Source organism: Paroedura picta, chromosome 2 (assembly GCF_049243985.1).
Source record: "Paroedura picta isolate Pp20150507F chromosome 2, Ppicta_v3.0, whole genome shotgun sequence".
Taxonomy (NCBI): domain Eukaryota; kingdom Metazoa; phylum Chordata; class Lepidosauria; order Squamata; family Gekkonidae; genus Paroedura; species Paroedura picta.
The window spans coordinates 67787199-67859287 of record NC_135370.1 but is presented as its reverse complement, the minus strand read 5'-3'; positions in this window follow the sequence as shown (position 1 = coordinate 67859287).

Sequence of the window (72089 nt, the reverse complement as noted above, 5' to 3'; positions counted from 1 at the left end):
TAGAATGATATGTTGATCCAAGCTACTGCTATGACTCCTAAACACCATCTCTTAGGTGATAACTAGAAGACATGTGGTAGAAAATGGGCTGGAGTGATACTGAAAATACCTTTGAGACCATTTGAAGGCTGTGCAGGTGGCAGTGCAGGTGATGCACAATAATGTACTTAAGAATAGCTGTCCAGGAGAGCTATTTTCAATAGGTAGGAAATTGATTTTGCCTTCATTACAAGGCTCTGTGATGCCATCAGTGTCCTGCTGTGAATCTTTTGAATGGCACTTTGTAGATAAAATTATTCATGTTCAATCTGACTTGAATGCCTTGTTTGGTTGCTAATTCTGCCCCTGAATCCCTTCAGGAAATTTTCCATTGATCTTACTGCATGGATAATTTTGGCTGTTTTCACCTATGTCTACAGACAGGGTACATAGAGAGATCCATGTGACCAATTGCCTTCTTGATCATTGCCCTCTGAGATGTTGATATCTTGCCATGGTATACTGGCCAACGGAGTCATCCTGGTAATAAGATTAAAAACAATTTCCTCCCCAAATAACACTGTTGTCTATGTCATTTTTACTTTTTGTAGCTTGGTTATCTTGATTGCATTATGTATCTTGTCACTGTAAAACACTTAGAATTTGAATTGTTGAAATTGATGGGTATATTTTTTAAAAATTAATAAACACTGTCAAAATATGGCATTTGTCATTTCTTTTAATTTCTTTTGGTTTCCCTTTGCATTTGTTGTGACTGTTTTCATGCCATATCTTTTTAATGACCTCAATTTTTCCTCGAGGACCAAGAAACCATAAGGGAAACCTTGATTTCTAAGATGAACCAAAGTACTCACGATATTTGGCAACATAATATGGAAAAGCCCACTGATGTTTCACAATATGATTTCCAGAAGACAATTTTCAGGATATCTTAAAAGCCTGAATTCTAGAAACTCTATCGAAACTCTATCCTCACAGTCCTAAAAAAATGACAGTTCTGATGAGTTAATTGCAAACATTTCATAGTTCCTCAAGCTTTAGGTTTCTAATATTTAAGTGGAAAGATTCTCAAGGGAGAGGTGCTTTCTTAATCAGTGACAAATTTAGTAAGCTACAAAATTTGATTTGTGTGGTCATAGAAGAAGAAAACTAGTTCTCAAGTCACCTTAGCCTCATTTCATTTCTTAGCAACTCTGAGTTTTGCCAAGTGGCTGTGGTAAAGCAAGGAGTCACAGATAATCATTTATGAACCCTGTTTCATATACACAGTATTTTAATCTCTGCCTCTCAGTACTTAGGTGCAGGAGGAGATTACTTCAATGCATAAAAACTGAATGGATTATAAAAAGAGATAGAGATGATATAAATGATCTGCAATACATTTTATATGAGACTTTCATTTTTCAATAAACTTTCAGAAAAACAGGCCTGTCTGTCAGAGGATGGAATATATTACAGCAGTGCAGGAAATTTCAATAAGTCCAGTGATTCATAAAAGTATTATTCAGACATTTATGACGGAGGGAAAATGTTCCTTGTCAAAGTAAACGACGATATGTTTACCAGGATACTTCTCTGCAGACTGTTATAGAATGGGCAGGAATCTCTTGTGGAACCAGCATTTATGAACCAGTCCTATTACTACCAGAGGAAAAAGGAATGCACTTGAATTCATTTTGAACTTAAAATGTCTTCAACTTCAGCATTTGACATGAGATAAAAAGGAGTGCATCACTACTACCCTATCTCCTGGGTAATTTCTTCCTTCCTCACTGTTTTTACGAAAACTGCATCTGTGACTCTCACAATTTGTTAATGTGAGGCTTTGTAAGTCTTTAAGTGCCTTAATTCCCTTAACAAGATGGAAATAGTAGATAATCGTTCTAATGCAAATGCACTGGGAAAAGAGCTTATGTTTGCCAATGGGGTTATGCAGCAAAGGGACTGTTTCCTTTGACTCTTATGCTTCTATTATTGTTATCACATTATCAGCATACATTGGCACTATGCAAAGCAAAACAGACAAAAATGACCAACCCTTCCCCCAAAAAAGACAAGACCCTGCACCAAGGAATTTACAATCATAGTTTAGACAATGGAAACAAAAATGGGAAAGAAAGAAGTTGCAAAATTAAAAAGGGATAAATATGAACTAATGTATTCATGTGTACTTTGGTACGGTTTCATTTGAAAATGAGGGCTAAAGTTTTCCAAGGCTTCAAATCCCAACTATATTTTCTACCTATGGAAGGCAATTCTGCAAGAAAAGGAAAGGAGCACTATTTTATCCAATCCCCTGCCTGTTACAGATCTACTCCATTCACTTTCATGCTGTTCCTAGCAATCCAGCAGTTCCCAGGAGTTGAGTTTCAGGAGGCAAGGAACAGAGCAAAAAAAGGTTGGAAAGTTCCCTTCCAAAGAAATCTGCTATACTTCCAAGTTCATGATGAATTTTGATCAGTTTGTGGTAGGTCAAGTGGCAGAAATGTTCAAAATATTCATGGAGGTTCATGCCAGTTCATGAATGGATACATTTTCAGACAGACTCTGGTCAAACAAAATGTTTATCAAACTTCAATGCAACTTGGGGGAGAGGCAGAATTCTCCAGCCTTGGAAACACTGTTGTCAGTTTCAGACTACTCATATAAGCTTCAAAAGGGGTTTTCCATCCTTTGCTAGCATGTTTCTTTGTGTTCATTTTCCACTTCCTTGCATAGAGCTTGCAAAAGCCCACCTCTCCCTCTTGCTTGGATTTGTGACTATGTGCTTTGAGATCAATCTTTTTAAGCTTACAATGCCAGTAGCACTGGATTCTGCTGAGCACTCTGTAATTGCACTAATACCTCTTGACACTGTACATTGTGTGGGTTCTGCTGGGCTTGCAAACCCCCTTCTGGATTGTGATTCTGTTCTTGACATCATTACTGTTGAGCTGGCATTGCTACATTGGCACTGTTTTCTGCTGGGCACTGTGTGATTGCCCTGATACTGTTGGGCACTCTGTAAATTTAGTATGTTCTATTGGACTTACAAAAATGTCCGCTGTTGCTGGGATTGTGATTGAGCTGACATAGCCATCATCGTACTGGGTTCTATTGTGCACTAGTACATTGTATTTTTTTCTTCTGTACTTACAAAAATGCTCGGGTTGTGGGGGTTCAGAGCTCATCAGAAAGAACTGGGAGAGTCTGAGAAAAATAATGCATTCTGCAAGTCTGCTGCAGATGACCCCTAAGTGATTCTAGGAAGCCAGGAGACTTTGATGGCACCCAGCAGGTTAGGTGAGTAGGGACTTCTAAACTCAACTGTGAACCTAGAAACCCTAGAAATTACTGCCTATCACTATGAGACTTGAGTTACAGTGACAAATGGAATTACAAAGATGATGACAAAGATGGCTGATCATCATTTTTCTACCAATAAAATGCCACTTGAAGGACTCAAGCTATTACTGAGCTTGCTTGTAGATTGATGCCCCCAATAACCTGGCAGATACTGGACTATTTACCACTCTTAATCCCCAAAAGACCATTTATACTCCATAATAGGGGCCCTACTGGAGACTTCATCTTAACACCTAATATTGGGACCCTAAGAACTTCTACAGATGCTGAAGTGATTGGTTAGAGCCCCATAATGGGAATTGCTTCAGTGGAAGGGAGGGGAGGGGAGTGATACTGAAGTTTATACTGTGAGGTGGGTGAAAAGAGAAGTGGGGGAGTATGTAGTTATATGTGGGTTGTTGGAGAGGAATTAGGGGGGAAGGTAGATTTATGGAAGATAAGGAGGCTAGCAAGAGGCTGAGGATCCCTAATATTGGGGGACATGGAAGATATGGTGGTGGGAGAAGATGGATTAAACAAAAGAATAGGAGATATGGGAATGCTTGCACCCCTTCTAATCTTTGTCCCATTCTGAGATATAATGGGTTGGAGCTAGGAGAAATAGCCTTTCCATGTTATAGGTGTTCTATAATGCGAGGTCCATAAATGACAAAATCGCTCTTCTGAAAATGTGGAGCAGAATAGGGACCAGACATTTATGACTGGGACCTGGGTGTGGGGCAAGATGGTCACCATGAAAAAACTGGACCTACATGGATACTAAGTCTTTCACCAATCACAGACAAAAGGTTGGGAGTGGAGTTCTGATGCTGATTTAGGAGTCTTTCTCCTTCAGGGTACTCCCCACTCCAAGAATTTCAGGCACTGAATGTATGGACCTGGTGTGGAATGCAAAAGAGCGTTTGGCCATTTGGCTGGTGTACCAGCCACCTAACACACCAGAAAATGCTTTTCCGAGCCTCCTGGAACTAGTGGCTGAATGGGTCTTGTACTCAGTGGCTGAGTGGGTCTCAATCCCCTAGGCTGATAGTCTTTGGGGACTTCAATGTCCATGTGGGAAAATCCAGCACCTCATAGGACTTGGACCTGGCGTCAGCCATGGTAACACTAGGGCTTTATCAATTTGCATGTGTCCCATACATCAAGCAAGTCACACCCTGGAGTTGATCTTTGGGGAGGGGCTTCAGTATGGTCTGGTACAATATGCAAGAATGCCAGACCATTTTGCTCTGAAAGCATAAGTCTGAGTGTAAGTGATGAACTGACTTATGCTCACCCAGGAAGATCTATGGAGCCAAGAAGATTCCAGAATGCTCTGAGGGATCCAATGCTTCTGGCAGGTCAATAGATAAGCTTGCAAAGGACCGGCATATCTGTCAATCTGAGGCCATCCATGAGATTGCTCCCTGATGCACTCTCTACTCCTGTCCTAAGATGGCTCACAGAAATGTGAATTGAGACAGCTAGAACAAGTCTGGTGGAAAACACATGACAAGGCCTCATTAACCTCTTATAAGACACTTAAGCAAGCTTATGAGATGACAATAAAGGCCACAAATGGCTTTTTGCTGCCTCTGTTGCACTCGCTAATTCTTGCCTGGCATAATTATTTGAAACAATCTGGGCTTTGACATCCTTAACTACAGGACAGTCTGAAATTGCACAATTAGGTATTAATTGTAAGGCATTTGTGAGCTTTTGACAAAGAAAAACTTGTTGCCCTGTCATGACTTAACTGCTGACTTTAACACAATAATAGAGCTGGAGCCCTCCTAGCTGTCTCAATGTCCTATTTTGGACTACTCCAGATTGCTCTCCTTTGCCAATGTGGACAGGACTCTGGCAGCTGTTTGGTCTACCACATGTCCCCATCACCTGTCTCTCTCATGGCTGGTGAGAGCCATCAACATTTTAGTTTTATATATACATATAATCTGTCAGTAATATTTTGGCTTCATGTTTTGCAAGGCAGAACTTGAGGGCTCTATGGACAAACATGGATAAATACCCTGGGCAGTCAATATGCTGTCAATCAGATTGAGATTTTATTATACTGGGCCTGTCCTTTTTGAGAAAATGTTCATGACCTTATGTGGTGCAATTACATCTAATAAGATGAAATCCATTCTACCCTAGTACTGCTGTCAACCCTACCGGAAGCCCAAGAGATTCTCTCATGATGAAACTGACATGCAGGATCATAATTTAATCACTTTATGTGCTGCATATTCTCATTTGGGAGTATACAGATCTAACAATTAAAGTGAATCTAATGCCCTTTCTCTCTATAGCATGGCTGCTTAAGAGAGATCTTTTCTTATTTAAGCAGTTTATTCAAAACTGTATTATGTGTAGGAGGAAAAAAATTCCACACATTTTTCATTGCTGTTCATGTTGACATATTTACACAGACAGATGAACAAATGTCCCAGAAACAGCAAATTTCAGGGGTACCAATGACTTGTAGATTGCTTTGAGAAGGCAGGGTAGATGGAGCATCCCAAAGGTAATAAAATGTGTTCTTCATTTCTAACATTGCTAGCTCATCATTATCAGAAGGAAGGAGGAACTTTTATGGAAATGCAGAATTTTTTTTACTAACTCACATTTCAGCCTCGTCCCTTCATCCCTAGCAATGTCTCTCCTTTATTATTAAGTTAATGCGACTAAAAGTCTTCTTGGGCATGAAACCAATAGATCACAGCAGGATGAAGCAAGTTTGACAAAACATGTCAGAACAGACAAAACGAAAACACAGAACAATATCTCTTAAAAGTTGAAAAACACACAGGATGAGTGGACATCTACAGTTCTTCTATAGTCAGCAGGATAAGACTCATTTTAGCAGACTATTGCCAGTATTTTCCAACAGATCATGAAATCATGAAGCTTTTCCTAGCAATGACCAAGATGCATGGGACAAGCAGGGGTGACATCATGAGGCAGGGACCAATGGTGTCACACTGAACAACATAAAATTATCTATATATTAAATGTAGACCATAATCTGTTGGTGCCAGAGATACTTTGTTACTCTTGTGAAAACCCATTTAGATTCCCATGCAATATTTAGGACAATTTGCCTGAGAAACAACCTTCGTACTTACTTTGAATTTCAATTAAAATCTAGTGACAACTTGGATGTATGTCAACAAACTCATAACAGTTTGCTGATCTAAAGTCCTTTGACTTTCCTTGAAATTGCCCAGGTGCTTTGCTGGCCTCTGGCTAGGAAGGAAAGATTAAGATTTGTTTTGGCTCAAATTCTTTAAGTGGGCTACAAGACATCTTGGTTATGCAATGGTTGTAGAGCTAGCATATGGCCTAGAGACAGAAGAAGAGTTGATTTTTATATGTCGCTTTTCTCTGCCAGGAGTTTCAAAGTGGCTAACAATCTCCTTCCCTTTTCTCTCCCCACAACAGACACCCTGTGAGGTAGGTGGGGCTGAGAGCGCACTGATATTACTGATTGGTCAGAATAGCTCTATCAGTGCTGTAACTAGCCCAAGGTCATCCAGCTGGCTGTATGTGAGGGAGTGCGGAATCAAACCTGACTCACCAGATTAGAAGCCACCGCTACAAACCACTACACCAAACTGGTTCTAGATGCAAGATAGATGCACTTTGGGGGTGTGACATGTCCATGACATGCTCAGCATTCTTTAGGCATGATCACATTGTTGGAAGTGAAGAATTTTGCACTGTTCCTTAGCCTCAGAATTCAGAGGGGCAGTGTAATAGTCAAGGAGAGAGAGAGAGAGACATAGAACATCCTCTCATGCTCTCCCCTGCTCTTATTCCTTTGATGTGTAGAATGCAACTCTCAGGTAATCCTCCTTCCTTCTTTCTTTGACAACTTCCCTCCACACTGTGCCAGTGCTCTTGATACTATGTATCATGCGAGCAGAACATAGATTTTGGTATCTCCATCCATCCTAGTTAATCTATATTAGAACTTTTACTATTCTGTCTAGAATGAAAATCCCGTAATAAAAGAATTCATATTAGTTTGAAAAGATAGGTCTGTTTGTTATTTTGATTCTTATCTGCATGCACACTCACAGAACTGATAGCTTCTGCATTGTAAACCTTTGTAATGTGCCAGAATATTCATAATATCCCAATATATTCCAACACACATATTTTAGTTTCAAATATACTCAAGACTACAATCAAAGGAGAACCTTTGACTATCAGGCTGTCTTAGAAAAATTCCAACCCCCTTTCCTGTTATTCACCTTTCACTGTGCTCTAACAAATGCACTGTCTGTTTGAAACAGTATATTTCTGGACACAACTCAATTAGTTGTTTTTGATTTTTAAAGCTCTAAGCAGTTTAGTCTCAGAATGATGTTGAGAGTATATCGTGGTGGAAAGTGCCATTAAGTTATAACCAACTTATGGCAACCCTCTGGGGTTTTCAAGGTGGGAGACATTCAGAAACGGTTTACAATTGTCTTCCTCTGTGCAGTAACCCTGGACTTTCATTGTGGTCTTCCATTCAACTATTAAACAGAGCCTGACTCTGAGATCAGGCTAGCCTGGGCCATCCAGGTCAGGGTATATGCTCCTATATGAATATTCAGGACGCCACCCCAAATGGACGTAACATTGGCATCAATCAAAATCAGGGACTGCCAGTGGTTACACTAGTGCTACGAAATTCATTTCCCTGAGATTATCTTCATTTGCCTCATTTTTAAGTCATCTGAAGACTTTAGAATTTCAATAGTATTACAGGAGGTTCAGAACTTGTATATTTGTCTCAGTATGTGAAAATTATACAATATGTTGTATAAAGTGTTACTGAAAGTTTAAATCTGTTATGTTGGAAGACTACAAGATTTGTTAACTTGGAAATGTATTATTAATAAAGTTATCAATAAAGTGCAAAAAAAAAGAATTTCAATAGTATTCTGAATTGCATAATGATAGGTTTTCTTACTCTTTGACCTCTGTTTTGTTGTCTTTAATTCTGTTGGAATTTAGAGAAACTTAAAAATATAGTGTAACAGCAAAACTACACGTGCCATTATGCTATGTGACAGAATGGTGATGGGGTTCTCTCAACCTGTCTTGTAAGCATAAGCAAGTCAGTCACATGCCACAGTGACAGGAATACATTTCCCAAGAGTGTGGAGCCCTGATTTAGATCAGAACAGCAGTTGCTACTGCAGCCTCTGCCGATTCATCATTGCCACACTCCCCCGAGTGAAAAAAAAATCCCCCCCCCCGTGCACGGGCGCGATTTCTGGCTGAAAATAAAGGGAACTTGCAAATGGGGCTGTGTTGTGCTTGGTGACCTGAGGGGAGCTTTAAAGCAGCTCTGTGGACTGCAGCCGGAGAAGCCTCACTGGGTGAATGAAGGCTCGCCGGTTCGTTGCTCTCTGCTCGCTCCGAGAAAAAAAAATGGCAATCGCTTCATCGGAAGATCAGAGGAGAGAGCCAGGGTGAGGGACTTTGCTGAAACCGCAACAATGGTAACGCACAGAACTTTTTCGCTAGTGTTGCAGATTGTTTGCAAGAGTGTTGCGCTTTCCAGATGGTGAATCCACTTGTGGGGATTTCCCTGGAAGCGCTACAACGAAGCGCTTTTGGCGGGTCTGTTTCAGGAGTGTAGCAGATTGTGTGCGACATCGTGCATAACTGCAAATTAGTAGCATTTACAATTTGCCACACTCCTGCTACATTAAACTTGTGCGGAATGGCCCTTAATTTTTTCTGCTGCTTCAGATCAACACGGCTACTAACTTGAATCTATCCTGTCAGAGCTGATCTCACAGAGCAATACTATCAAAGTTGTCCCAGCCCCACCTACCTCACAAGATGTCTGTTCCATATAAATTCAATACAAGATGTCAAATGCGAAATGACAGAAAATCAGGGTGTTTTAAAATATATAGAGAGACTGTTTAGCTGGGGAATTTGTGTCATTCTCATATTATGATATTTGAAAAACACCAATTTTCCTAATTATTAGAATTAATAACAAAATAAATACACAAGTCTATTTTCCATAGCTTCAATGGCAGCCACTGGAGGATGAGGGAGATTGATAAGTACCTGGGCTTCCCTTAGCTAGTGTGTGATTTAGTTCCCTTCAGGTCTAATTCCTGTCATGAGGCACTTTTGCAAAGCACAGGGATAGCTTAAATATAGTCTTAGAGTCCATTGAGATGGACTGTCCCATGCAGGAAGAAAGGTGTTTAGGTGTAGAAGCCCACCCACGTCTTTTTCAGGCAATTTTTTTGCACAAGGAGGTATTGTCTTTGACTCTATCTCCTACAGCATCCATTTTGGGTTTTGATCAATGTCCTGTGACAGCATTTACCACCATCTCTAAGTTCCAAAGGTATCCACAATAGGGTTGGAGAGCCCTAGGTTTCAGATGTACCTTTTCTAAAGAAATTGAATCCAATGAAATAATAGAGTGCAGGAAGCGAAGAACATATTTCAGTGTTTAATTTATTGGCAGTGTTCTTAACATTACCAAGTTACTTGTTCAGGATTCTTTTTTGCACTATTCATTCATTTATTCTTGTATTTCAATACCGCCACTCTTGAACTAACCATCTTGGGGAGTTATAAGAAGAAAAGAATCCCCCCCCCCCACGATCCCTGTGCGCAGATGGAGTTAAAATTGATCTATGAAACATTTTACAGACAAATGCTTCTTTTTCTCATTATTCTTAAAACAACTTCAGCAAAACAGATCTGACAATGAAACTCAGTAACTGTTCCCGTGAACAAACTCCGAAACAAACAGGCAAACTAGGCAAGGCTAGAGCAGACCGCCAAGCCATGCAATTCCCTGGCACCACCACTATCCCAGCCGAAGCAAAACATCTTTTTTATACAATATTGATGATCTAATATTGATGTTTCAACATATAGCAATGATGAGGAGTGAGAAATTGGAAAACAATGTGGAAATGTGAGTGCACAGAACATTTTTGATCCAATATCAAGTAGTAAAAACAAAACAACATTTTAGTGTTCTGTGTCCTGATAATTATGAACAAATTAAAATCCAAACAGAGTGATGATTGAGTATCCCTGGTTAAACACTCTTGTTCTCCACTGTTCATTGTCAAGTGTGCTCCAGTGTGATCATCATGAACAGATGGTACTGTTTGTTTCTTTGCAGCCTGTGCATAAAGATACACTCACCCATCCCTCCCTAGGCTCCTGTTAATGACCTTGCCATACTTATCCAAGGTTTAATAACAATCTATTTATATCTGGGGCTGCTTGCACAAGACAACTGATCCATAACATAGCTGCAGGTTTGTTCATAGGGGCTCAGTATGATCAGCATATTTCTTCTGTGCTTAAAACTTCATCAACTTCCCATTATGGTCAGCACTGTCCCAGGCCACCCGACACTATAAGCCAAGGAGAGGCACCCACCTCCTTCTTGGTCCTACCTCAGACTACCTGGCATTGCGATTCCCAAGCCTCCCCAGCTGGGTCAGCACCAATGGTGCGGGCATGATACACTCACTCAGCACAAACCCTTCCTACCACCACTGAACTCCCCCCCCCCCCGGCATCTTCCTGCCGCCCACTGCTCCACTGTGTCAATGGAGGCTGCGGCTAAGTCTTCACCGCATTTTTTTTTAATCTACTCTTTGGTGTTCCTTTCTGCATTTGTTAGTGATGGCAATGGCTGCCCGTCTTTGAATCAGGAGGGTTCTGTCTCTGTATGTGTTTGTGTCTGTGAGCACATGCAGTTTTGCAAAGCATTCTGGGAGTCACAGATTCTGTGGGTTTTTTAAATACAAATTTTATCAAAAATAATGTTACATAACACAGCAATTAACACAAGCAATTGCAAAGTCGTTTACAAGTTTTTCAAGCCCGGTGCTAGAGAACTGGTTCACTTTGATCACAGACATCAAACCAGATACAATTCAACTGCTAAGTGCCTTTAAAGCATCCCTCACTGTAACCACTATAATGTTTTGATTCCACTACAATATTGTTCTCAGATAGCATTTCCTTTTTTCCCCCTGTCAAAGGGAATGCGTGGCTGGAAGTATTATTTATTATTTATTTTCTTAGACCTATGCTAGGTCTCCTTAAAGCCTGCTTACAAAGCAAAACCTAATTGGACTATAAACTCCATAGAAGTTGTTACAGTTGCTGAACTATTCAAAACACAGCATGATCAGTCCAACATTACAAATTGCTTAAAACATATCGCATCTTAAAATGAGCTTCTTAACACATTTCTCAAGCGAGAAGCAGGCTTGAAATTTTTTTTAAAAGATCGACACCTTAATTAAAGCCTGAGTAAGAAGAGATGTTTTAGCCTGGCATCTAAATTTTTAAGTGTACATTTTAATAATAAAACATTAATTAAAAGAGTTGCAATATAAACTGTACTTTGAATTTTTTAAATGTTTTAATATGGACCTTGATGGAGTGGAAAGGTAGTGTAAATAAGAGATAGCACAATTGGTGCTAAGTGAAGCTCAATGGAAAGGACACTCCATTGGGGCCACCATGAGAGAAACCAAAGACAGATTATTGCTATAATAAGTGGACATAGATATTGCAGTTATCTCATAGAATCATAGAGTTGGAAGGGGCCGTGCAGGCCATCCAGTCCAACTCCCAGCTCTATGCAGGATCAGCCTAAGTATCCAGGATAAGTATCTGTTCAGCAACTGCTTGAAGATTGTCGCGGCGGGGGGGGGGGGGACCTCCCTAGACTGCCTATTCTACTGTTGAACTACTCTGTGGGGAAAAAATTCTTATATATATCTAGCTGGTACCTTTCTACACATATTTTAAACCCATTACCGCATGCCCTTTCCTCTTTTGAGAACAAGAACCGCTCCCTGCACTCCTCCAAGTGACAATCTTTCAAATACTTAAAGACATCAGTAATGTCCCCTCTCAACCTCCTCTACTCCAGGCTGAACATTCCTCAGCCTTTATTCAGAGGGCTTGATCCCCAGTCCCCAGATTATTCTTCTTGTTCTCCTCTGTATCCTCACAATTTTGCCCACATCCTTGTTGAACTGCCTGGGGACAGGTTTTATTCACTTGATTTTGATCCTAGACTGCAGCCCATTTACTTGACTCCAAAGCTCATTGACTAGCATGAGGGGTGGTGCTGGCTTCATAAGACACCAGTTGTTGGTATATAAACAGACTACAGCTTTTTAAAAAAGAAAATTTTGTTTTATTCATGGTTCCTCTATATATTGTGAAACACCCTGGGGAGTGGGATGTGTCCAGCTGTCCAAGTTGGAATGCTGGCTGCACCCTGATTGGCCCTGCCCCTACAGCTCCCACCCTCCCTCTCTGGACACTAGCCACATTCCTCTCAGACACACTAGAGACAGAGAGAGACACACAGAGCCCTGACAGACTGAACACAAGCCCTTATTCCTTCCTATCGAAGGAGGCAGAGAGAGAGACAGAGAGAACTGCCCCAAGCTACTGACAGAGACACAGAGAGAGCCGCCCCTGCTACAACGGTGGGAGAGAGAGCTACCCCAAACTGTACACCAGCGCTCCTTCCCTCCTAAGAACGAGCCCTAATTATCTGCTATGTCTCTTGCTGCCAGGCACACACAGCAAGAGGGAGAGAGAGACAGAGAGAGAGCGAGAGAGCTGTACTTCCCAGTGTCCCCTGGGTCATAGCGCCCACTTTCAATGGGCTTTCTTGCTAGTTTGAAATAAAATCAAGGCAACAAAAGAACAGGATTACAACTAATATAAAGGTAAAGGTATCCCCTGTGCAAGCACCGGGTCATGTCTGACCCTTGGGGTGACACCCTCTAGTGTTTTCATGGCAGACTCAATACGGGGTGGTTTGCCAGTGCCTTACACAGTCATTATGATTATGATTATGATTATGATTATGATTATGATTATGATTATGATTATGATTATGATTATGATTATGATTATGATTATGATTATGATTATGATTATGATTATTATATTTATTTTCCGCCTCTCCCGACAGGCTCGAGGCGGGTCACAACAACTAACCCCATTAAAATTCCCATTAAAACATCAATTTACTAACATGACGGCTAAAAATCCCATCCCTCCCCCAATTATCAAAGAGGTGAAGAGGAAAGGATAGGAGAGTAGCGTACACTCCAACTCCGGGGGGGGGAGCGATGTCCCTGATTCGCTGACCCCAGCCTCAACCATAGACCTGGTGGAAGAGCTCCGTTTTACAGGCCCTGTGGACTCATTTTACCGACCTCGGAAGGATGGAAGGCGGAGTCAACCTTGAGCCAACTGCTGGGATCGAACTCCCAGCCTCATGGGCAGAGCTTCAGACTGCATGTCTGCTGCCTTGCCACTCTGCGCCACAAAAGGCTCTTACAACGAATATAGGAGTACAAAAAAAAAGAAAGAAACATAGTATACAATAAAAAGAGATATAATATCCTCCTCACTCTTCGTCCCTACTGCTCCATAAAGTATAATTAGCTTCCTTTCTTAAGATACTCCGTATAATAACACAATTGTTCTTCATACTCTTCTACAGATCTTCCATTAACCATATAGGTGAGTCTAACCATTGTAGACAGTTCAGCTACTTTGTCCAGCCACTGAGATATAGATGGAGCCTCTGCCGATTTCCAATTTTTTGCCCATACCATCCTCGCAGCTGTGGTGACACGGAATAAAAAATTCCTTGCAGTATGTGGCAAGGCACCTGGATGCATACTTAACAGCATACAGGCTGGCTGCTACAGCTTTTATTAAACATAACTGTGAGAAGTGTTGTCATGGCAGGGATATGGAGCCCTTAAGTAGCCATCTGGCTACTATTAAAACCCCACTATAGCAGCTCCCTTATCCTGCATTGGTTCCCAAATGGGAATGCAGGTTCCCTCCTACCACTGTAGCTCCTATTCAAGGAAGTGGCCCTTGGAATGCCAGAAGGGGGAGCACAGAACCTCTGGGCCCATTCCAGAGCCACCTGACCCTGAGAGTCCCCATTTTCACTTTTGTCTGGGTAGGCACCATGTGGCCTGCAAATTGCCAACCGATTAAACCTATAGGGTAGGAGGGTGAGACAACCACTGTGGCGTCGCTCAGCAGAAGAGGCTGAGCCAAGCACGTGGCTCCTTTTTAAACTGCGGTTTGCTCGTGCTCCCTGGCCCCCTTTCCGCTTATCATTGTCACCCACTCCCTGCATCAATGGTGGCCACAGGTAAGTCCGGGCTGTTCTTTGTGAACTCTAGAATTTGCCCTGGGTGCTACTGCTTGATCATGCTACAGTAGGCCTGAAACTGGCCTGGCTGCCTATGGTAACAGTTTTCTTTTGGACAACTTGGCAAAGAAGCTTTTATCAGTTTGAGGCAGCATCTGGTCCTTCTTTTTCCTTACGTTTTAACCTGTGAGCATACCCCATGAAAAATAGCTTTTGTGTGGTTAAGTAAGGAAATACATTTTGTGTGGGCTAGTAACGTGTGTGGACTTCTTTGCAAGGGGACACCAGTTGACAAAGAAAGAAACAGGAACCCAAAAACTGGCTTTTATGTATGTTGTATAAGAATACATAGCCCACGGCTTCTTGACAAGCAGTTGAACCCATGGAGTTTGAGCCAGTCTCTTTCTTTCCATCTGTCAAAGTGATTATGTTATTTATGGTCTTGGCCATTATAAGTCAAAAAGGCTGAAATAAAGGAGAATTTCTTTTTCTTGTTCACTCAGAATAGCTGACCTTTCAACATCCTACTGACTTTTGTCACTCATGCAGTAAGAAAACCTGACCTTGCCACAAAAAAATGGCACTAGGAAAAAATACAAAACAATAATTCAAAATGTGGAATGGTCTCATTTTCAAATGGCCATCCCAGAGAAAATGGATGCATGCATTACAGAGCAATTTACATCTGATGTTGTATAATGACATAAAATTAGTCTTGACTTCGATTCAGCCAGCTTCCTCTTTCCTTGTTCTCATTATCATCATGATGAATACCTTTTTATAGCATTTCTCAACCATGTGTGATGGAGTACTTTGTGTTACAGAGACCATTGATTATTGTACAGGAAAGTTATTTACAACAGACACTGAGCAAATATAAAGAACAGAAAGGAATTGCTTGATCATTGTTTTGATCCCCCCCCCAAAAAAAAACAACAAAAGCAGAAACTGATTCACTGAGAAGTTTACAATTGGCCTAGATCCTATTGTTTCACATGATGAAAGTCTCAATTTGTTGTTCTCTTTAATACTGGTTCATGATACCATCCCTCTCTCAGCCCCCCCCCCCCAAGTGTAAGTGGGCTTAACTTCTGAGAATACGTCTTATGGCAAAATCACAGCAAATTTGTTACATGGACGTTGTTGACAGGTTCCCAGTATCAGTTCTCTGATCTGCAACCATTCCTGTCAACCAAGTATTGGAGTCAGTCACATTATTCCTGGGAGTCAGGATTTGTGCCACCTTGTATTCTTCATGCCACACCACCAGGATGGGTTGTTACCCGAAATGCGTGTCAGAAGACACATGTTTGTGGCAAATGGCTAGCTAGCAAGAGGTCAGATAACTTAGTACAGGATTGAAATTAAATAAAAACAATAAGGCTTAATTGTAACAGAAAGCAAAATAAAATTATGTCAGACCAACATAGAACAGGCACACAAAGTGAAATAAAACATGGAAATGGAGTCTGTGGAAAGTGGGTTAATGGATGGGATATTTACCAGTCTTGTTGAAGCAGAGACAGAGTCAGAATAACACAGTGACCAGTGATGTGAAGGGCAATCTAGATGGATCTGGGATTTCAGAGTGGCAATTTGGCTTGCCACAGAGGGGACATTTGTACCCTGTTGGGAGAGTGGCATGTGCTAGAAAATGTTAGGATCTGGCTCAGGACTGAGGCAAACAGGAGATAGTCTTGATGGGTTTAGGTGATGACTCAAGATGGGCATTAATGGCTCTAAAGAAAAGAAACCAAAGGGGTGCAATGGGAATCTTCCAGGGGCCTCTAGAGCTAGATGGGGGGAAATTCTCCCTGCCAGAATGGCTACAGTGAGTCATAGATGTGAAACAAAGAACTTGGGCAAGGAAGCAATTAGGCAAAATGGACTCCGATGGCCACTTGATCAGTAATACAATGGAATGGGGGGGTTGTTGAGCACACTGAAGTTGCCACAGCTGTCAGTTTAGACCAGTGGCTTCTGTTGAGCTGAAATGTAAAATGGAGTCTGTGCCCTAGTTGACAAGAGTGCATGGTTTTTGGCTTGGCTTAAGCCTAGACTGATGGTTGATGTCACAGGCAGTTGGGCACAGTGTGCCAGTCCAGCGACGAGGGGCTCCATCGTACGTAACAGGGTGGAGAAGCCTGGGTTGAGAATCAGAATGGACGTGGAGGCATTGTGGGAACCAGGAGGGACTGATGGAATACTAGATATATGTGGAGGGTAGGCAGGAGGGCTATCCCTTAATCAATGAGGTTCACCTGTTCATTGACTTGGAAGGGCCTGATGTAATGTACATTCAGTTTTCAGGATGGCAATTGGCTTCAGCAGTACTGTATGGAAAGCCATACCTGGTCAGCCACCTTGAGGTTCTCCCCAGGTTGCCATCTTCAATCGGCACCTGGCCTGGACCTTGGACTCCTACACTACACCGTCATCTGGACTATATATTGGTTTGATTTGTTTTGATTATTAGTAGCAACTAGTGTTCCCTTTTTCTATGTGGGCTGTTATGGACACTTTTGTTTTGAAATAATCAACAGATATCTGACATTAATAAAAATGATTGTTTCCCCAAGTTGATTTTCCAATACAATAGATACACTCACAGCATTTATTTATTTATTTATTTATTTATTTATTTATTTATTTATTTATTTATTTATTTATTTATTTATTTATTTACTTACTTACTTACTTACTTACTTACTTATTTATTTAATTTATATGCCGCCATTCCCAACTTGGCCCACAGCAGTTTACAAGGATAAAAGAATTAAAGACACTAAAACCCCATAATTCCCCTTAATAATAAATACTATTAATACCAAGGCGGCAAGCGAAAACCACTATCTATTCCTCTTGTTCAGCCAGGGGACAACCATCCTGCTGTTCTCCAAGTGGGAGTGAAGCACCAGATCTATCAGATGGACACAGAGAGTCCTAGATCGAGTGTCAGGACCCCACCCTGGCCTCAACCATATGCCTGGCGGAAGAGTTCCATCTTACAGGCCCTGCAGAAAGCTGACAACTCCGATAGGGCCCTAATCTCTTCCGGGAGCTCATTCCATCAGGTTGGCCAGGCGAACATCCTGAGGCCAGGCAAACGTCCTGAGGGCCCAGGTCTACCAGTAGATTCATACCTGCAGAGCGAAGAGGCCTGCGGGGGGGGACACATAAGCAATCAAGCGATCCCGCTGCTTTTTCAGCAATTACTATACAGAATTAAAATGATATTTTTTCAAGTGCACACCCCTAGTGGCAGATCATACTGCTGCTTGTCTATCTTTCTTCTTTTCTGAAGCTTTGTATCCATGTCAAGGACCAGAGTCGAATATATGGCTCACTGCTGCCAAATCCCTGCCATCCCTGGCCTCGTGGCAGGCACTTCCAGTGATACTGGCTAGGACAGAGAGGCACTGTACAGCTCTAGAGAATGCAATGTCTAGATGAGCCCCTCTTGTTCTAAGTATCCCAGGAGGGCAGGATGAATCAAGAGCTATGAAGGGATGAGGTGCAGACTGTTGAAACCAGTCACACCAAAACAGCTTGAGACAATGTGTCCTGTTTCAAAATTGTGTTTTGGCACTCGCTATACTGCATTTTTTTAAAAGGCTAATAAGACATAAGCTGCAGAAACAGGAGGTGAAGAATCCATATTTAACTGAAAAGCAGAGCTTAATTTTAGAATGTAAGAAAGCAGTAATTTGCTACCTATTATGAGCAATCAGTACAGAATCTTCAGCTCTACTGCCTGAAAAGGTACACGATACCTACCCCACTCTGTACTGTAGACTTCTATTCCAATTATGCTATCTCTGAGTGGGTTGAAAACATTAAACACAGAAGATTACGGAATGATATGGTTGGGATGAACCATCGAAATTTCAGTTTGTCTTGGACCTGTTCCTGTCTTCGTCCCAAAATTAAAATGCCTACGTGCCCCAAGCACCTTGGCAAAAAAATCTATAATTCCAGTCTATAATTCCAGTAGATCTTAAGCCCAGAGTAATTATTTTAAATATGTGCCTGCCTGATTCTAAGGGCATGGACTACAAGCTTTGCCATGGCCAGAATCAAACTTCTGTCACTGTCAGCCAAAAGATGATCTTAGACATTTTCAGTGTGTTAGGATGCACGCTCATGTGACCCCATGGACAAGTTACACAGGGGGATGAATGTGTTTATGGTTTATGTATTTTCTTAAGCATTAGAGCTGCATGTTTAGAACAAGTTTTGCAGTCGTACAGGTAATGTGGTATATATATTTCTACTGTTTCTCATTATCTTGGAAAGTACCAAATGACTGCTGTGCTTCATGCTGAGTTATTTCTCATCAATTCATTTCCCATTGAAAGCACTGACCCCATTAGCTAGCTTTCACTGTGCCTAGCCATTGCTCATTATTTGTTCCTCACTCAAAGCATTAACCGGCTGTTATGTGTATTCTGTTTTTTAAAAATACGCTGATAATTTAATTGTGCAATGATTCACCACGCATGCTTTCCATTTCCCAGGTATTTTATCACACTAGCAAATATTCCTCTTTTTTATACTTTGGGATTGGAAAATTAGTTACATTTCCTGCAGGCCTCAGGAGGAGCAGAGCCATCTCAATAAAGGACACATTATTTCCTATTCCCCCCCCCCCCTTTACCTCTGCTATCCCCAGTTTTACTTGAATTTTCTGTTCTCTGACCGGATGGTAATGTTTTTTTTTTTCAGTTTCGCTTTGAACAGACTGCCATAAAAGATGTTGCTTATCAAAAAGTTTTTTGTTGTTCTCAAAGCCAGGCCAAAATGTTCATGGACATCTACAATTATGCCACTTTCCTTTTGTTTATCTCTGTCAGTACAAATTATTCTTGTAAAAGGTCTTTTGTGTTCCTTAATTCAGAAGGAACTAGAGTGTCCTGAAGACAAGAATGGCATTTTGTAAACCTGTCATTGACATGGAGGTTATGAACAACCTCTAACTGCACTTTGACAGAAAAGTTGGAAGTAAAATAGCTTTTTTAGATAAGGAAGCAGCAAAGAAGCCACTGCTCTGCAACTGGGCATCATTGTTCCCCATATATTGTACACCATCATCTGGTTCTATAAACCTTTTGAATAAGTTTCTCAACTGTTGTAGTTAACTGTGTGTTTGTGTTACTGAGTTTTCTTGACAAAACTTATTTCTCTCTCCCTCCTGCTCTCGCTTGCTTGCTTGTTTGCTTCAGTTCAGGCATCCATACAGATAAGAGCATTCTGCTTTCCAGTGAGGTACAAATTAGCATCTATTGATTCTCTGAAGAAGTTGCTAGGCTATATTGTTATCAGTCAGAGCAGGTATAGTGCTGGGCGTTTTCCATGCTCAGTGCATGGCCTGTACAAAGTAACACAATCAATTGGTCACAGCAAGTTAAGAATAAGAATCCCATTTCTTAAAAAGTAGAAACCCTACAAAAGGTGAGTCATTATTAGGCACCGCTGCCTGAGCAGCATGCCCATCTGGTAGCATATACATATAAATATGAGATTTCTTCCCCCTCTCTTCACAAATTGCACAAGCATAGCATCTAACCAGCTTAGATCTGTATTCATTAGACTCTGAGCATTAACCATCCACGCTGACGAATAAATGTTCTAGCTACACAGCAGGTTTATGATAAATAAGAATGTATTTGAAGCACTCCAAAAACATATTTATTGCCTTACAAGATACAAAGCACACAGGCACACACACACAGGTTCCCTACCTCTAAAAGACTACAAGCTTAAAAAAAAAAACAACCATAAATGTGTTTATCTTCTTGTTTTGATTCACATGTTCTGGAAAGCAATAAAGCTGTTTCAAGTGAAGAAATGGCAAAAGGAATCAGCCTGACAATCACATAAGCCTAAAACAAACAAACAAAAAAACTCCCCACAGAATTCCACGTGATGATATCATAATTGTACCACAAAGATGTAGGTCAAAGGTCCAATTTTTTTTTTTGAAAACTAAATATTAAGCATGATTTTGCACTTCCCTGAGCAGTGGCAGATCTCCAGGGCCTGTTTGTTTTGATGAAGACAGTTATGGGATCCTACAAAACACTTTCATAGATGTTTTTTTCTCAAAATAAGATGGTTAAGAAGATAGAGAGCAAATGAACACAGATACAAGTGATGCTAGTTCTACAGCAGCAGCATCAGTCCAGCACACCAATACCTTCAGAAGCTACTTTTGCCAGCCAGAAACCTCTTAGACATGTCTTCTGGTCATCTCCAAAACCCCAAACATTATCTTTCTCTGAGGCCACCTCTAAAACAATTCATACTGTTTCTATTAACTTGCCAATTATGCATGTAGGTGCAACACATAACAGCCCTTGCTCATTCAAACTATGCTTTTCACTGTAAAGTCTCAAGTTTGTGGAGATTGTTTTTGGATTACCACGAAGTTACATCAGGATTTTATCTGTGAAGAGACATTTAGAAATATATTCATTTCATTTCTATAAACTGCAGTACAAATAATCTTCCTTTCTTCTTTTCAATCTGTTTTAAATTCTGAAAGCTTCTAACTTTGATTTGGATTTAAAAGCTTGGGAGACCAGTTCCAAATCCCTGCTCAGTCATGTATTTTGTTGGGTGACACATGGCCAACCACTCTCTCTCTCAACCCAACTTACTTCATAGAGAATTATAATGAGAATAACTTGGAGGATAAGGGTGCGGTTTAAAAATGTGATAGATGGCCCCCTGATGGTGCAATGAATCATAGTTTATGTTGGGGGAGAATTGATTGTTTGAGAATATAATTTGTTTATTATTGATATCCTGCCTCTACCCCTACACATGTACTTGAGAAGGGTAATCCTGTTGATTTCAATGGGACTGTTTCAGAGTCTTACATATTCTTTAATTGATTTACTGAGAGAAGAGAAGGAGGAAACAAGCTCTATTAAAACTTACAGCAAAACTCAGGAGATATTGGATGGAAATATCCTCACAAATCAGTATAAAACAAATTATTCAGGGAATTCTTCATTTGTTTAAACCTTGGACATTTACATCTTGGGGAACTTTCTATATCAAAGTTTTGGACAATGTTAGTCTTAAAATCCATCTTTATGCTTTTATTATTATTTCAATTTATATCCCACCACTCTCCATGGATTTGTGGCGGGTTACATAAAACCAAGTAAAAACCCCATTAAAACAGACACAACCCCAATATCATAAAAAACACAAGCATAGCCCCCATTCCTCCCTCATCCCACAGTCAATCATTACAGGGTAGAGGTTTGCAGAATGGTATCATGTTGGCTGGAGGAGGGGCCCTAGTTATTCCTGGTCCTGGCCTCAACCAAAGACCTGGCGGAAAAACTCCATTTTGTAGGCCCTGTGGAACTGTGAAATCTCCATCAGGGCCCTCAGTTCGTCCAATGGGGAACCAATGGGGAACCAAGGGGGCATCTGACATCATTATCATTTCAATATGTCATGGAGCATTTAATCTTAAACCCCGCCCGTGGCGCCATTGGCGCCGCGGACTAAATAAAGCCGTAAGGGCTTAGGGGGAGGAGTTAGGGTGGGCTCTGTCTGGGATGAGGAAGGGTGCTGATTGGCCCCTTCCTCTGTACAGACCATCGGCGGGACCTCGCCGATTGCCGCCCCGCCACCAAGGGAGTGCGCGGCTCGCAGTTGCTCCCTTGCCGGCGGCCTGACGCATCGGGAGGCGCAAAGCGCCTCCGGCGCATCAGGCCGCCACGAAATACTTATCTAGCACCCGCTGTATTGTGAGTACAGCGGGTTTGATTACTAGTCTAGACATAATCTTCTTCAGTGCCTATTTGTAGGTTCCATCTTTTTTCTACTACAACCCAGGAACAGGAATTGATTCTGGTCTAAAAGCACTATTGGTATCCTTGTGACAGAATTGGAGTCTATCTGCAACACTGCAGTGGCACTTTCCTCTGTCCACTGACCATACCCTAGGAATGCCTTAGGCTAGGCATGGCAAGCCATCTTTGCTGACAGAAGGCTACCAGACTCACAGGTAATCCTTTGCACCCTTGCATGTTGTTTCCCAGAATAAACAAAATGGGTAGGCAGCTGTTTTCTGAGTGGACAGAATACAGTTATATCTGCTGACAAGCACTGGGCAGTGTGTCCTCTATCTGATGTTCCACTCCACTGGAACTTTATCTAACTTCCACTCCAGTGGTTTCTGAATAGGTCTGTGATGTTCTGAAACAACTAATGGCACAAAAAGCAGCACTGTTTCTGGGGTGTTTCTACCAGTGAAGCACTTGGAATGCGTCACTGATGTCTGTATCAGCTAAGTACTTTGAACACTTGTGTTTGTCCCAGGTGCTGCTAAAGTGCTGCTAAAGTGACTTGCTCAAAAGTTCTGCTAGAATAATTTCTAAATATCAAAAAGTGCCCATTTTTTCAGTCCTTTTCCTTAATGCTGTCCCAAAATATCCTGAGTAATTATGGTGATTATGGTAATGATTTCAAAAAAGGATTAAACTACTTCCATTAATTTATTGACCCATGAAAAGTTGACAAGTTCAGATGAATTTCATTATAGCTTATTTAATTATGGAAAGGAGTCATATGAAGGTGGTAAGATTATGATCCCAGTGTTAATCTACAAGATCATCATATGCACGGGTAACAGGGCAAAAATTTAGGGGTTTAATAGATTTCCTTCAAAGTCACAACAATTACTGATATGCTATTTCTGAAAGATTTCCACCAGTTTCTATCAAACAAGAATAGAACATGTTCTGAACTGACTGCGTTTTTAGTGCAATCCATCTTTGTCATCTGGGCGATACAGTTCACACTTCTCACTCATGTTAATTATTCCAACAGAATAGCCACATTAGTCTGTTGCAGCACAATAAAACAAAAGTCCAGTGGTACTTAATAACTAATAGAACTTGTCCCAGCATAACATTTGAATTAATTTTGTTAGCCTTGAAGGCACCACCGGATATCTGCTTTATTCCTGATCCCCTTATACTGGAGGACTGTAGCTACGAATCATTGGATATTGCATTATTTCAATGGCCGAGCTTTTGTTTTTTCCTTTTTGGACAGGAATATTCAGGAACCGAATCATTCCAGTGACGCAATATCCAATGATATGCAGATCCAAACTGAGCTGTCCAGAGGAGATGTACTGGGTAGTCAGGCACTCCTACATTTGGCCCTTGAAGATACTGGCCCACATTATCAACGAGCCAGTTTGGGGAGGGTGGTGTATAAATCAAATAAATAAATAAAAATAAATTATAGGATGGACTTTTGTGATGTTATTTGCAAAGCACTTCACAGACATGCTGCTTCTAGTTGCAGTAATGTGGAGTTCATTGTTATAGTAGGTCAACCCCAGAATGCCATCAGATCATGACTGTTTGGATAAATTTCACTTACTAGTTTCTGAGGATGAGCATTGAAGGAGATATGTATTTAGCACAGTTAGTTTAGGAATTTCCTGATGATTTTCAAATAATCTCCTCCAGCATCCTGATTGGCTCTTTGAAGATTTCATGCTCCTTTGAGCCTACTTCTTTCTTGCTTGTTTCCAGTACAGACTAAATAAAAGACCACAGACAGACAGGACACTCTCCCTGCTCTTTTTCTGTACACAGTTGTTTCTCAATAAAGCCATTTTATTCTTTTAAGCAGCTTGGTGCTTCATTGTCTCACACATTAAACTCTGCCTACAGCTCTGTGTGCCTGCACTGGCAAAATATAAGGTGGGTAAGCATCGGAGACAGAGCAGTATCTGTTTGGTCAACATGTCTTTGGAATTCCCTACCTGCTGAGCCTTGCCTGCTGCCAGTTTACAAACTTTTTGGGACCAGGTGGTCTTTATCTTTTCTGGAGTCTTATTGTAAGGGGATTATCTTATTCCCTGGCACTAATTGGTGCCGATTTTATTCATTTTGTGCTGTTCAGTGCAATGGCTCGCTTTTTATTCTTCTTTATGCATGTTAACTGCAGGTTGTTAGACAGTTTTATAGGCTAAATCCTTTTATACGTTGACCTGCTGTTGTTATTTTTGTTCTTCGAAGTTGTTCATTGCTTACTGTTCATAGTTTTTTAAAGTTAAAAGTATTGTAAGCAGTTCACTGTTTTACATATATCATGCAGATTAAAAATATTTTTTAAAAGAAATACATAAGCAAACATTTGCTGTATGCATTGGGTCAATACAATCTGGGAAGCCAGCTTTAGTGTTTATCTTCATGAGGAGATTGGAGTCTTAAGTTCAAGTTGAGGTAACAGACCTTTCTGCTGGGATCTGTTTTTGTCTTTATTCCATGTCCCAATGCCCCTTCTTGTGCTTTTTAGATATAAGCTACCCTTGGAACTTCAAATAATACTTGCATACACTACAGATATCTATGGCTATCAATGTCCCTCAGTGTGAACACTAACCCATAATATTTATTTTTGCATCGTGACAACATCCATTAGCAGAGTTTGCACTTGCATGAGAAAGAAAAGGTCAATAAGAATTTTCACATGTAAGATTCAGTCATCTCCTTCCAAAAGCTTTGGAACAGAATAAATATAATAAATAAAAAAAGTTTATTACATGAGCTATTTTCTGATCTCAAGATCTTGCCAATACCTGCATCATAATGATTAATTAAACAGTGAGGATACTTTCACACTACATATACAGTTTCTGTGTGTCTATGGCCAGTCCTTAACAGATTCTGTGTCTTTTCTGAGGGAATACATCAATGTGGAATGCACTTCTAAAAGGAAGTCCTTATGTCAGGCAGGGACACCAAGCTATTTAAAGCAACCTACAATGGGAGGTTGAGGGAGAACATGGAAAACTAACATCAGGGATGTTTCCATTGGTCGTTCCCGGCCCCAAGGAAGCCCGCCTGGCCTCGACCAGGGCCAGGGCCTTTTCGGTCCTGGCCCCAACCTGGTGGAATGAGCTCCCGGAATGTCTTACAGTATTCCGCAGGGCCTGTAAGACGGAGCTCTTCCGCCAGGCTTATAACTGAGGCCGGGCGGAAAGAAGATCAGCCCCCCCTCACAAACTGGTGGTAGAGAGTGTCACCCCCCCTCCTGTAGTTGAGGATGCGGAGACAAAATGAGCAGATTACGCCATTGCTGTTGCCATTACTGTAAATTATCGGATCTTATTGTTATTTTATGGTTTTAGGGGACGGGGTTATGTAAGCCGCCTTGAGCCTTCGGGGGGAGGCGGGGTATAAATATAAATATAAATATAAATATAAATATAAATATAAATATAAATATAAATATAAATATAAATATAAATATAAATATAAATATAAATATAAATATAAATATAAATATAAATATAAATATAAATATAAATATAAATATAAATATAAATATAAATATAAATATAATAATTATTATTATCATCACCTTTTCCAAATAATGGTCTTAACATCCAGTGGTCTGCCAGGTTCCTTTTTTAAAAAATCAAACAACGTTTCTGCTTATGCATGGTGTAATACCGCTAAACACAATAAAATATGGCTGCGACTTACCACAGCCGCCATTAATGAGGCAGAAGGGTGGTGTGGAGGGATGGCCAGGCATGCATGGCAGGGAGGTGCTGCGTAAGGGGCATGGGTGGGGGGAGTGAGTACGTGGCACTTATAAGGCGCCATGTACTCGCTGGTGGCCTTTTTCCTCCCTGGCTGGCCAGCAGGCAGCTTCCCATCTGTAAGCTTCCCAGCAGGCAACTTCCCAACATGTTACATGTGTTGTCGAGTTATGCGATTATTTGAATTGTCACAGCTGGCGGGGGCAAGTGAAAGGAACCTAAACAGGGGGGAATGGATCAGAGGGAGAGCTATTGATCTCCCCTGGCTGAGGGGCCTCAGAAAGAGGCAATGACATTGAATATGGCTGACCTGGATCAGTAGGTCCAAAACATTCAATGTCGGGTAAACTGGAATGGGCTGAGGGAGGTCCACGCCTCCTGAAGCATTCCAGCTACCTTTGGTTAAGCAAGCTCAATGGCAAGGATTCACGTAGCCCAGAAGGGGTCTAGGGTCAGATACCCAGGGTGCCATTTGAGCAGCTTATGAGTTGCCTGACCCAAGGTGGGTTCAGGTTCCTATTCCCTTGTTAGCCAACACATCTTATTTGTTTAAATAAAACTGTGGCTTGTTTGCCAATTCAATTAATGTTGTGTGCATCATCATTGAGCCCAACTGCTCGCCTACAAGTTAATTGCAGTTAAGTTGTTAGCATGTATCTTTATTTCCCATTAAGTTTGCCTGGATGTAGAGCACTTTAGCTGTAATACTAGTCAACTTCATTTTCCTAATGTTCGCTGCCATAAACCTATAAAGCTTTTTCTGTAGAGTTGAATAGCAAGGAGAATGTTCAGGTCATTTGCTGGAGAGACATTTATAGACTACAGGAGGAAGGAAGAATATTGCCAGTAACCTTAATAGCAATAACTGGGATGACCCAGCCGGAGGCCTCTTACTGCGTTTGATTTACTTGACTACCTTGTTGATTTGTAGGAGGGCACTTCAGGCTTAAGGAAGACGCATACACATTTCTGTTGGCTTAAACAAGGTCACAGCTTTATTGTTAACTCCGCAGGTGTGTTTGCACATCAGGGGACAGGGACCCTGACTTGTAATCAAACAACCACAAGAACCTGGACCCCAGCAGTGCCCTGAAGCCAACCGGTTTCCCTGCCAAGAACGCGGGTCCCCTTTCCGCTGGATTCCCACTGTATGGAAGTGTCTACCTGTGGTACCAAGAGGAAGCACACACTTCCTTTGGTCCCACCCCAGGCCACCCAGTGTAGTAATCCTTTTTCATTGGGTTGGAAGATCCAAGCAAAGAAGGTGGCTCTTAACTTAATGGTCAGATCTGAAGATGGTTTAAAAGTCAGATTTTAATCAGTATGTACCGCCTTACTAGTATAGTAATAAATGGTCAGCAAGTGGCATGCACAACTGTTATCAAACATGGCATGAACAATCAGATTTGGGGTCATTGAGGAATGGCCAGTTCTATGGACGCCAGTCAAAAGGGACAGGACAAACTAACTCCATCCTCTATGGACAAGTTAGTTGTGTCAGATTGGAATCACAGTGGTAGGAGGCTCACAGTTATTAGGTTTCTCAAATAATTGTCAACAGTTCTATGGTCTCAGAAAATGATGAAGTATGTAAAAATATCAGGAGGCCAAATTGCAGTGCAGGCCTAAGCAGTTGCTCCTTTCTGCATCCACTGAAGTTAAAGAGCATACAAGGATATAATTTCACCAATGCCTCAAGAATGCATCAGAAGCCAATGTAATCACTGTCATCAGGCTCACATGATCCCAATAAGCTCACTATTATTCATTAGCTGTAGCCTCCAAACACTCTTCAAGTAGTACCCTCAGTTTCAAAACCCAGTCTAAATCAACATTTAGGGCCAGCGTGGTATAGCGGTTAAGAGGAGTGGCCTCCAATCAGGAGAACTGGGTTTGATTACTCATTACTCCAGAGGCAGCCATCTGGGTAATCTTGGGCCAGAGTTCCATTAGAGCTGTTTTTACAGACCAGTTCTATCAAAGCTCTCTCAGCCAATAAGTTCTGTCAGTGCTCTCTCAGTTACACCTACCTCACAGGACATCTTTTGTGGTGAGAGCAATGGAAGGTGATTGTAAACCATTTTGAGACTCCTTTGGGTAGCGAAATGTGAGGTATAGAAACCAACTCTTCTTCAGTTCTTCTTATTGAAATGGCTCCCAGAATATCAGTCTTTCCCAAGAGCCCCTAGAGCTGAAATCAAACCCCAGCTTTAGTACCTTACCCCAAGAATGGAAGATTGGAGACTGGCCAAAAATTATCCATTATTGTTAGACTCAGAGGGAATTTTTCAGAACTAGTCTAATTACTGTCTCCTTCAGCATTGGTGACACAACTCGTGCTGTCAAAAGAGTGTTTCCCACTGCTCCTACCTACTCAGACAGCTCTCCTCCTGGAGTCTTTGTCAGCGAGGAAGGATAAGTAAATCTTTTTTTTTTTTATAGCAAAATTTTTATTTTATTTTCCAAAATTAAAGATGATACAGTACAAATAATTTACATTATTAATATAGAAAAGAATAGGTTATGCTCTTCATTTGATACACTTCATTCCCCATTTCAATCCCCTTTTAGATTATTTTCTTAAGTAATTCAGATAAGGGCCCCATTGTTCTTGAAAGGCCTCTTCTGTTCTTCCATTGACTATCAGTGTCAGTTTGGCCATCTTGGCAAAGTCAGCTAATTTGTTCAACCAGTCTTCTATCGAAGGTAGTTCTTGCGTTTTCCATTTCTTGGCCAATTCTAATCTTGCTGCCGTCGTCGCGTAGAACAGCGGTCCACAAGCTTCCACCCGCTGCGGACCGCTGCGGCGTAGTGGGGGGAGAGGGCAGCCCGGGGGCCTGCGCACGCGCGGCAGCCCCAGCGCAAACGCGCCTGCGTGGACTGCCGCGCACGTGCATTTGCGCCCGGCAGTCCGCACATGCGCGTTTGCGCCACCGCCATGCCAGCGGCCGCGGCTCCCCCTCCCGGCCCCTCCAGGCTGCCAGCAAATCGGCCGCTAAAGCGGCCGATTAGCTTGCAGCTTGGCAAGCTTCTCTTCACTCCCCTACCGAAATAAGAAGCTTGCCGGGCCGCGAGCTAATTGGCCGCCTTGGCGGCCGATTTGCTCGTGGCCTGGTGAGCTTCTCGCTTCGGGGGGGAGGAAAGAAGGAGCCCCGGCCCGACGCCAAGCCCTTCGCGGCCCGGCACCGGGCTACGGCCCGCGGGTTGGGGACCACTGGCGTAGAACTTTGTGTGAGAGTTGGGAGGCACTTCAGAGGTATACTTAGTAACATAGATTCAGCTTTCATAGGAAATCTAAGACCCCACATTTTCTGCATAATGGTGTGTATTTTGGCCCAGAACTTGTAAACTTTTTCACATCTCTACCACATATGAAAGAAAGAACCTAGTTTATCATCACATTTCCAGCATTTGTTATCACAGTTTTTAGCAATTTTGGCGATCACTTTTGGTGTCACATACCACCTGTAAAACATTTTATACCAATTTTCTTTAAGTATTTGACTATTAGTATACTTAGGTATTCTAGACCATACTAATTCCCATTGTTCCATTGTCACATTTGTCTCAATATTTTGCATCCATTTAATCATACATGGCTTAATCCGTTCCGTTTCCGTCTCATACCTTAATAGCAGTTTATATATTTGACCCTGCAAGTGAGGCTTGTCTTGGATTACTAAGTTTTCAAATGCTGGTATTGGAGCCTCTAGACTTAACGGTTGCTGAAACTCTGCTTTGAATCTAGATAGTAATTGGTTATACTCTAACCATTGAATTTCTACTCCTTCTTTCTTTATTGTTTGCATGTCCTTAAACTTGCCGGTTTTTAATATTAAGTCTTTGTACAAGTCAGCCTTTTCTGTTGAGCTTTACCAAAATATGCTTCAATTGGCGATTTCAATATTGATGGTGCTGGAGATAGTCTTTTATTGTATTTTGACCATACGTTCAAAAGTCCACTAATCCAGGTGTTTGCTACTGCTTTTTGTTTTTGTTTTCCTGCTGGCCATAGTCTTTCATGAAAGCTGTTACCCATGGTTTTTCTTTCAAATACCAGTTCTCTTGAATGCAGTTCCCCTACCCAGTCCACTATGTATGTAAGTGCTGCTGCATCTTTGTATAGTTTTAGATTAGGAACACCTTGACCTCCTCTCTCCTTCATGTCTTGAAGTATTTTAAAAGCAACTCTTGGCCTTTTTCCACTCCAGATAAATTTATTGATCACTGATTGCCATTTTCCCAGCGTTTTCTCCTGGATCTCTATTGGTAACATTTGGAACAAAAAGTTAAATTTAGGTAACTAGTTCATCTTGACTGTGGCCATTCGAGCCGACCAGGACAGTTTCAAATAATTCCATCTTTTGATATCCAGTTGCATAGTCTTCCATAGTCTTTCATAGTTGCCAGTGAAGAGTTCTCGGAAATCTTTGTCTAGATAAATTCCAAGATATTTCACCCATTTGGGATTTATCTCACAGCTTGTTTTTCGGTTGATGTTTTGCACATCAAGATCTGTGATTCCTTGTAGAACAATTTTTTGTTTTGTCCTTATTTATTTTATACTCTGAATAATGACCAAAGTCAAAGGATAAGTAAATCTTGCCCCCTGAGACAATTCAGCTATGAATGGCTGATCTGAGTGCTATTCTCCATCCTTAGATGCCTCAGGGACTTGCCAGTCTAATCAAAAGGCAAGCACCTAATTTGCACAAATTCCTTTAATCTCAGGGCATCACCAAACCTTCAGGATCAGCCCAATTTGGATAACACAGTCCAGTAAAAACAAATATGAAGATGGTTAAAGAGAAAAGTGCTATTATCGCAGCCCATCAGTTAGGGACCCCAAACATTTCTCATTGGCAATGAAGGAACCATATAGTTAGACATGGTTCCCACAGGGTAGGAAGCAGCAAAAGTGCACCAAATGAGAGAAGAGCTTTACATTAGCCATCCGATCTCTCATTGACTGCACTTTTATAAGGTGGCTTTTCCCCACCTCCAGAATCTGGTACCTCCAATTCTCCATAGCAATTGGCAAGGAAACCATTCCTGGGTCAGAAATATGCTTTTGTTTAGGATTTTACTTTTGGTCCTTTAGTCTTCTAGAATATCTGTGATTTAGCAATACAGTGAAATATACATGACTAGAGGCAAAGCACATTGTGCCCAGGAATATAATAGGATGCACATCTGCACTGTGGCCTTCTCAGGGGCTGGCTACATGGAAAAAGCTCCTGCCCACCCTTGGACTCCAAACCACAAGAAACATTCCTGACCAAGGGGTCACTAACCTCCAGGTGCAGCCTGGAAATATCCTGGAATTGGACTATAGTAATCATCTCCTCAGGGGAAAATGGCAGTTGGAGTTGGAGAGCTGACTCCTTATTGGCCTTTCCTGGCTGAGAGCTTCCTCCTGGTTGGGGCTAAACTACCAGGGCTGATGGTCCTCCTGACTGGGGCTAAATTATCTTGGCTTAATATCATGACTTACTCATGAGTAAACATTCACAGGACAGGGGCTATGACTTACTCAGGAGTAAACTTTCTTAGGATAGAGGCTTTTCTTTGCTGTCCACATACAATTTGAACTGAATGGCCCTCATTAGCAGAATGCTCTCTCCCTATTGGTGGCATTCCCTAAGGGAGGGTCAATCAGGTAGGGAATTAGTTGGCTGCACATGAGTTCAACTTTATAATGTTTCGTGAAAAGTGATTGTGTGATGTCTATTCCTCGTTATGTATGTGCTTTCATCATGTCTAATGCAACTCCCTGACTTTTTGTCAGATGGTATTTGCAAAGGACCACCAATTAATTTGCCATGAAATAGGGTATATTAGCTCTGAAAATTCTCTTTTGTTTGCAAGTATATTTTGAACAGAAGCTGATACCTATTGGTGTTCATTGGCAGAGTTCACCAGATTATGTGAGGGTTGGATTTCAATTAAAGTAATTGACTGGAGTAGTAGAATAGGACCAGTGAGACATAAATTCAGATCTCAGTTTGACCTACCTCACAGGGTTAATGTGAAGATAAATGGAGGAGAGACCCACACAGGCAGTTCTGAACTCCCATCCTTCTTTAGGGCTGATTCTGGACTTTGTTTTTTCCATGGTTGATCCTGCTGAATTCAGATTGATTTGAACCTGGTCTCCCATCCCACCCCCAACTGAAACAGAAAGTATTCTGCACTTCATTGGGGAAGCTCAGAGCAGGGAGGGGAGCCAAGCACAGCAGGAGGCACTTTCTTTCTTTCCTGAACCGGGGAGAGGGGAGCAGAGGACTGGAGACAGCGGAGAGGGGGGGATAAATCCAAGAGGCAAATCTCTGCTGAGAGAAGTGTGGGCTTCTGGAGCGCATTCACTTTAAAACAGGGCAAATATAAGTCTTGGGAGGAAAGCCTTCCAACGAACCAGGAAGCCTTAGAACTGATGCCCTGGCCAATCAGGTAAGACTGATTTGCTACATCAGCATTGGAGGCATGGAGCAGGACCTTATTTCACAAAAAGCAGAAATCTAAACTTATACTGGTGGCTTTCAAAGGCAGCTTTTCAAATATGGCAACTTATATCTGCTCCTGGATATCGCAGGGGAAAGGTAGGGTTGCTGTGAATCAATCAGGTATGTTGCAGAGGGAAATTTTAAAGTGCCCAAAATCAAAATGGAAATTGAATTCAGTGTAGAGGGGACGGGTTTATTTGGGCTGGGAGTGGATAAAAAGCAAAGTGCAGACTCGACGTAGGTGTATCTCTACTCTATGAACTAGTTAAATATATTTAAATACCTAAAATACCTGCAGGATTAACACTTGTGAGTGTAGAGACTCTGCAGATCTAAAACTCTGGGTCAATTAAGTTTCACTTGATTGGTGACTGTAAAATTTGTTCCACCTCTTTCCCTTTTTTAATTGTCCCATTTCTACCTAGACTGTAGGCTGCAGCTGGGAAGGTGGCATATTTAAATAGTTCCCTCCTTTAAAAAAAAACAGAAAAACCCTCTTGTATGTATACTATCGGATTGTCAGGAAGAAGAGCAGGTTTAATTCTTTGTCTAGAAATGCTATTTGTCTTTATGAAGGAATTCTGCAATCCCCCCCCCATACACAACTGTATACACTCCTGCATTTTGAACTGGAGTAGTCTATTAAGAATTTTGAGTAAAGCTGCGATTCAGTGATAAAACATCTGTTCTAGGTCCCTCGGGACACTCTTTCAGTCTTTGGAATCTGAAGCAGAAGGATCTCCCAACAACTGTTGGGAGAGGCATGAGAGAACTGTTCCCAGTCAGGGTAGACCAGGGGTAGTCAAACTGCGGCCCTCCAGATGTCCATGGACTACAATTCCCAGGAGCCCCTGCCAGCGAATGCTGGCAGGGGCTCCTGGGAATTGTAGTCCATGGACATCTGGAGGGCCGCAGTTTGACTACCCCTGGGGTAGACAATGACCTTCTGTCTGTGAATGAAGAAGTGTGCATGCACACAAAAGCTTATACCTTGAATAGAATTTTGGTGGCCTTTAAAAGTGGCGCTAGACTCGAAGTTTGTTGTCTGTGATATGGAAGGCATCTTCATTTGGACCATTTGCTTCTACTGGATTTATGAACTGGCTGAGAGATGTTTCCCAGTCTCCTTGCAATTTCCCCCCTGTAAGTATTAGGCTGTAGTCTAAATCATAACAAAGGGGAAAAAGTAGGACAGAAGGATTCATATGACAGGTGAGTGTGAGAAGCTGGAGACAGGAACACAGAACAACTAAAATGGAACAATGCCATTCTGAGTAAAGAAAAGGAGACTCTAATGCCCATTTTTGTACTGTTATCATAATACAAAGAACTGTCCCATTAGCCAAAAAAAGTAGCCACTGAATACAATTCCTATTGATTGCTTGGAAGGAGTCCCTTACCTCATTGATCCAAAGTCAAAACAATGGCTTGCACCTTATTAACATGACTGACCAACCTTATTATGTGTTAGCTAGCATATTTAATCACTTACATTTTAATTAGTATTGGCAGGCAGCTCTCTGTATTTTCTCAAGGATTTTTTGGTGGATTGGGGAGATCAGGAAAAATCTTCAGATTCCTTAGAATAATGTTCCCCTTATAGGCTAACTGTAGGTATGAAGGCTCTTTCACTAGTCCTTCCTGCTAAAAGTAAAAGGGGGAATTGGAACAATTTGTCTTTATTGTATGAAACTTTTTTCTCCAAGTAAGGAAAGTCTGGTAAAAGTCAGCTGGGAAAGCAGAATTAAATTATTTTTGGAGGCTGTTCTCAGTACTGGTCTTAATCATTCTCTGGAATGAAGCAAAACCTCATCATAGCAACCTTCTTTAGACTCTAAAATGAATCTTGTGTTTTTAAAAAAGGAAGAAGCAGATCTTCAGTATGCTAATTATAGTAGAAAATGGCTGCCTTCTGGACTTGGTAGTCCATAGTGGCTGATTCATGACAGGGTTGATTTCCATTGTCACAGCCTCTCTAGACAGCATCTCATCTGTTAGTTGTACCTATATTGACAAGTAACTAATTGATATGAGCAAGACAGCATGCAACAATTATGAAATGAGTGGATGTATTCCTGTTTTGGAAGGAATTCCCTGGACAGAATTAGCAACCATTTAAAGTATTTCTGAAAAGGTTATCGCCCATAGAATGGTTTCCCCTCTTGTTCTTCCCACACCCTCGAAACATCTCCTGTGTAAATTCATCAGGAAGGGAAAGAAACTTCAGTTTTGTAGAGAGTAAGCCCAACATTCACTAAGCAATGAGAAATTCTTTTAACAGATATTGAATTAAGTCACATTTCATCACAGAAGTTACAGGTGGAAACAATTCACATGACTACTTCAGCACCTTGCAAACACTGCATGGGTACATTTGCATTCAGCTGCTGTCATGCACAGGTTTGAAGTTCACCCAGGAATCTTCAGAGCTCTGGGAAACAACTTCCTTTCCCAGGGAGAAGGGTAATAAAATGTCCACGTTGCCAGCAGAGTGGAGTTGATTTTCTGTTCAGAGACAACCATTTTCCCAACTGCCAAGAAGGGGAAGATGGATGGCTATTGTTGTTCTTGTTGTTATTAGTAGTACATTTTTATACTGAGTCCTCTCCTGTGTTTACAATAAAGCATTGTAATATAAGAACAAATTCCTAAGAAATCATCTATTAGTTAACAATTACCAGATACAGGCAATGGACAATTCTGTAAAATTTACCCAAAGATATATCAGAATGGCTTTATACACCCTTCTGAATGCAAGAAGATCCCAGAGAATGAGGGCAGGAGTGAGGGAATAGAAGGCAATAAGCCTCTATTTCCTAAGTTCTGACAGCCTGTTCTGGTCCCCCAAGAAGGGATGCTGAGGTAACATCTGTGACGCTAAAGTTAAATTCATTAAAGCATTGTCTTTCCTTAGATCCTGCAATAGTCCTTTGTGTTATGAAATCCCTTTTCCCAATGTACTGTGCTCTAGTTTTTAAAGCTGTGATGTAGTGAATAAAGCCTTTTTTTTCCTTTTAAGAAAGCAGACAGTGTTCAAAGTACCAGCGTGTCTAGCTGCTTGCCCATATATGCAGGAGAGAGAGGGGAAGCTGAGGCCCTCTGCACTCTATACATGCACAGACAGTGCCCCAAACCACTGGTAAACAAGATAGGTTGAAATTAGTGTGGGTGGTGGTATTCTGAAAGCTATTGAAGGAGGGGAAAGAACTGGGCAAGTACCCTCTCAGACACATGCATGTACACATAAGCTTCTGGCCTATCATGGCGTATTATGACCCCTATCACACTACTTTTGGAGTGTGAATTCATCCTGAATATTCCTGGCTTCAGTCACTGCATACTTTATGATCCATTGTTTATTTTGCTTATTTAATAGCTTGAGACTGACTGATCTTTCAGCATTGGGGCAATATAATACCAATCCCTGGCAGTACCTTGGCCCCAGATTATGGACCAATCAAAGTTTTCAAACCATTTTCAAAGACAACTGCATCACAGTAATCTAGCTATCCATTGTGGTTGGTGGATAAAAATGTTCCGTACATTCTAATAAATGTTATATACTGTTTTCAAGAGTCACTGCTCTATTACTACCAGCATGTCTTCTGGAATATATCTGAGAGATGTTACAGCAAAACAAACAAACTCACTCCTAGGAATTCAAGAGTTCTGACTTTGTGACCAGTAGGTGACAAACAGTTGTGCTGAGCACCATGGCAGCATGATGGAAATTCTTTGGAGCCTTCACCACCTCATAGGTCTCCCAGTAGAACTATAGTGATGCATAGTGATCCCCCACTACAGTTAGAATAAACCTCCCATTTGGGTAGCCTGCTTAGGGGTCCAAGATGGGCCCTTAAGTACCTGTCAAGTCTCAAATGAGCTATGCTTGGCTTGGGGGATCGCAAACTGTGTGGATCTAGCTTAAATTCAAATTAATCTTCTTGAGTGAATTTGTCAAATGTTCCATGCTGCACATAGAGGGTAATTTTATAGTTCACTGGACCTTATTCATATATACCTTAAATAACTATATGCATGAATACCTCAAAGCAATACTATAGTATGATTGACTGAAAAGTCCATTTAATATTGTCCATTATTATCTCTACACGCTTCCCACATGGACACATACACACATTTTTGATCCATGTAGAGTTTGACAGTCAATTATGACTCCCTGCTTCTCTTTAGCAAGCAAAGGCACATAGGGATTAAACTGTTTGCTTTTGGTTTACAAGGAATTAGAGAATGTGTACAGCAAATTTGCCCATGTAAAGGTCTTGCCTTTGGTTTTGTGATCTAGAGACTATTAGCAGCTCACCATGAGACTTATGTAAAAAGTCAGTTCCTCATTTTTAATTGCTTATTAGAGCTGAAAAGACTGTAGATTATTGTGAGTTTCTCCCAAGGAGTGTGATCTGAAGAAATATGGAATCACCCCATATCTGGTAGAAAGTCACAGGCAACCTGCACATGGAAAGTACTATTTTTTTTCATGTGTACTAAAGACTCACTGTGATTCATACACCCCGTTGAGTTAATTCAGTACGCCCCTATTTGTTTTCCATGTGTACCATGGGAAAGTGAGAGAATTATGCCATCCTGTGCTTCCAAACTTTTGTTTATTTCCTAAGTCAGACCAGTTGGCCATCTATTCCAAGGAGAAAAATAACAAACTAGGGTATAGTCTGCACAGGGCTTTTTTACCCACTCTCACTCTGAATAAATCCCTGCTATCTACACTGAGCCTCTTGTGGTGCAGAGTGGTAAGGAAGCGACATGCTATCTGAAGCTCTGACCATGAGGCTGGGAGTTTGATCCCAGCAGCCGGCTCAAGGTTGACTCAGCCTTCCATCCTTCCGAGGTCGGTAAAATGAGTACCCAGTTTGCTGGGAGTAAACGGTAATGACTGGGGATGGCGCTGGCAAACCACCCCGTATTGAGTCTGCCATGAAAACGCTAGAGGGCGTCACCCCAAGGGTCAAACGTGACCCAGTGCTTGCACAGGGGATACCTTTACCTTTACCTTTATCTGCACTGAATTCAGTTTCCACTTTGATATTTGGTGCTTTAAATTTTCCCTCTGCAACATACGTGATTGATCTGGAGTGACCCTACCTTTCCCCCACGATATGCAGAAATGGATATAACCCTCGATATTTGAAAAATCAGCATCAGGAAGTGTGCAGATCCCTGCTTTTTGTGAACAAAGTCCCTTCTCTGTGCCTCGTAGGAAAGCAGTCTTCCCTGATTATCCAGGGCATCAGTTCAAAGACTTCCTGGTTCATGGTTGCAAGGCTCCCCTTAAAGTGACTGCACTCCAGAACCCCTAGCTTCTCTCAGCAGAGATTTGTCTCTTGGATTTATTTTCCCTTTCTCTGCTGTCTCCAATCCTCTCTCTCCCCCCTCCCCCCATTCAAGAAATGAAGGAAAGAGACTCCTGCTGCTCTTGGCTCCCCTCCCCGCTGAGCTTCCTCAATCAAGTGCAGGATACTTTCTGTTTCAATGGGGGGGGGAATAGAGGAAGACGCAAGTCCAAATCGATCTGAATTCAGCAGGATTCACAATGGAAAAAACAAAAACAACGTAAGTCCAGAATCATAGGCCTCTATCTCATGTTCCAATATACAGATGAACTGCCTGAACTGGGGAAAGCAAGGGAGATTTTTAGTTTAGTTCTCCATTCAGTCTGTTCTGACTGCCTCATTCCTCCCAGACATGCTAACCTTGATGGTTTTGTGGAATAATCCTGCAGAATATCTGTTTAGCCAACATTAATTTTGCCCTGTTCATGTTTCATAAACCAAAGTTTGTGATGTGTCCACCATCATGAATTTCCAGGAACTTTTTAAGAAGTTTATGGTAGTTCATGGAAGTTCATAGATGGAGCAGAAAGCAGAGGTTTAAAGGGACTTTTAGTTTCTTTCCACCCTGATTTCTTTTCCCTGTGAAAAATCTAAGTGGCAGAGACCAGTATGCTCTCCACCAGTCAGGAGTTTGGGACAGTCTTCTGCCATCTCCTTAACCTTTAAAGAGACGTCACAAGACGGCCTGAAATAGCTGAGTCAAACCAAGAAGAAAAGACCTATCCTTATAGCATTAAACAATTAAACAATAATAAAGAATGTATTTTAGAAATGTCCTTTCTTGAGTTTACTTTTAGTTTATTTCATTCCAAGGATGACAGCCAGAACAGTTTTCCAGATAAAATCCATTTTCTATTATCTTTTCCTCAGTGGCAAATCCTCAAAAGAAGTAATATAAATTGGCCAATGGCTCATAATAGTATGGAGATCCTAGTCCAAAAAGAGCTGAGTGTCAGGAAGCAGGCTGTTCCCTGTCACTGAGCTATTTGCAAACCCCATTGAACGAGACTGCAGTCCCTTTCAGTGGGTTTTGTGGGGCCACAGAGCATGAACCAGTTCAGTTTGCCAATGAACTTACCAGTCTGATTCAGGTTGTAGTCTGGTCACGAACTACAAACCAACACAAACCACTTTTTTCTGAGTAGCCGTGTTGGTCTTAAGTAGCACAATAAAATCAGAGTCCAATAGCACCTTTAAGACCAACAAAGATTTATTCAAGGTGTGAGCTTTCGAGTGCAAGCACCCTTCGTCTGATGAAGGGTGCTTGCACTCGAAAGCTCACGCCTTGAATAAATCTTTGTTGGTCTTAAAGGTGCTACTGGACTCTGATCACATTTTTCTGATTCATACTAATCCCTAGTTAGGAAAAGGGTATATCTATGCATTTCTATCTGAGAAGAATCTGTCTTGCCTTCGCAAAACAGGAAAAGATTCTTTAAGTGCATAGTGTTTCTCTTTTCTATTTTTGGCATGAGAACTGTGGTTTCTAAGAAGCACAATTTCCCATTATCTGAGCTCCAGTGAGATAGCAGGATGTTAATGCTGAATACATCCTAGGAAATAACATCCTGAGCATTGATGCTTTTCAGTAATGCATCTTCAACTGTTCCTGCTTAAATATTTCTATCCTTTTCTACAATAGTTAAGTGAGGTTGATAAAATGGAATAGAAGGCCCATCTATCAAAAATATAGCCTACAGAAAAGGTCGGAACTACAGAACGGGTTTCTGTAATTCACAAGTGACACAGTACTAAGAAATACTGCTTCATTCATGTGAGAAAGACTGTGCCAAGAAAATAAAATAGCACAATATTTATCCTTTCTTAGTACTACGTTCATCAAAGCAAGAGAAGGCCATTCTTTCTACAGCTTCACATTTCAGCCCGTTGTTTTTCTATGGCTCTCTCCCATTAGGTTACCAAGTACTCTGGAGATAACCGAATCACAGATGCACTTGTTTTATAAATATGACTTTGACCCAAGAAACTTTGGAAATTGTTGTTCTATGAGAGGTGAAATCAGGAGGGAATTCTTAGGACCCACAACAATCTAGCACAGATGGAAAAAAGACCAATGTGAAATAAAGAAACTGAAAGCTAAGTATGGAACTCTGTATATCATTTATATCATTTATATGTAAAAAAAAAATTAGAACCAAGTTCTGGTCTCTGAGATCTCCAAACTCTGGGGGCAAAAAAAAAATGGATAAGTAGAAATTCAGAAGAATGTTAACTGCAGGAGAAAAGGTTTAGTAGATATGTCTGAGGGAGGTGTGGGCTAGAAATATGGCATAAGCATGAAGCCAGCTCCCCAAAGGAACGAGAGGAGGGCAATAGACCACTTCAGCCCAGAAATCTTTGCTCTGTGCTCTGCATTTCCAACTGCTTAGTGATATTTCTACCAGTTTGGTGTAGTGGTTAGGAGCCAGTTTGGTGTAGTGGTTAGGAGTGCGGACTTCTAATCTGGCATGCCAGGTTTGATTCTGCACTCCCCCACATGCAGCCAGCTGGGTGACCTTGGGCTCGCCATGGCACTGATAAAGCTGTTCTGACCGAGCAATAATATCAGGGCTCTCTCAGCCTCACCCACCCCACAGGGTGTCTGTTGTGGGGAGAGGAATGGGAAGGCGACTGTAAGCCGCTTTGAGCCTCCTTTGGGTAGAGAAAAGCGGCATATAAGAACCAACTCTTCTTCTTCTTCTTCTTCAGTATGATTCAGGTAGTCCGTCTAGGCTCCTGAATATTCAAATCAGATCTTTGTGCAGCTCAGCTAGATGGCCTTGCACTTCTCTCAGCCCAACCTATCTCAAGGAGTTGTTGATAGGACAAATTGAGTGTGTGGTTTTGGTGTGTGGGTGTTTATTTATTTATTTATTTGCAAAATTCATTGCCCACCCCCCCCCCCCCATCGATACCACGGCACATAACAGTCAAAACAAACCCGACTCATGTGTATTTGGGAGTATTTGGGGGTAATAGAGTCCAGGAGCTGCTCCAGACATGACTCCAGGCCTGCAGGAACAGAAGCAGAATCCAAAAGCCATTCCAAATCCAGTGGCAGCTGTGCAGGCACAGAATCTATCCCAATAGCAGCTCCTGAGACTTGAAGCTACAATGAATCTGGATGCAGCTGTTGAGGATGGAGTCATGCCAGATCTAGGGTTAGTGATGGGGGGAGGGAAGTGAAACCCCCCCCTGCATGTTTCACAGACTTGTACATTTATAGAAGCACAGAAAAATGGTAACTAAACCCAAGAAAAACTAAGCCAAGGGAAAGAGATTATTGACGGAAACCAGGAAAAAAACAAATTAGCCTTTGCCTGCTGGCAGAAGATGTGACAGAATGCAACAGATCTTTGGGGAGACTTCCATAGTTCCGATGCTGCAACTGAGAAGGCCCTTTCAGGATGCCACCCACTACTCTCACATGCTCAATGTAACCCAATGAGCAGGTCAAAAGTTCAGTTACACCAGCTCCTTGTATCACTCTCTTTTTGTGCCTGTTGTGACCACAACCTGTACAAGAGTAGTGTGCTATGACGTGTACATATAATTTTATGTAAGAGTTGATCAGTGCCTAACCATTCCTGCTCCATCTTCCTCCAGATTGTCTTTGCATGTTGCTTTCTGTTTGCAGAAGCCACCCCCCCCCCACAGTTTTTCAGACACTCATGCAAGTCACCCTCGTAGATGACCTAGCCAGTTTCACAGCATATATCTTAACAGTTCTTTACCTTTGCTTCCAGATACTTACCACAGGGTCTTTCAAAAAGTGTCTGTATCCAGTTCTTAACCACAATTCAGCAAATCATCTTTAGGATTCTTGTCAGCTGGAAATCTTTTTTTTTCTCCCCTAGATGTGGTCTCTGATCATGCCCATTCCCCCTAACTTGGCTTTTATGGGGAATAGAATCAGGATTTAGAATTGTGGAGGAAGGTCCAGTGAAGTCCATACAGACACTACAAGAGTCAGGAGAGAGCCTGCTACTTATTCTCTGACATTACGCCCTTTCTAGAATAATACCATGAAGGTAACTATCTGTTTTCAACAGCATACCCTGGATTAGAGTTTTGTGACATTTCAGAGGAGGAGTAAAAACAATTACATTCTCATCACAATGATTAATATCACTTAGCACTTTTAGCAAGCTTTTCATCCACAAAGCTGTTTGCTAATTAATCTTCACAACTGGATCAAGATGAGTTACACGGTGTGAATAAATTATCTGACAGCTCAACCCTTGCTTTGTTCATACATAATTAGAAAGTGATCTGCAGTTTGTATATATGTGAATGTTTTAATTATTCACATGTTTTTGGCCCAGTTTCCATTTCTGTTCAATGGGTTAGTGACATGTTTACTTTTTACTCCTGCCAAGTAGCTCACAAGATTTCCTCCAACCTTCTGCTTCTTTTATGGAGTGAGAATATTATGGTATCACTCACAATGGGTCTTGCCTATGTCGCTTAGCTAAAGGTTGTACAGTATTTTATTATTTATTTATTGCATTTATATACTGCCCTCCCTTGCTGCTCAAGGATATAAGCATGAAAACTTTGTTCAGGCTTATGTGGCAGTATTCAGGGACTCATGACACTTTGGAAACTACATTTGCTCTGGTTCTTGGCATTCCTGGATGCTACTATGAGCTGTTATAGCTTGCCTGATTGACCCTCATTCTCTAACTTGGTGAGCTTGAACATGGTAGACAATTGAATGGTAGGGAGAACAGCTAGAAACCATTGCAATATAATTGCTGCAAAATATAGGCTAAAATGTCCACTCTGGATAGGGCCACAACTCCTTCAGCATGTGGGTTTGTAGAATACTTCCACTGTACATCATCTTATAGAGATCCTGTATACAACCTTAAGGGACTATTATCTGTCCGTTCATGATTATGAGCTCCATATGCAGGAGAGAACTGATCATGTTCTACATCCGAGTTGTGCCATTATGAAAACGTTCCTTTCAACACAACCATTACTGTATTGCAGGGCCAACTGCAATTTTGCCACTTCCCCACAACAATGAATACCACCTGAACAGCTAAATATTTGCAGCAGTTCTGACACTATGTTCTTGAACATATTTGTTTTCAATATGTCCCAATAACACAGCAGTGTAGACAGTTGGGCAACTGTGATCTGATATAAGCCTCTTTCCAGGAAAAGATATGTGTGTTGGAAAGCTATATCCAGCGGGTTCTCATTGCACAACTGTAGCCTCTTTCTTTTACCTTGTCAAATTACCAGTTGAGGATGGAGAGATAGAAATAGGGTGCTCCCCGAATGCATCGGTATGCTGTGAGCAGCAGCAGCATCCACATAACCCAACTCATTTTATTAAGAAATTGAAAAATAAATGCTCATACTCTCAGTTTGCACATATGAGCAGTACAATATCAAGAAGCGTTCGAATGGAAGATGCAGCAGATTAGCTGAGCAGGGATTTCTGCATCCCCATCATTCACAGAAGCTGCTGCTACATCGTCTGTGAGTCTGTTTTCTCCAACATGATGTTGCTCACTTGCGTGACTTACAGGAGCATATGACAATCCCTTCAGAACTGGCTCCAAATCTGCTGTAGGAAATCCTGTTCAGAATGCATGACTGAAATGGATAGCAGAAGTTCTGGAGAAATGCCCTTGGGCTTCTCCCACTGTATTTTTATGCCAGGCTGCAAGGCAATTCAGTTGTGCTGATTGGGATCCTTGGCCTTCATGAGGGCGTCTGAAAACACCCAGAGAGGACTGTTTTGCTATCATTTATGAAACCTGTTCCCTCGGTATATGAAGAGCCCTGAAGTCCCATTTTGGACATATTGGTTAATAATATTTTATTAGTTTGGGTCCCAAATGGAAACATTATATGAAAGCAGCAGCAATGGGATTTTATCCTCCATCATAATCATGTTTTTAGCACAAAAGGTCTGACTGCAAATAGCTCTCATTTCTTTTATGTCAACTAAAAATTACTTCTGTGCTTGAGCTTTACAGAAAGCGCAGGGGGGGGGGTGGAACGCTAACGTGAAGAAAATGCACATACACTACAGATAATTGGAAACATTACCTGAGGCCTTGGATTTGAAAAGATGTGTTTAACAAACACTTTGATCTATCAATTGCTTTCATATTTTTGCTGCAGAAAGAACCACATAAATGATCCAGGAAAATGAAGACGAATTCAGGATATGGGAGCATAGGCTGCCCCATAGAACATCACAATGCTTTTTCTCATTTAAGAAATGGGAAAGTCTCTTGAAAGTCTTTCAAATTCAGCCTGGAGCTGTAATATGCCAGAAGCCCAAGAGAAACCAAAGAACACAGTCGGTCATTAGCTGTGCAGCCCTAATGTTCCCCTCTTCAAAGGCCATTGTAGTCAGCAAGCTGAGAATGATGTCACTCTGCTTAGGAGGGCACGATAATTCATTGTCCCCCAATAGTGGGGCCAAAGCAGTTTACGAGAGCCTCTACGCAAGTATAGAGCACATTAAAACCATACAACCGTATGAGTATCATTAGTAAATCAACATCATCCGCTCATTAGCAGTAAGGAAAGCAGCCTCAGTCCTGACCCACATTCCACACAAATGGAGGCTGAAAAAAAGAAGAAAAAAGGAAGGCATCTAAAATAATACAGTTTGACAATCTCTTCTAAAATACAGCTAAGGAGGAGAGTCCCCTAACCTCTAGTAACAGTCAATTCCAAAGCAACAGAGGAATCACCTAAGAAGGCCCTAGAGTGGGCCACCAGGAATGATTAAAACTAATATGAAAATAATTGGTACATATATTCATGTAAGGAGAGCCACTTGTTCAGATATGGGGGTCCCCAATCATGATAGGCTAGAAAGGTCAAAAATTGACCAGAAACCAGTGGTGCCATCTAGGTTGGACTTTGGGATGGAAATCCAGGTCCCCAGTAGGAGGTGACCCAAAGTGGCCTATAGCTTTGCATTTTTAAGTTTACATGATTAGGGGGCAAGATTGGAAAAAAATCAGAACCTTCTTCTTCTGATGGTGAATTTTTATGCTGTATTTAGAACACTATTATTAACTAAGTTAATATGATATCAGTGTTAACACTGTCACCCAAAGGTGTTAACATTGTCACCCATGAGGCCACTGGCTTGGATTCAGCACAGTATTTCCATGAGAAAAAGAGTTTCTACCTGCAAAGTATGAATTTGTTTCCTTCCTTCCCCCCCCCCCTACTGCCCAAATGGCACCCTGGATGTTGAACAGCCTTGCAAGAGGCATTTCAAGTCGCTGCAGAAAGGAAGAAGTGCTGAATTTGTAGCTCATAGGCAGAAATATTTCCACTTATGGAAATGCTGCACTGGATCTGAGCAACTTCACTACTACCAGAAATATAATACAATCCAAGGTAATTGTAACCAAATAGGTATAACATAGCTTAGTCAATGGCTGGGCTACGAGAATCATAGAATCAAATAGTTGAGAGGGACCTCCAGAGTCACCTAGTCCAACCTCCTGCATAATTCCCTAGGTATACAAGGAAGGGCCACAAGAAACAAACACTGGCACATCCCTTCCTGCCCACCCACTTACAATTTGCCTAAGTTCATAAAGTTAGCATTTCTTTCAGATGATTATCTAGTCTCTGCTTTAAAACTTCCATAAAGTAGAATTCACCACCTCCTGAGGAAGCCTCTTCCACAGAGAAACTGCTCTAACTGTCAGGAACATCTTCCGGATGTTTAGCTGAAAATTCTGGCCTGACCCTCTGGGTGACAGAAAACAACTCTGCTCCATCTTCTATATGACAGCCCTTTAAGTATTTGAAGACGGTTATCATATCACCTCTTAGTCGCCTTATCTCCAGGCGAAACAGACCAAGCTCCCTCAAACTTTCCTCATATGACATGGTCTCCAAACCCCTCACCATTGTCATCACCCTTTTCTGAACCCACTCCAGTTTCTCTGCATCTTTTCTCAGTTGTGGTACCCAAAACTGAACACATTGCTCCAAGTGAGGTCTTACTAGAGCGGAGTAAAGTGGTAACATTACCTTACGTGATCTGGACTCTATGCTTCTTTTAATACAGCCTAAAATCCTATTTGCCTTTTTAGCAACCAAGTCACACTGCTGACTCATGTTCAGTGTCTGGCCTACTAAGATCTCCAGATCCTTCTCACCTGTATTACTGTTAAGACAAGTCTCAGCCATCTTATAGTGATGCATATGATTTTTCCTACCTAAAAGAAGAACTTTACATTTATCAGTATTGAAATTCATTTTAGCCCAGATTTCTAGCCTGTCAAGATCATCTTGTATTCTGATTCTGTCTTCTGGTGCTTGCTACCTCTCCCCGTTTAGTATCATCTGCAAATTTAATAAGTACCCCCTCTATTTCTTCATCCAAATAATTTATAGATATTGTTGTTGTTGTTAGGTGCAAAGTTGTGTCCGACCCATCTCGACCCCATGGACAATGATCCTCCAGGCCTTCCTGTCCTCTACCATTCCCCAGAGTCCATTTAAGTTTTCACCGACTGCTTCAGTGACTCCATCCAGCCACCTCATTCTCTGTCGTCCCCTTCTTCTTTTGCCCTCGATCGCTCCCAGCATTAGGCTCTTCTCCAGGGAGTCCTTCCTTCTCATGAGGTGGCCAAAGTATTTGAGTTTCATCTTCAGGATCTGGCCTTCTAAGGAGCAGTCCGGGCTGATCTCCTCTAGGACTGACTGGTTTGTTTGCCTTGCAGTCCAAGGGACTCGCAAGAGTCTTCTCCAGCACCACAGTTCAAAAGCCTCAATTCTTTGACTTCCTTATGGTCCAACTTTTGCAGCCATACATTGCAACTGGGAAGACCATAGCCTTGACTAAATGCACTTTTGTTGGCAGGGTGATGTCTCTGCTTTTTAGGATGCTGTCTAGATTTGCCATAGCTTTCCTCCCCAGGGGCAGTTTAACTCAAACTTAGGTCAAGTTTTGTTGTTGTCTTTAACTGAGGGGATAACATTGTAACTGCTATTTAAATGGAGGGACAAAATGATAGCTCTCTTACATCTCTTTTTTTGGTTCAATTTGTGGGAAAGAGAAAACCTTTACGTAGTCAGACTTAGGCTAGCAAGAAGTCCTAAACATAACAAAAAATGCCTCTTTAGTTATATTTCAAGTAAGAAAAAGAATAGGGACACCGTAGGACCACTGTTAGGACAAGAAAGTTAAATTATAACAGATGATGAAGAGAGGGCTGAACTGCTTAACTCACCACCTCCTGAGAAAGCCTGGTCCACTGAGGAACTGCTATGTCAGGAACTTTTTCCAGATGTTTAGCTGAAAATTCTTTTGAATTAATTTCAACCCATTGGTTCTGGTCTGACCCTCTGGGTGACAGAGAACAACTCTACAGTGAAATGGCCATTAAACAAGCATGGCATTAAATAACTGAATTTGATGGTATAGAATTCATACTGGGGGAAAATAATTTCAGAAAGGAAGATTGTTGAGCATTAAAAAAACCTCAAAACAAATAATTGGAAATTACCAAACTCATACATCCTTATTAAAAATGCATCCCAAGATGTTCCTTAGACAAGATAAAAATGGCTGATTGGTTTTCTTATTTCCACAGCAGTGAGGAAGAGAAGAGCATTTGTCATCTATGTCCATTCCATCACCTACCGATCCTTGCCAGATATGTGCACATAAAGCCAATCATTCACCATAATGTCGCACCATTTCCTTAGACCAGGAGACAGGGAAACAAGAGCTCCTTCCCTCCCTAGTAACAGCATTTTCATGAGGTTTTCAGTTAATGTTTAATGCATATCATTTGCAGTAGTCAAGGTTATGGCAATTTGGTCATATTGTTTTCAACTTATTTTCAGCTAGCAACAGTAACATTTTCTATGGGCAATTGCTTCACAATACCAGCTAGAATTATCATGGTATCTAACTACAGCAGAGGAAGAAAGCATATTAGCCATAGCTGTTGGTATATTATCATTTAAAAAGTGATAAAGGCATTCAAACCATTTCACAATCATTAATGTTCACATCACCACATTTCAGAAGATAGGAAGTGTTATTACCAATGAAATGCATATTCAAAGCATACTTCGGTTGTATCCTATTGACTTGTTCAAATGCAATGTTTTGAATGTATAAAATCTATCTCATAGTATTGCTGGTAGTAAAACAGGACATTAGGACATTACAAATTCTGACCTACCAAGCTGAACATAGCCAACCTGTCAGGCATTAAAGCCTGACATTTGACAGGCTATTTTTCATGAAGGGATGGGCATGAACCAGGAAAATGTGGTTTGGTTTAGATCATGGTTTGTGCTGAACTCAGTTGATTGGTAGAACGCCTTTCCCCCCTCAAGATGCTAGAGACACCAAACTCACAGCACATCTACTGACTCTCCTTTACCTGCTTTGCAAGTTTGGTGAGTATCGGATTTATGACAGAAATGACAGGCGCAGGTTCAGGAATGTATAGAATAGACCATGTATGAGCTGGAGGCACCAAAGGTGTAGGAGGCCTCCCCCTGATGCTCCTCTGTGTGCTCTCCAAGTTATGTGAAGATTGGCCTTAGGGGCTCCAAGTTTGGAACCCCCAAAGAAAGTGCCTTGTGTGTGTGTGGGGGGGGGGGCTCTGGGTCACAGATTCAAAGTATATAAAATAGTATATATTATGTTTATTTATGATGATTCCTTGCAAGGAAAAAAATCCCCTCCCAACCATCCTTTTTGAATCTGCAACTTCAGTACTATTGCTAGCTAGTGCAAATCTTCTTAAGTTGTGTCTTATACACAAGGATGATGGCAGTGCAGTTGCATTGGATGACAAATTCCATGTTGCCTACCCAGCAGTGCTTGAGCAGGACTTATACATCTGGAGATGGTTAGTTACACATTGTTTTTGAAAGGCTTACATCAAAAAACATGAATGAATCTGTAATAGAAAAGTAAATAATTTGTCACATAAAAGCCTTAATTTTCAATTCATTTTCCCAGTGCCGGGAAATGGGTTTGTAAAGGAAACCCATTTTTCTCTTCAACCAGAATCATTTACATTATCAGGTGTTTTTTTTTTTTTTTTTACAAATAATTGAAGTGGTATTGTATAGTGGCTAAGAAACTGAACTATGAAACAGGGAGTCATCTGATTCAGAATGAGGATACAAGCTACCATGGTATGGTAAAATCAGAGTGTTTAAAGTATGTGACTAAGATCTGAGAAGCCCAGGTTTGAATTCCCACTCTACCATAAAAATTAACTGGACAGTCTTAAGAACGTCAGAGGAGCCCTGTTGGATCAGACCAGTGGTCTATTTAGTCCAGCATCCTGTCTCATACTGTAGCCAACCATTTCTTCTGGGCGGCCAGCAACAGGGCATAGAAACCAAGGCCTTCCAGTGTTGTTGCCTCTTGGCTCTAGAATTCAGTGGCTCAGTGCCTATGAATGTGGAGGTTCCCATTAATCACCATGGCTAGTAGCCATGGATAGACTTATCCTCCATGAGTTTATCTAATCCCCTTTTAAAGCTGTTAATTCCTGAGGCCATTACTACATTTTCTGGCAGCAAATTTCATATTCTAATCACTCCCTGGGTAAAGTAGTATTTCCTTTTGTCTTTTCTGAACCTACTGTCAATCAGCTACACTGGATGCCCTTGAGCTCTAGTAGTTAGTGAAAGGGAGAAAAAATCTCTTTGCCAACTCTCTCCACCTCATACATAATTTTATAAATCTCAATCATATCCCTCTTTTCTACACTGAAACATCCCAGACTCTTTAGCATTTCCTCTTGGTTGCCCTACTCTATTTTTTCCAGCTCTGAAATGTTTTTATTGAGTGGCCAGAATGTACACAGTATTCCAAAGGAAGCCACACTATAGATCTATACAATATTGGTTGTTCTATTCTTAATCCCTTTCGTAACATGGAGTTTTTGAAGAGCCTCTTGTGACGCAGAGTGGTAAGGCAGCCGTCTGAAAGCTTTGCCCATGAGGCTGGGAGTTCAATCCCAGCAGCCGGCTCAAGGTTGACTCAGCCTTCCATCCTTCCGAGGTCGGTAAAATGAGTACCCAGCTTGCTGGGGGGGTAAACGGTAATGACTGGGGAAGGCACTGGCAAACCACCCCGTATTGAGTCTGCCATGAAAACGCTAGAGGGCGTCACCCCAAGGGTCAGACATGACTCGGTGCTTGCACAGGGGATACCTTTACCTTTAACACAGAGTTTGCTTTTTTTTACCACTGCAGCACACTGAGTTGGTACTTTCACTGAGTTATCCACTATGACCCCAAGATCTTTTTACCTCTCTGTCTCAACAAGCTCAGACCCCATTAGCGTATACTTGAAGTTGGGATTTTTTTGTCCTAATGTCCATCACCTTAACTTAGCAAAATTAATCTTCATTTGCCATTGTCAACCACTCACCCATTCTGTAGAGCAGGGGTCCCCAACCCCCCGTCCACGGCCCAGTACCGGGCCGCAAAGGCCATTGTACCGGGCCGCCAGCGGCCGCGCCTGCCTCCCCCCCCTGCAGTGAGAGGGGGGAAAGAGGCTGGCACGGCAGCCGGCGCACCAGTGATGCTAACGCGCACGCACAGAACGCGCATGCGTGTTTGTGCCACCTGGTGACCAAAATGCGCATGCGCGTTTATGAGCGGCAGCCGGGCCGCTGGCTCTCCCCCACCCCCGGAGGCGGTCCCCGACCAGATGAAGGTTGGGGACCACTGCTGTAGAGACTCTCCTGGAGCCAGCTGGACTCCAGCCTACCTCAGAAGATGTTGTTTCATGGATAAATTGGAGGGAGGAGAATATTTTAAGTCACTTTGACTAGTATTGAGGAGAAAAGCTGTGGATACACATCTAAATAAATGGATGTATATAGTCCCAAATTTGGATTCTAAGTGAATCCAGGAATCAGGGGTAAATGTTTGGGGCATCAACAATGGCTTGATATAACTTCTGGGAGCCTCTGACATGATGTCATACCTTTCTAAGAATTACTGGAAACCCTATAGTTTCAGCAAATGATTTCTGGCAATTCCTAGACCGTTTATGCACTGGGAACTTCACTGCCCCAGCTCCCATGCAGGAGCACAAATCGGGGGCGGATGAGTTGCACCAGGCCAAATGCTCCCCTGTGTGGGTGCAGGAAGAGGTGGGGCAACCTGACACGACTAAAACTCCAGCCTGCAGCCCAGCATGAAACCTCCAGTGCATAAACGGTCCTAGAGTGGGTTGCTACAGCTTTCTGGTTTTCCACAGAAGTAACATCATACCATAAGTCCAACAGCCAGTTTTTATTTGATTGTTCTCTGATATGGGGATGACAATACCATCCTATCTTGCAAGGCTATTTCAATGATTCCAACAAAATAATAAACACACCATGATCTGAAACCTGAACAAAATGTTTAGTATTAAGTAATAGTCATTGATGGCAACTGGTAAAGTCTCTTGTTTACACTCTACATGTACACTCTTCATTTACAGAAATACTGATTCCATTAAAGGGCAAAATTACATGAAAATATTTTCAGGTTATGTTGATGAAGAGATGTTCCTCTGCATGTGCACTTGATTTATGGCAATATCAGTTGTATTTGATAACCTAATAGAACTGGGAACTAAATCAGAAGCACCCCCCCCAAGTTATTCTGTGAGGTTCTCTGATGTGAAATAGTTAAAATATCATTAAATAGAGACAGCACGAGACTACTGAATACCAAATTGTTGCTATGGTGAGGAAGACAATACATTGCAATTAATTCAACAATTGCTGTGTACCTTTTGTTAAGTTTGCTTACAGTTTTGAGGACAGTGTTCTGCTTTAGAGGCACTACCATAGGCCTTGGCTCAAAATGTCATTTGAAGCAGAATCTGAAAATACTATAATGCATAGCATTAGAACTCAATTGGGCCTCAACCTCTCTCCCCCACTTGATAAAACTAAAACTAATACATGCAAAGCTCCAATTGCTACCATAAAGCATCAGTAATACAAGCTCAAAATTCATTTCTCATTCTGGCCAGGAAAACATTCCATTTTTCAGATTTATCAGGCATTTGGTCATGTAGTAGACAAGTGAGTTTACATAAATGAATACATTCTACTAATTTGTCTAACTAATCCTCTTTCTTCAGGATTATGTCCTTCTTCCAGTTCTGAGCAAAAAGTTAGCCCTGCACATGTTACAGCATTAAAGACAAAATCACAAGCATCTTCAGAAGGGCATTCTACATAATTTCTTTATATCTTTAGATAAAACTGTAGTGATCACATTCCAGAACTCTGCTGCTCTCCTATGCTCCCTCCAGATGTACATACAATTGGCATTGGTAGCTCCTCAAACTCAACAATCCCCATTAGCCTATTGATATATTTTTATGGGGATTGTGATTGAGTTCAGATAAGCCCCCCAAATGCCAGAATTATCATTTATTTGAGGGGGTTTTTCAGGCCTAGACAAATCACACATCCCTAATACAAGATAGGTTGCAGATTAATTCTTCCTTTACCTCAAAAATGTAGGGGTTTTTTTACCACCTAGAAATTGCTGTGGTTACTTGATGAGAAAAACAAGTCCTTAGAAAGTAAAGGAAACACACAGACACATAACCCATAGTCTTGCAAGGAATTTAAGGTATGTATTCATCAAAGGAGAATTTATTTCCTATAAACTAAAAAACATCCACATCTTTTTTCATCCAAATAAATGCTATTTGTCAGTTCTGCAACAAAAACTGGCCAGTGTCCTGCTTCTCTTCTCTCCCTCCCCAACCACCATGTTAGTCCTGCATAACAATTTTGTGTCATATGGCATCCCCCCTAATTCATCTCAAGGTTAGAATCTATTTTGTGTTTCCAAAATTTCCCAAATCTGACCACTTTAGTGTAAGGAGGATTAACATAAGCAGTGAAAAACCAGAGTGGAGCAACAAAAACTAAGATTAGACTTTGATCTCCTGGTGTACATTTGCCAGACTGAAGTAATATAGTATTCAGCAGAGCAAAGATAAAAAAGAAAATGTTGAGCCCCAGAGTCATATATTTTGTACTGAATGCCACAGAGAAATATAGTTTGGGATGTGTTGTTTGGGGCTACCACTTTTTTAAAAATTCAATACTGTAGAAAAGGGTGACAATGCTAGTAGTTCTTATAGAACATATCTCTGATTAAACAAATGTTAATTGATGTGAAGGGGGAGAGGCAGGAAGAGATATGAAGGCTCTCCTTTGCAGTCATCTGCATGGAAGAAGATGACCTCACATCACCACCAGCAGCTGAATTCAGACCACTAAACAATATATCACAGGTTATCTCATCATGTAGGCTTTTTATCCTATGTAAAAGCTGATGTTCTTAGAAAGAGAGTGTGTGGGAGTCTCACATACTATCATTGTAAGAAAACAGCAAATAGACTATCATATGATAATCAAACAATGAGCATTGTAATTTGAGCATCTAATCACTATCAGAATAATCAACCTACTATTGCAGCAGATTCTGCATGACTGGATCTCCTGTTGCTGTGTAAATATATAGAGACAATTATCAGTTTGAATAGATTAATTACATTTGTCAAAAGAAAATTTTGCCTATCTTGGAAAAGAAGGAATCATGACACTTGACCAATGCATGCAGGAGGGGCAGTAATGATCCTGGACTTGGTTCTGAGTGGGGCTTAAGGCCTGGTCAGAGATGGAGAGGTTATTGCACCAGTTGGGAATAGTTCTATTAAATTCAGGATTCATGTCAATGTAAAGCTACCTCTAAAGTTCCAAACTGAAAGATTTGATTTCAAAAGAGGGAACTTTACAAAAATGAGGGGAACAGTTAAAAGGAAATTTAAAGGTAAATACAAGACTGTCAAGTCTCAAGAGGATGCTTGAAAGCAATTTGAAGCTACACTAACTGAAGCCCAGAGATAAAATATCCCCCCAAATAGGAAAGGTACTGTCAAGTCTTAAAAAATGTCTGCATGGTTAACAACATGAGTCAAGGAAGCTATAAAATGTAAAGAGCATCTTTTAAAACAAAGAGGATTTGCCCCAATGAATTGAACAGAAGAGACCAAGATCACAGTCTTTGTGAGAGCCAGCTTGGTGTAGTAGCTAGGAACACAGACATCTGGTGAGCTGTGTTTGATTCCTTGCTCCCCCATGTGCAGCCAACTGGGTGACCTTGAGCTCGCCACAGCACTGATAAAGCTATTCTGACTGAAAATAATAGCAGGGCTCTCTCAGCCTCACCTACCTCACAGGGTGTCTGTTGTGGGAAGAGGAAAGGGAAGGCAATTGTAAGCCATTTTGAGACTACTTTGGGTAGAGAAAAGTGGCATATAAGAACCAACCCTTCTTCAAAAGAAATCTAAGTCAGTGACTGATTTTGCAGTTATGATTTGCTGGGATGTTTTCACTGCATCAAATTCTAAATGTAGACTCTATATTTCTGCCTGGCATTTTGCATCTCTAGTTTTCTCCAGATCCATTCATGGCATATTTTTTGCCTCTTCATCAGGAGAGTAGGTGGTTCCTTTTGTTTTGGTCTGAGCATGTGTAATAACACAATCACACTATAACACAATCTGTAACCGCTCCGTGGTATTAATAAAGCCCTAAGGGCAAGTGGGGAGGAGATAGGGTCTGTGATAAAAACTGGGAGGGGCGAATCAGGAGCCGTGAAGCCAAGTGGCCACACGTCCTCGCCCCTGCGCTGCCGCTCCCAACAAGGCTTTGCCAAGGGGGAAAGGAGCAGGCCCCCATAAAGCCTCCCAACTTGCCCAGTTTATGCGGGAGGCTTCCAGAGGAACACAGGACCCCTTGCCACTGGATTCCCACCATAGGGAAGTATCCTACCTGGTATGCCAAGAGGAAGCGCAGACTTCCCTGTCACACACCCCAGGCCATGTGGCACAGTGAACCCTGGAGGTGGCAAGGAGAGGTGTACTACTCTCTCTTGGCCCCACCCTGAGCTACCTGTCACTGTGAGTGCCATGCCTCCCCTGCTGGGCTGTCCCCGCTTGAAGACCTGCCATCTCTTAAGAAGGCCCCATACCTGGAGAGTCCTATGCACAGACCAAACTCCCTCCAAAACAGGGTCCATCCCATGCTGAACCGCCAGCTGTGACAAAATGCATTGAAAGATAATTAACAGTGGCCATCCCAATCCAACAAATATAAATCCAAGATACCAGAGTGGGTGGGATGGAAGCTGTTCCAGCAGCAGTTCTGGTGAACGAGGCTGGGCTCCCAACATGATGCCTTTTGAGGCGCTCTGAGCCCATGCCTCCTTGCCCATGTCCAGTAATGGATGTGCCAGTGCCATGCCCGTCCTGCACAACGCTGGCCCCCCCTCCCCCAACACATCACAATCACTGCCAGTTCCTCCACTTCTTCAATGATGGCTTTAGATTAGTCTTTGCCGCTATTTGTTGCAAATGCCTTTTCTTTTGACAATGTAGAAAAGAAAGTTTGCTCCAGAACCGGAACTCAATATTAGATAGCTTCCTATATGTCAGAAGTTGGTGGTTTCTGGTTATCAATAATGACAAAACTATAGGGTCATGAAATATTTCTTCTCCTTGTTTTCCCCATTTGTCTCTCCAAACACCAACATATCCAGTGCTCCTCATTTTATCTTCAACTGTTACATAACTTTTTAAAAAGTTTTTGAGCCACTCCCCATCAGTCTATGAGAGCCACCTCTATCACTGACATAGAGGACTGCCACTGATGGTCCACCAGAATCTTTTACATGAACATGGAGTAACAACAGAGCTGGAGTAACTGAAAACATAACGAATACAGGATCCATTCATCCTGACAAATTAATTTTAAAGTGTTATTTGTAACATCCTTTCCTTGAATTTATATGGATTTGAAAGGGAGGTTTTCCTCTAAGAAGGTAATTAATTTATGAGTCACACAGTAGAGACTGTGTTTAACTTGAAAAGAAAACCTTTGCAAAGCTCCAAAGCCTTGCTTTCATGAGCCATTTCTTTCAGCAGTGAGCACAATTCATATTTGTCTAGTCTGAAAATGCTAACTCTGTATGCATTCATTATTCCTGTGTATGTTCTTTCCTCCCTAAGAATAATGTAACCTTCTTCCCCAGTACAGTCATTTTTTCCCTCTTCATTCTCTTTGGTGCCAGCAGTGGCTTCTGGCTAGAGTTTTGAATGTTACCATTATTGATGAAGAAATTAAGTACAGAAGTATTTTTTTTCTGAAAAAGGTTATATACTAGGAGAACAATAGCCATTTTGATGCAATTATATGAGTGACTAGTCTATAAAAGTATGATATTGTTCAGTCAGGTCAGCTGATCTACTGAAGTACTAATAATAAGTTGTTCATATAAACACATGGAATTGCCTGTGAAAACTGGAAAACATTTATGGATTTGGGGGGGGGGAGAACTAAATGCTCTACTAGTCCAGGTTTACTGAATATGAAGTGTGGGGGGCAGTAGTAAATAAAAAGAACTTGAAGGAAAGTTGTCTACTGCTCTGTTGTCGTTATAGCCCATCAATATCCACTATGCTGACATCTGACGTCTTCTGGGTATTGAATCATAAATAGTCTTCATTCAAGTCATTATGTATCTGTGACAGGAGCTGAGCTTCTCAAATCCTTTGACTTACTTCAATAAAAGCCCCAAATTACTACCAAAACTGTCTACATAATCATATCAGGAATGCTTCGACTGAGGAAAGGAGCAAACCTGGGACATAGAAGTCTATAGCAGAATAGTAGAACTGTCAGCAATTCAATGAATTATTAATATTTTAATAAAAAAAGGGATTTTCCCCAGCTCACACACTCAAAATATACCCTTCCCCTGAACTTTGATGCACCCAAACAATAAGAACTTCATTTCCCCCTATAGCTTTTCCCTTCATAAACACCTAGGAAGTGTTGATCTGATAGAATCAATTTATGGCATGATCATACCCAGGTGGAACTAAACCTAAATTCTACCCAAATAGCTCATCTGCCCCATGAATTCCACAACTTCCAAGTCGTTTATTTTGTCTCTCTGTGCTCTACAGACCTTGACATTGATACCCAGAACATCCCCAGACTAGGAATGCTTTCATGTTTATCTGCTTCTGAATTTCACACACATGTTGGAGCTCTGAATTATCTGGACTCCTTTCTGAACATTCAATGTGTACAAGCACTGCAATCCTAGGCAAATTACTGTAGTTTAAATTAAGGATGCTAGCCATCAGGTGGGACCTGGGGATCCCCCAAAATTACAGATCATCCCCAGCCTACAGAGATCAGTTCTCTTGGAGGAAAAGAAGAAGAAGAAGAAGAAGAAGAAGAAGAAGAAGAAGAAGAAGAAGAAGAAGAAGAGTTGGTTCTTATATGCCGCTTTTCCCTACCCGAAGGAGGCTCAAAGCGGCTTACAGTCGCCTTCCCATTCCTCCCCCCACAACACCCTGTGGGGTGGGTGAGGCTGAGAGAGCCCTGATATCACTGCCTGGTCAGAACAGTTTTATCAGCACCGTGGCGAGCCCAAGGTCACCCAGCTGGCTGCATGTGGGGGAGCGCAGAATCGAACCTGGCTTGCCAGATTAGAAGTCCGCACTCCTAACCACTACACCAAACTGGCTCTCCACCAAACTGGCTCTCCCCAAAAGGATGCTTTAGAGCAGGGGTAGTCAACCTGTGGTCCTCCAGATGTTCATGGACTACAATTCCCATGATCCCCTGCCAGCAACACAATAGGCAACACTAGGAAGAAGGCCAAAAGACATGTATGCATATTATTGGTTGAAGCATATCATCTGATACTGTAGGCCAAACCCTATCATTGGATATAGGGGTTTAGTATTCTCTTTCTCCTGTTTTCCGTTTGCCTATCTACCTGACTCTTAAACTGGTAAATTATGTTTTGTTGTAGTTTTGATTATTTTCCTGCTTCCCATCATCAGATTCATTCATTCATTCATTTATTCATTCATTCATTCGATTTTCAGCCCACCACTCTCCAGGGACTAGTGGCAGGATACAATATAAAAACATAATACATCATAAAAACCCTGCCCATAACAGCATAAACAGAGCATGAGCAAGAAAGATAAAACCAGATTGATGGTGTAATCCCTCCCACAGTCCCTGCAGCCATCCACCCCAAAGAGTGGAGTACTAGATGTTACCGCATAGCCTGAGGAGGGGCCCCATTGTTCCTTACAGTTCATTACAGTTTGACAGAACTTTTGGGCATGGTAGAGTACTGCAATTTCATAGCACTGAGGGGAGGAAAGCCAAATGGTAAACCAGTATGTCATAACATTGTTACTGTGTACTCAGTTTGTCAGGATCGAAGACCAAATTTTACAAACAGTAGAGGAACTGTTTCATAATTGATTTGCATTAAATTCTATCAAATATTTTGTCTTTTGCTGTGTCAAAATAAGTTCACAAGAAAAACTGGCCTTCCCCTCTAGGAAAAAAAAAAAGGAAAAAGGATGCTTAAGAGTTCCCTTCTGGTCAGTTAGACTGATGAAAGTCTAGAATACTAAAAAGCAGTGACAAAGATGGTTGGATGATTTGCAGGCATTACTCAAAACCCTACTGTCCTTAATTATTTTTAATGACCACTTCAGAGTTATTCCCAAGTATGATGACTCTGCTGAGGCAACATGTTGTGTTGCTTGCTTCAAGAAAATGGATCTTAAGTGGTTTAATTAATGATTGTTAATTTTAATGCTATTTATATCCAGTTTTATGGGGTGGAAAGAAAGGAAGGAAGGAAGGAAGGAAGGAAGGAAGAACGAAAGAAAGAAAGAAAGAAAGAAAGAAAGAAAGAAAGAAAGAAAGAAAGAAAGAAAGAATTCTGCTTGCTTCAGTGCTGCAGCTTTGCAATTTTCCTTGTCTCTTGGACCCCTGGAAACTGTCTTTTTTCATGGCCTTTCAGCTGTGAGTAGCTTTAGGATTTTATCTTAATGAAAAACATATCATTTAGTCAGAAAATAAGAAAACTAATGTCCTTGAAATGTTTATAGTACAAGACACAACCCTGGAATACAGGTTGGACCACATCTCTGCCTACGCCCCTTAAAGATCTCTGTGCTCTGCCACGTCCAACTGATTAGTGATCCCTGGCCCCAAGGAAGTCTGTCTGATCTCAACCAGGGCCAGAGCCTTCTCTGTCCTGGCCCCCACCTGATGGAGCGAGCTCCCAGAGGAGAACAGGGTCCTAATGGAACTGATACAGCTTTGCAGGGCCTTCAAAAGGGAGCTTCTCCACCAGGCGTTTGGTTGAGGTCAACCAAATCTAAACAACATCTATTAGGCCCCTGAACCTCCCTCCCTTGAATCCATGCAACAGATATGACCAACCATGGGCCTTTTAGATTCTTTGCTACATTAAAATGTTATTTCTCTGTTTGTTGTTGTTATTATTGTTATCTATCTTATAACTGAGTTTGATATATTGTTCAGTTTAGTCCTATGTGAACTGAGCCTGAGGAAAGGGTGGCATACAAATGTAATAAATAAATAACTAAACAAACAAGCATGGAAACACAAGACACAGCTAAGATGAGGCTGAAGCTTTCCTGTAGGTTACGGAGCCCTCCCCTGATGGAAGAGCTACTTCCATTGAAGAAAGTCTCCTTAGGCTGAAGGAAGACTTCAAAGTTTGCTAAATGGAGTAGAAAGATACAAATCACAAAACTTGTAGATGAACTGCAAGCACTCATGTGCTACTTTTCTCATGTCAGCACACAGAAACACATTAGAGGGTGTTCAGTAAAATGGGGCATGGTGGGGGAAAATTGTCTCCAGCAAGACAAACAGAGTGGCAAACTATCCAGGCTTCTGTGGCCTCGTTCAGTATAGGAGAGCCATGCTGGAGCATGACTATGGCTGAGTGTTTGCCCCTTGCGTTAACTCCTGAAACAATCTGATGTATCCAACGTACAACCAAAGCCCTAAATACCAGCCGGTTTCTCCACATGTTCCAATATGGTGATTATCAGCCATATTTGGAGCGGAGGAAGGCGGTAACCTTTTTGGGTCAGCTTTATGAGTTCTGTTCCTTCTTCAGGAGCTGGCCAGATGTGCAAGTGAGCCACCCCAGGTGGTTAAGGACAAACCTGAGTGTTAATAGTGTGCTGTTAATGTTTTAAATACAGTGTTTCTATTTTGGAAAGCTATTTTGAGCCACCAATGAGGAAAAGAGTAGGATGCAAATACCTAAATAAAGACATGCATTTTTCAGTTTTTCACTAGAAAAAGATTCATAAAATCACCCCAATGGATATGGAAACAATGAATCTTGTGTTCTGTGCAATCATTTCCTTCTTGATGACATACCTGAGGGATCGCCTCTCCGCCTACGCCCATCAAAGAGCCTCAGGCTCTACCACCTCCAACCTCCTGATGGTCCCTGGCCCCAAGGAAGTCCACTTGACCTCAACCAGGGCCAGTGATTTCTCCCTTCTGGCCCCCACCTGGTGGAACGAGCTCCCAGAGGAGATCAGGGCCCTGACAGAACCTGAAAAGTTCCGCAAGGTCTGCAAAAGGGAGCTCCTTCACCAGGCATTTAGTTGATGTCAACCTAAGCCATTGCTTCCAATTGGCCCCCAAGTCCCCCCTCCTACTACGACTGCGATGAATCTGCCCAACCCACTAGGTCTCAGTAAGAGTTGAGCTGAGGCTCTTTTACAGTTTCCACCATTCTTTAATGTTATTGTTGTTATTATTATTATTATTATTATTATGAAGAAGAAGAAGAAGAAGAAGAAGAAGAAGAAGAAGAAGAAGAAGAAGAAGAAGAAGAAGAAGAAGAAGAAGAAGAAGAAGAAGAGTTGGTTCTTATATGCCGCTTTTCCCTACCCGAAGGAGGCTCAAAGCGGCTTACAGTCGCCTTCCCATTCCTCTCCCCACAACAGACACCCTGTGAGGTGGGTGAGGCTGAGAGAGCCCTGATATCACTGCTCGGTCAGAACAGTTTTATCAGTGCTGTGGCAAGCCCAAGGTCACCCAGCTGGATGTATGTGGGGGAGCGCAGAATCGAACCCGGCATGCCAGATTAGAAGTCCGCACTCCTAACCACTACACCAAACTGGCTCTCTTTGTTGTTATCACCTTGTTGTTACCATAAAATACCATGTTACCATAAATGATATTACCTGTATCTTTTTCTTGTTTCCTGTAAACCACCTGAGCCTTCGCGGAGAGCGGTATATAAACAAACAAACAAACAAACAAATAAATTGTCATTGTTATAGGTCACAGATGAGAGAATTAATTCTCAGAACGTCTCCTAATATAGAACCACCTTTATGTAATTATTCCAAAATTTATCAAGACATTACACAAACATCCAATCATAATTAATGTGAAATGACCACTATAATATTACAGAGTTTCTAAAATGTTATAATCCTATTGTGGTAGGTCTTCTTAAAATATTGTGTGGAGCAAAAAAGGCCACAATGCCAAAGATGGGGAAAAATTACAGTATCTTTGATAACTTTTATTATTCTCACTTTTGAAAAAAGCCTGTGATACTCTCCTAAAAATCCAGAAATTATACAAATAACTGCTGGACTCAATAAAGCAACAACAAATTAGAAAGACGCAATGAAAGATATCATCTTGGAAACCAATTTTCTGCTCCATGTAAAAATAATGTTGAGAACTTAGATTGTACAAATTGGTTTGGCCATGTTCAATATGCTGGTTGAATCCACAGCTTGACACTTGCTTATTATTTAAAAGCTTGTTTTTGATGTTCCAAGGCTTTTCCTACTCCTCCCCATCAACCTTGCCTTTGAAGGTTTGGTGGGTGATTGAACTGAAAAATATCTACCACTGAACACAACAAGCAATAAGAACATATGAAGGACTCTATATTTTATGCTGGTGCAGTCCCTTTTTTTACTGCTAGATTCTGTACTCAGCAACTCAGTCTCCCTACCCTCTTTTAAGCTGGGTCTTTGCTCATACAAAGTCAAGAGGAAAAATAACTTCCAGCAGTACATATATAGTTTGTGCACAAGCTGCATTTCTTCAGTGTAAAGGGAACAGAGCACAAATACAACTAGTTTCAATAGATACTATTTTCCTACAACATCAGATGGGCAGATATGTACAAATGCAGTGGCAAAAAGGTATCCCTGCATCTTAACAATGCTGAGTAGCCTGTCTTTTATCCAAAGGGTTGCTGGTAGGAAAGACAAACTGGCAACTGTAAGTAATAGATGGATTCTTCATATGTTCACTATGACAGCCCCATCCACTTCTCCCCCTCAGAGACGACACCTTCCTTCTGTTTCTATTTCCCTTCTGTGACTGAGTCACCCTCATAATGTATTTTCTTCTTTCCTGAAGAACTTTAGCCATCCTACTTTATGTTGGAATGATATTTTACTGCTGGCTCAGCCTGGGAACCTGAGGGAAGTATCATTAATTGGAGCAATTTAAATGGCACTTGAGGCATTTTTAAATTCAAAAATAACAAAATATTTTCTTTAATATAGACAGGGAAAGTCAGGTGTAATCAGGGGTTGAAATGTCGAGGTAAAACCAGTACAAACACAGATTGTACATAGTTCTTAAGCTTCTCGTAGACCAGTGGTCCCCAACCTTTCTGAGGCTGGGGACCGGCAGGGCATCAGGCTGCGCCCGCGCGGACCACGCCCGCGCATCAGGCCACGCCCGCGCATCAGGCCACGCCCACGCATCAGGCCACGCCCGCGCATCGGCCCGCGCCCGCGCATCGGCCCGCGCCCGCGCATCGGCCCGCGCCCGCGCATCGGCCCGCGCCCACGCATCGGGGCGCGCCCGCGCATCGGGGTGCGCCCACGCATCGAGGCGCGCCCGCGCATCGGGCCGCACCCGCACGGGCTGCGCATGCGCGATGTGCGGCCTGGCCCTGATTCCCTCTCCCCGCCCTCCCGCAGTAAGAAGCTTCCCGGGCCGCAAGCTTGTGGCCTGGGAAGTTTTTTACTGCGGGGGGGCAGGGAGAGGGAGCCGCGGCCCGGCGCCATGGCCTTCGCGGCCCGGCACCGGGCTGTGGCCCGCAGGTTGGGGACCACTGTCGTAGACCATTTATACACTAGAGGTTTCATGCCAGGTTGCAGGCTGGAGTGTTAGTTGTGGCAAGTTGTCCCACCTCTTCCTGCATGCCCACTGGGGAGCATTTGGCCCCATGTGGTTCATCGCCCCTGTTTTGTGCTCCTGCATAGGAGCTGGGGCACTGAAGTTCCCAGTGCATAAACGGTCACAATGACTCAAATCATTATGTTGGGAGGCTTTTGTTCCAGTGTTTTCCCCAACCACTTCAGTATACGTCCTTTGAATAATCTCTAACTTGTTTGGTTTCCAGAAGGCTGGTACACTAATTCCAGTACCCAACCCCCTTCTCTTGAAACACCAGTATTCATCCTGAGTCTTTAACTAATTCTTAAGGTCTCTAAAGGTAGTTTCTAATCACACCAAACAAAGGACCTCTATATTTTTCAGGGCTAACTTCCTGTTTGATTGGGTAGGGAATTTTCTTCTCTCTTTCTCTCTAGAAGTTGTATCTCCTTTCCTTGGACAAAACGGGAGACTTTGTCTACATTCCAAACTTCCTTGCCACTTTTCCCCAATATCTGTTTGTGTTTCAGCCACTCTCAGCTAAGGCTGAAATCACACTCTCTTTGGTCAAGGCAGAAATCTGACTGTCATCACTCAACTTAGCCAAAGCAGGAGTCTGATTGGCTTTCTCCTCAGTATGCAGGTAGGCAGGTAGTTGTGAGTTCCTGCATTCTGCAGGGGGTTGGTCTAGATGACCCTGGAGGTACCTTCCAACTCTATGATTCTATGCAGCTCTCAAGTTCTTCTCTGCTAAGTTGATGCTAACCAAGCAGATTGCTTGGACCAGCCTGTCACTCAATGCACTATTTCTGTGAAGAAGTAACCCTTCACAGCCCTTTATTCTGCTATACATTTCAATATACTTAGTTAATCCACATTAGTGTCTGAAGAAGGGGACGACAGAGAATGAGGTGGCTGGATGGAGTCACTGAAGCAGTCAGTGTGAATTTAAATGGACTCCGGGGAATGGTAGAGGACAGGAAGGCCTGGAGGATCATTGTCCATGGGGTCGCGATATGTCAGACATGACTTCGCACCTAACAACAACAAGTGTCTGACATTTTAACTCAGGAGAGGAGAGGAAAATACCCCTCTGGATGTAAACTGTTACTGATCTGTTTCAGCATCCTGTTTCAAAAATAGATAACCAGATAATCTGAAAGATCTACAGTCAATGGTATTTAAAGGGGTATTATTTCTAAATGGCTATATTCAAGAACTTTCCGTCCTACATTGTACTTAGATTCAAGTACTGCAAATGAAAGTGATGGTTTCATAAATTGTGAAATTTAAAGAAAATTTTAAAGAATTAACCACGTACATTGAAAAATTATTGCCCATACATTGCTCTATAACAAATTAACCCTAATAATCCAGGTTTTAGCATGCCAAAATAAGAAGGTATGAACAGCTAGCAACACTAATGACTCAGTCATGAAGATTGTACCACATTATTCCAACAATTGTCCCAGGGAAGTACCCTAGGGTAACTATCCAACCTAATCACAGTTTTTTCTCTATTCCAACTATAATTACCAGTTAAATCTCAACCATGTGTAAAACAAACAAATTATTTACAACGCAGCAAGTTTCCATGACCAGGAAAGAGATGTGGAGCTGGAATGAAAGTATAGCAGTCTTTTGCACCAGACTGTTTCGTGAAATTTTACTACATGTCACAACATTAAATATGACTTAGACTGAAGCATGCCTCCATTGTCAAGATAATGACAAACCATCCATAGGGCCTTCAGAGTAGAAATACTTTGACTAATTACTTTGGACTGTGAAATATCTGTAACCATAGTGCTTCTATATATTTGCAAAAAGGCACTTGGGGCGGTCCGCTGTCCAGGACAGTGTCCGGGACACATCTGGTGTCTAGACTCTGTTTCCAGTGTTATGGGCCCCAGGAGTGCCCGCCCCAAAACACAGCCACGAGGCATATGCACTGCCTCCCCGCCAGCTGCTCAACCCTGCCGACACTGCCGTTTCATCCGGCTGGTGGTGGTGGCAGCAGATGCGAGGTTCTGCCAGCGGCCCCAGGGTGATGAAGGCCTTGAGTCAGTGATGGCAGCTATGAGAAGGTGGCGGTGGCCACCGTGAGGAGGAGGAGGAGGTTGTGAGGAGCCGGTGGCAGCCACACAAAGAAAGTGATGTGGGCTATGAGGACGAGGTGGTGCCATCCACAAGGATGAAGCGGCAGTGGTCACGAGGAGGAGGAGGCCCAAGGTGGGGCTGGCAGCCGCAAAGAGTCACTGCAGGTAGCCTCCCGCAAGCAGCGGTGGCTATGAGGATGCAGCGGTGGCCAGGTTTGATTCTGCACTCCCCCACATGCAGCCAGCTGGGCTCGCCATGGCATTGATAAAACTGTTCTGACCGGGCAGTGATATCAGGGCTCTCTCAGCCTCACCCACCTCACAGGGTGTCTGTTGTGGGGAGGGGAAAGGGGAGGCAACTATAAACCACTCCTTCAGGTAGATAAAAAGCAGCATATAAGAACCAACTTTTCATCTTCTTCTTCATCTTCTTCTTTGAGGTGCCAGCCCCTCGGAGGTGGTGCTAGTCCTGGGGAGTTGCAGCCCCAAGCCACCTGTGGCCCCATCTCAATTGTGGCGGACCCATGCTGTCATATTCCAAGTGTTTTGCACATGTATACTTCCAGACTGCTTTTTCATAGCTGTTCCTGCCACCTGTTGCTCTGTGTATCCAAGAGGAAATCTTCTGGGGTATATAGGGAAGAAACTGTGATTTGTCTTTTAACAACTTGAGACTAATCATATTAGTTACAAGTCTAACCTCCCCTGCACCTATTTACCCTAATCAGGAAGTACTTAGCACTTTTTTCAAACTTGACATCTTTCCCATATGGTACTCTGAGAGTCATCAAGAAACATTAGCACCTATATTTCACCTCAGGTAAAGCAATCATTCTCATTTTCCACTTCCAGAAAATCCATCAGTTCATTGTTTTGGAGGCTAATATGTTAGTCTCAGAGAACATTTTGCCCTATAAAATATGGCATGTTGCTAGAGTTCTGTGTGTTCTTGGACACTCCAAACACTCCTACTTGCATTTGGGCCTGCCTTCTCTTTCCTCTGTCCTTTGTCTGGTTATTTTGAGATTCTGTCTGGTTATTTTGTCTGTCTGGTTATTTTGAGATTCATAAACATTGCCTTTCTGAATCTGCTTTTCCCCTCTCCTTCCTGATTTCCTCTTAGTTAGCCTGTATGTGATTTTCTGTCTTTGCCCTTCTATATTTCCTTTTAAATAAAAATGCTTACCGGTAAATTTAACTTGTTTATTTTAAGTTTTCTCCTGAGGAAATTTCCCTTATACATAGGTGGAGAATCCCAGTTATCCCTTCCTGCTTTAATTTTCCCAACTAATTAGGAAACCACCTCTCTGGGTAACACTATAGCTTTCAGGACAACTCATAAACCTCCAAGCCATGCTTTCCTTTGATCCCGTTTCCTTTATCCAAATGTCATCATGCTTCCATAATCTCATTGTCTTAGCCTTGTCACCACTTTACTAGCTGTATTTAATTTGTGTTCACCACCAATATTAGTCAAGAGGTAGCTTTGTACATATTTAAGGTGACCAGATTGTCCCACTTTTGGAGGGACATCTGAAGGTACCTGGCAAATTGTACTTATGTTGAAATTAATATATATATTACAATACTGTTTATGAGTTCTATGTGTTCTATGAACCTTTTTGTTGCTCCACATAGACCAAATTTTTCATCAAGACCCCCCCCTGGCCAATGGTGTCCCACTTTACCAATGTTAGAATCTGGTCACCTTATACATATTTGAATAGGTTACAATTTGCACCATAACAATGGTTCTGGGGAGGCAGTGAGTATTTCTCTGAAAGATGGCAACTCTAAATATAGATGGTAGATCAGGTTGAAGTTCTTTTTATTTATTGGAGAATTACTGGGGAGAAACTAACATACAGCACTGCCAGCTTCTTCTCCACAGTTCTGACAGCTCCCTATATACATGTGCTAAGTGGCTGCCAAAATATTGAATGGAGCAGATGTTAAACCTGGCATCTTCTTCTACTAAGTAAAGAAATCCCAGATAAACTTTACTCCCACCTGGGATGGTTGTGCTTAATGAGCATGTCATAAAAGCAGAGAAGGATGACTTTACAAATTAAACTCTTATTTAACCCATGTTTCAAAATCCATAGCTATCCATCTTTTTCTGGGATATGAGAGTCATAACTGATATTTCCATTGCAGGAGGCTACAATCTCCACTACAGATAGGAATCTCTGTTCATCTTAAGAGTCTTGTTTATACATCCATTGATCATACGTTCAAAACCCCATAAATTACATTGATTTCCACATCAATGTCATGTATTGATACTAGCTTGTATCCAACCATATAGTACATCTGACAGAACTGGCACCAGCCAGATATCAGTTTCAAAGACATACCTGAAAACCCAGATTAGATTTTGTAGGAGTGTAAAGGCTAAGTCACTAATTGGTTCTCCCCACTCAAGAGCCAGCTTGGTGCTGTGATTATGAGTGTGATCTTCTAATCTGGCAAGCCGGGTTCAATTCTGCGCTCCCCCTCATGCAACCAGCTGGGTGACCTTGGGCTCACCACAGCACTGATAAAGCTGTTCTGACGAGCAGTGATATCAAGGCTCCCTCAGCCTCACCTACTTCACAGGGTGTCTGTTGTGGGGAGGGGAAAGGGAAGGTGACTGTAAGCTGCTTTGACCCATTATGCATGGTGGCTGCTATGCTGGGCAGCCACTGTGCCATTGCGGCGGGCCAAATGCCCTGCCGTTTCCCGTGTACACCTGGGGGCAGATGACACAGCGTAATGCACACAAACACACTTTGCACCAGGGCTGGGATGCTCGGCATGCTGCCTGGCAGTGGTAGTGGCGGGGGGAGGGGGAAAGGGCCGGGCCCCCAACACACACTGGCGGAGAGTGGCTTGCCACCCTCCCACCATGGCGGGAGCAGGGGGTGCCCCTGTTGGCTCCACAGCTCTGCAAAGTTTTCAGGGGTGTGCAGTGTCCCTGCAGGGACACCATAGGTTGGGGTGTGGCAGGCCAAAAGGCCTTCCCTGATGATTATGCGTGGCACCAGCTCGCCCCAGCCCCAGCCCCAGCCGGCACCCGTGGTATCCCAGGGACCACGGAATATCCCGCATTCCCCTAATGCAGACTTCCGGGGGCATGGGCCGGGACACACCCATGCTGGCGTCATCGTGGTGCGCACTCAGGGATTTTACCCGATGCCCTGATGCCATCAGCGCAGGCGTTCTGGCCCGTGCATAATGGGTCTTTGAGATTCCTTTGGAAAAGCGGTATATAAGAACCAACTCTTCTTCTTCTTCTTCTTCTTCTTCTTCTTCTTCTTCTTCTTCTTCTTCTTCTTTGTTGTCATCGTCATGGTCGTCGTCGTCATCATCATCATCTGGATGCATCTGATAGCATTCAGTTCATGCTTTCCATACATGGCAAGTTGGATTTTTGTTTGTGCTGGTCCCCATATTCACCATCTGATGATGACCTTATATTATCTAGGGATTTTGCCAAATTAATCTGGTTTGCCATCACTGATGGAGCATCTCTTGTTTCTTTGATACTTAAAACCAAATTATGGGGTTTTTTCCTGGCAAAAAGGATAAAATTCAGTAGTAAAATTGATATTCAATCTTTTGCATATAAATTTGTTAAAATGTCATAAAACATAAAACTGAATAAAATGTGCAAATGGCAAAAAAAAATATCAGGACAAATTTTTCAACAATGACTAGATATATTGTTGTTGTTGTTGTTGTTGTTGTTGTTGTTGTTGTTGTTGTTGTTGTTGTTAGGTGCGAAGTCGTGTCCGACCCAACGCAACCCCATGGACAATGATCCTCCAGGCCTTCCTGTCCTCTACCATTCCTCGAAGTCCATTTAAGTTTGCACCAACTGCTTCAGTGACTCCATCTAGTCATCTCATTCTCTGTCGTCCCCTTCTTCTTTTGCCCTCAATTGCTCCCACCATTAGGCTCTTCTCCAGGGAGTCCTTCCTTCTCATGAGGTGGCCAAAGTATTTGAGTTTCATCTTCAGGATCTCGCCTTCTAAGGAGCAGGTAGGGCTGAACTCTTCTAGGACTGACCGGTTTGTTCGCCTTACAGTCCAAGGGACTCGCAAGAGTCTTCTCCAGCACCAGAGTTCAAAAGCCTCAATTCTTTGATGCTCGGACTTCCTTATGGTCCAACTTTCACAGCCATACATTGCAACTGGGAAGACCATAGCCCTGACTAGACGCACTTTCATAGGCAGGGTGATGTCTCTGCTTTTTAGGATGCTGTCTAGATTTGCCCTTCCCCTTGTGGCTTCAGTTTAAAGCTCTCCTGATGAATCTCCTCAGGTTCCTGCCAAACACATTCTTTCCCAACTTCGATAAGTGCAGTCCATCAGGTGCTAGTAGGCCTTCCTCAAGAAAGCCTATCCCATGGTCCCAGAAACCAAATCTCTCCTGCCGGCGCCAACTATGCAGCCACTGATTCACCTCCTCTCCCGATGCGTTCCTCTTCCCTTGACAGGCAAGATTGAAGAGAATACCACTTGTGCCCCCATTTGCTTGAGCTTCCTCCCTAGATCTTGTTAGTCTGTTTTAATAGGAGCGATGGTATTCACGGACATTACATTAGTTCCCACATGGACCATCACAAATGGGTAGCGATCCGTAGATTTGAGGAGTTTGGGCAGCCATTCTGAAATGTCTTTAATTTTTCCCCCTGGCAAGCAACACACCTCTCGGGTTAGGGGGTCGGGTCCAGCCACATGGCGATCCATTCCTCTTAGCAGGGAGTCTCCAATTATCAGTACTTTCCTTCTTTTTTTCTTCTCAACACCATTTCCTTCTATCCCCGTGGCCTCTTTGTTTTGGGACGTCTTCCCTTGTTGGCACTTGCACCTCATCTGCAAGGGCCTGAAATCTATTCTGGAACTTCAAAGGCCCCGAGAACCATCTCGCTCTACGCCGTTGTCTTTTTCCTAACTGTCTGCAGAGGCTCCGTAATGAGGTCAATCCGCTTATCCTCTTCAGGATTGGTTGTATCCTCTTTATTCCGAGTTGCACAGCTCCGGTCTATGAACTCCTCCCCTTTCTTAATTGAATGGTGCTAGGTGTACCATTTTTATAAGGTAAAATCAGGCTATGCTCAGGCTATGCTGATGTGCTAGCCCCTGAAACAGCTCACTGATCATATTTCCTGTGTTTAACAATGACTGAAGGAGACATGTGATGACCTTTTCCAACTGTGGACAATGCTCTGGGAGAAGCCTTGTTGGGTCATGAAGAGATAGACAATAATAGCGATTGCTCTACCTGAGTAGAACTAAAAGTGTTAATGTTTCCTCGTGATTCCTTTGAGTTCTAGATAGGAGGCTGTTAGGTAGTCAGGGATTGCTAATTGATATCTGTAAGTGTGAAGGGAAATGGTGACTGAATAACTGACAAAATTAGTTATCATTCTGTGAGAGCTTATTGTCTCAAAAGTATGCATCTCTTTTGAAGAAGAAGAAGAAGAATTGGTTCCTATATGCTGCTTTATTCTATTCTAAGGAATCTCAAAGCAGCTTACATTCACCTTCCTTTTCCTCTCCCCACAACAGACACCCTGTGAGATAGGTGAGGCTGAGAGAGCCCTTATTGCTCGGTCAGAACAGCTTTATTAGTGCTGTGGTGAGCCCAAGGTCACCCAGCTGGTTGCATGTGAGGGAGTGCGGAATCAAACCTGGTTTACCAGATTAGAAGATCGCACTCATAACCACTACACCAAGCTGGCTCTTGAGTGGGGGAGAACCAATTAGTGACTTAGTCTTTACACTCCTACAAAATGTAATCTAGGCTTTCAGGTATGTATTTGAAACTGATATCTGGCTGGTGCCAATGTTTCTATTCTTGCTTTGAGCAGTGTAGTTTTGCATTTGAGGTGCAACTGACATGTATTCCAGTGTCAATTAGGCATATGCATTCTTTTCAGCTGAATACTACATATGCCAAACGTAGAATAATAGTTTATCAGTATTTTGGGGGTATTATTAAGCCAAATACAAATTCTCTAATCAGTTTCAGCTACCAGTATAGCTGCCCCAACTAAAAGCTGAATAAAAGCTGCTGTAAGACTGGAATGGTTACAAGCCATTTCAGTAATCCTATTCACATCCCTCTGTTTGGAAGGAGAGGAAGTGAAAGAGTATCCTGAAATGGCTGCCAGCCATTCAATCTTGATAGATCTGACCATCAGCTTTTAAATTAAAATGGCTGGAAGCCATTTAAATGCTTCCCCCTTCCAAACAGAGGGAAGGAAAGGGACTGCTGGAATGGGTGCAAGTTCAAGGGGAGGGAAATGAAAGGGATCACAAAAATGACTGAACAGGCAGCCTCTGTGGAAGTACAATTGAAACCGGGTGCCCAGCATAATGGGGATGGGTGATGCATCTTGGAAAAGCCTGAAAGTACCTGAATCAATGCTGATTTTGGTACTTTTCAGACATGTCTGAGCCAAATCGCTGATCTCTATAGTTTAAACTGGCCAAATCAGCTGTATCCAAATAACAATTTAGCTGTGATTCAGGCAGGTTAAAGGGAAGTGAGGGGAAGACTGTCCCAAACAGCTGATCCCAATGATCAGTTGTTTGGCATGCCTTTAAATGCCTCCCCTCCAAAGTCAGCTGTTTAGCAGCTTTTTAAACTACTCTTTCTCTGCCCCCAGCCTTCCCAGGAAGCAAATTTCCTTTAAATATTGCCAGAGCTGCCAAACAACTGATCTAGAGAGTTCAGATTTCTAATGTTTCTGCTGAATCTGTTTGAGGTTCCAAAATTGGAAATGATATACCAAATCAGTGATTCAGTTGGTTCGAGTTGTACTGAATCAAGAAACTCTGAATCTGAAATTAGCAATTTTCCCCCCTGTGTATATCCCTACAGCAGACCACAAGTT